The sequence below is a fragment of the Arachis hypogaea genome, chromosome 13 (genome assembly GCF_003086295.3).
Source record: "Arachis hypogaea cultivar Tifrunner chromosome 13, arahy.Tifrunner.gnm2.J5K5, whole genome shotgun sequence".
NCBI lineage: Eukaryota > Viridiplantae > Streptophyta > Magnoliopsida > Fabales > Fabaceae > Arachis > Arachis hypogaea.
The window spans coordinates 17,111,046-17,183,134 of record NC_092048.1 but is presented as its reverse complement, the minus strand read 5'-3'; the positions used below and the strand labels follow the sequence as shown (position 1 = coordinate 17,183,134).

Sequence of the window (72,089 nt, the reverse complement as noted above, 5' to 3'; positions counted from 1 at the left end):
AATTGAATATATTATTACACCATCATGCATGCACTTATGTTCATTTTAACTATTGGAATTCAAAGAGCAAAGCCTTCAACAACCCAAAAAGACTCCCCTTCTTTATTATGTTCATTTTTTCTTTCCAAATTGAATAATGGAATTGAACATACAAAGAATGGAAGCCTTTGAGGGTTGCAGAAGATAATTTCTCCATTCAATAATCGCCAAAGCATACATATATGGTGCTTATTATTAACACATGCTATATATATATGTTATGTTAATGAAATCTAAAGAGCTTAGTAACCCTATATATAGAGCAGGCTTCAATGATATCATAAAAGAATATAAGTGCTTTTCATTGAAAGATAGTGGCTATTATTAATGCACACAAACGTATCCAATTCGGTGTCAAATGTCTACTATCCACTATTAAATTATTAAAAAAAAAATAATGAAGTTTCACTATTTCATCATCAGATACTTCTACCTTAGTCCCAAACATCCAAAACAAATGGATATAAAAAAATATGGGGTAAAATACTAAATTAGTTCTTTATATTTGGGTTTAATAATCCTATTTTACAGGGACGGATCCAAGTATTAGATGAGGGGGGCACTTGTCCCCACTAGGTTTAAGAAAAAAAATAATTTTATATAAATTAATATATTTGTTTCAATATATTTTATTTTGTCCCACAAAAATTTATAAAATTTTATTTTGAGATTCATGTTAAAAATAATTTTTTATTAAATTTAACGTATAATAATATTTATTTTGTTAAATTTAATTTAATATCAAAATTAAAAATAAGTAAATAAATTAACTTAAAAAAATTAATAAACAGTGATAATATAATTTTTTAAATTCAATCAACTCGTTAATTACCAAACTAAATCTTTGTTTTTTAAATATAAGTAAAATTATCAGTAATTTTTTTTGTCTTAAAAAATTAGTTGAGATAAAAAAAATAATATTTATCTATTAATTAATATCCTTTATTTTAAAATGATATAATATTTTTTAATTTTATCTTTTAAATAATCTTGCTTGTAATAACTATTTTAGATTAAAAAGTATCTTATGTCATAAGTATTATAAAAAATAAACTTCCTAATTCAATGTGAGGTCATTAATATTTAAAAATTATAATGAGTAGTAGAACAATTATTTAAAAGTATGAAAGTTAATTTTGATATATTAAAATATGTATATTTTTTTACATAGTTATTTGATTATATTTATTCTTTTAGATAATTATTTACGTGATAAATGTAAAAAATATTTTTAAATTACAATACATAATTAAATATATGTATAAATATTTTAATCTAACAGTATATCAAAATTAAATTAAAAAATATATAAAAAATAATTATTTCAAAAAGAAAAAAAATAATTGTAAATTAAGTTTTTATTATTTGATATAAACATATTTTTCATATATAGTTTTATTTTTTTATGGTATTTATATACAATTATAGTTTCAAATTATAAATGCTAGTGTATTAATAGGCGCTAACGTGGCAATTGATTCAGTCTTTTATTAGTAAATATATATAAAAATACATAAGAATAAAATTAGTTATGATGAAAAATTATTTATAATTTAATTAAAATATTTTAAGTTTAAATTTTAGAAATAAAAACATATTTTTTATAAATTATATATAATAAATAGTATTTTAAGAATAAAAGTGTTCATTAAGTCTTTTTAAATTTTATATCTCTATTATATTTTTAATATAATTAACAATGTTCAACGAAATTTATTTTAAGATATATTTTTGCCCCCACTTTTAAAATTTTCTGGGTCCGTCACTGCTATTTTGGTTCTTAAGGTTTAAAGTGTCTTATTTGAATCCAAAAAAAATTTATTTAGATTCAATATAGTCCTCTAGTGAAGCCAAACTTTAAATAATTAACGGTACTGTTCCACCAAACTTTAATGTCCTTTCCTAAAAAAGAAGTACAAACTCGAAAGACATAAGATCAATAGCGGATGCATCATTGCGAGCCACTGGCCTTGGTTTGAGCACATAGAGAACATATTTGACAACTCACTTTTCGCGGGAAAGTTCGCCGTTAGAGACGAGGACAATGCCATCGTCACCTCTACTACATGGAACTCTCTTTGGCAACCGAAGAGTTTGGTTATGTAAATTTTTCATATTTAAAAAACTGACTTTACGACAGGATTATATTGAAACTAAGTGAAATTTTTTTTAGATTTAAATATGACACTTTAAACTTTAAACTTTAGAGTCTAAAACAGGATTAAGCCTAAACGTATAGACCAATTTGATACTTAATCCAAAAATATATATTAAGAGTATCATACAAAGTAGATGTAATATTTTTTTCATATGAAAAAAAATTGAATTAAATATCTTCGTTAATTAATACTTGAGAAGCTATCTAAATGAAAAAAGAATTAATACTTGAGAAGCTATCTAAAATTGTATTGCATAGTCAGTACTGATAAGTACAGTCAAATTAAATTTATACGTTACATTATTATTAGTTTTTTTTTTTTTTTTTTTTGCGCATTTGGTTAAAGAGTTAGAAAAAATACATTTCAAAAGTAGAACTACAACCAAAGCAAAAGTTTTTTTTTTTTTTAGTTATGTATGTTTGGATATAGTAATATAAGTTCTTTATTTATTTATTTGTTTGGGATAAAGTTTTAAATTTGGAAGTAATAAAGTAAAGATAATTTCTTTTAACGTGAAATTATTCAATATATGGAGAATGATATAATTTTTTCAAATGTAGCTACTGATCTCCAAATTCTTCTTCTCTTAAAAATTTTTCAAGTTCTTTTATATTTGTTGTCTTGATTATATATAATTCCATAAAATTATAATATCTGTGCCTCTCATATAAACCTTAATATACAATAATGTCTATACTCTATACATACAACATGCATGAGTTCAAATAAAATTCCCCTTATTGTGTTGTGTCTCCATCTTAAATTCCCTTAATTTGTTTCTCTGTGCATTGTTTTGATTCCAAAATTAAGATTTGATTGCTTTTTCCTTTTTCTTTTTATCACAATTAATGGATCTGTATGCTTGAACGTTGAACCTTCAATAATTCAGAATCACATCATAACCAATGTGAAGATAATGTTCTGGTTACTTCTAAGAGAATGCTTTACAAAACATTAGAAATAATATGGCATCTTTTAATTTGCATGAATCTGCAGTTGACAATGAATGGCTGAGAGAATATATATTTGACTGTGATAATCACTATTAATTTTGCACTTGGTGAAGTGAAGGCTAATTATCCACTATCTTATGAAGAATAAATAAAAATAAGAAGTGACTTTAAAGAGAAAAAGAAAAAGAATATTATAAGAAATTGCTACCCCACAAAAATAAAGTCAAAACTGATTAAAGATAATCACAATATGCCACTAACTTAGCAGCTCCATTTTGTGTAGGACTTTTAGACTTATCACCAACTTGCAAAAGATATCACATCCCTTTTGTCATGATCATGATTCTAGTTTAATGGAGTATTCCATATGTATCTATTCTCTTTTATATATTTACAACTTTCATCATGATGGTTTATCTTTCAATTCTTACCAATTTTGATAACTAGAGTTCCTAAGTGCGGTTGCTTCTGATGTTCCTGCTTTTTAACAATAAAACTATGTTTGTATTTCACCTATTTTTTTATTCAGATAATATATTACATTTTTTTTTCCAAGAAAGTGGAAATATTCATGAGCTCTGGAAGGACAGAGAAAATTACATTTGTAACATATTATACAGAATGCATAACATCCTACCCAATTAAAATTCTTGTTGAACCAAACCAACCATGTTTCACACCTACAATTATACTTGCTACCCTGTACCCTCCTAATGATTTTATCAAATATCAACTGAATTCCTATCTGGCAGCACATCAAATCTAATTTAGCTACAATAGTGTGACGAACACAGCTTTAATTACATGTTGAATGAAGGTCTTGGTTTTGGTGGCATATAATAAGAATTTCCACAGTCAATTGGGGTCTGCATAAGTGGATTCCATCTGTCAAATATTATACGGCCTCCTCTGCCAATTCTTCCATGGAATTTATATGCTCTTGTTGGCACCCCATTATTATCTCTTAAAGTATCTGATGGTGGCACAATGCCTGCCATATGCAACTTGTCTGGAAGTAAAGGTTTTGTGAACAACAAAACTGGCTCAAGAGGATCCTGCATATACCCATGAAATAACTCTCAAACATTGAACCATGCAGTTCATTGAGCTATGCCTATGAAGGTAATAAAAATAGAGTCCAACAGCTATTTTTCACAGAAAATAATTTCCTTGACTGCTAAAAAGTACTTCTATTGCAGGGGATAGCACAGCGCTCAAGCATTTCGTGTTAGGCAAGGTCCAAGAGAGGGCCACATCCAAAGGGTTAAAAAAATTACTTCTATTGTAATGAACTTTTAAAAATAACTGGATTATAACTCTTCCAGGGTAACTTCTTCAACTTTTTCAGCTATCTAGAGCATTCAAGTCTCAATCAAATTTTCCAAAATCTAAAGAAAATCACCCTTTTTTTCCCAATGGGTAAAAGGATTATGCTAATTGCTAAAAACAAGAGGAGAGAAGTACAAAACAGAAACCTAAGAATACAACAGTCTAACTCTAGATACCAATATACCACACAAAAAAGAAAAGCACCTTAACTTCAATGCTTTGTTAATGTAAGAGTTTTACACTATTATTATCAATCACATACTACTTCTATAATGTGGCAGCGCATAATTAGATATTTGTTTAGAAACTTTTATACAATGATGTACACCAAATTAAATTCATAAAAAAGTGTGAAATTTTCATGGATAATCTCAGACAAAAGATAAATACCAAAACAAGGAAGAAGAGGACACTGCAGAAAACAGGGCAAAGAAACCAGTATATTACCAACTTTTGAGGCCAGCCTTGTGGAACATGTTGCCTCCTAAACTCTTGCTTTGAAAAAGCTGCAGGAAGCATGGCTGGGTTGGCATCATATGAAGGATGAATCTGTACTACTGAAGGCCTTGAATGAGGATGACTAGTCATCATATTGTCTGACTCGAAGAACTCCTCCTCACTTGAAACAAACTTCGATGAGTAGGGAGTGAGTCTCGAGAGTGCTAAGCTGTCTTCCAAAAATTTGGTTTCATGCTGAGATAGGGAATCACTCATCAGTTCATAAGTTTCCTGAAACTACAGGAATTGGTGCAGCAATACATTGAGATTAAATGCAAGAGTTTTAAAACTAGAACTTTATACAGCCTCCAAATTCCATTTAGTGTTGCCCCATAAACAGAATGGGAAAGGAAATGACACAGTTTTGCTTTGGCCTCACAATGAATGGCAACCACCATACTACACCATCTTCTAGTAAGGACAGATGTAAGAAAGCACGTGGGAAGAATAATGCAAGTACCTTATACTTCATTTGTATCCTCTGCAGCATAACTTCATTATCCATTACTTCTCTCTTTTTCTCCTCCCTCTGGTGATGATCATATACCAACAAAACATGTATGATGGCTAAAGGATATACATATTTTAGAATAGGCAAACTGTCAGAAACTAGAACATCATACCTTGATCACAGCCTGCACCAAGCTCTTAGCTTGTTCAAGGTTCCGTCTAACCTGTTTAGGAAGAAAGCATTAACGTAAGTTTTTCATGTAATATATACTGCAAAAGAATACATGTATATATTTCAATCTGAAAGGTAAAAACAAAACAACTTTCGAACAGCTACAACTTCTGGTAAACCGCAACAACTCTGAACATTTTTAGAAGCTAAATGATCATACGAACCATATAATTTAATCCATAGCTTCCACAAGTTATGATGAGAATCAAAATGATAAAACATAAACATGTATGACTGTTGAAAAATTGCTAGATAAAAAACACATAAATGCAACATAGTGCCTTCAACAGAGAAAACACTTCAAGCTCATCTAACTGACTTCCAGATGCCTAAGAACCATAAGTTCATAACCAGCAAAAGGAGCTAACCTGGCGAAGCTTCTCAAATGACTGGACATTGTTTTCTCTTCGTTGCATCTGAATAGAAAATAAGCACCAAAGTTCAACCAAAAATATATGCCAATTTACAAAATGCCTTTGACGAAACAGCATTTAACCAAAATTGTATAAATGAAAGCTAAATTTTCAACATACCCTTCTTGTGTGAAACCTGTGGGCTTTTTCCCTAGGACGAAAGACATTATATGGGTTGGTGTCATTAGAAGGTGGAGGGGGCTGCACAGAAATGCAGTCAATCTTGTCAAACTTCCACAACATGCTTGTCTAGTAACTTTACGCCAACAAGTAAATGGAGCTAGAACAGAGAAATATTTTAAAGTCAATACATCCAGGAAAAAAGCTTATGAGAAGGGAGCGTAAGCCCCTATTTGCAAGGGAGAAAAAATAGACATTGTATTTAAAGAACTTGAAAACTTGAAAACTTGTTATTGGGAAATTGTTTACATGTTTCAAACAAGGGATAACACATTAAATTCACACATAAAAATGTTGATGACATGGCTAGTTATAGGGAGGGAAAAAGGCTGAAAAAAAAATGCATTCTAAAACAAATTAGCCAAGAGATTGCCTGCTGAATAAAGTAGCACAATTGAGAAATCACAAATCCAACAAATTTATCATAAGTTTAGTTCGAAATGCATCTATATTAAAACAGATCAGCAATAGAATAAATTGATTGTGACGTGCTGAAAACCAACCTGCAAACGTCGCAAAATTGGCTTTTGCCACCTTTCTCGCTGCATCCAAAAGAATACAGCAAATAAGAAAAGAAAGATAACAAGACATCAATATTTCGTAATTCTGACTAACAATTGGAAGGAACCACTGTGTATGGTTGATAGTATAGTTAGAGTAAACACCAACAAGAATGAAAGAGACCCTATATAACAGTCTCCAACTCCTTAATGAAACTATAACAAGCATAATCCCATATATTAGTCAAGTTGCCTTGATATACCCCCTCCTTCCATCAGTGCTCCACATGCAGTCATGTGAAAGTTAATAAACACCACACCGTGGATGATAAAATATCCAGAATCCTCGATGAAGAGAATTATTGGAAGTCATCCAGAAAATAAAGTTGACATATAAGAGGAGACATTTCACTCATTATTGATGGTCTACGGATATTAGCATACCTTCTCTTTCCAGTAATCATATACTGATTCAATAACTGTATATTTTGACTGAGCTTGTAGGGCCTAAAACGTTCGAAAAGAATTCTCAATGAGCCACAAATCTAAATTGTAAAAAAGAAATATCTTTTTCATACTATAATTATAAGAAATACATTTAAGAAAAATTAAGATGCATTGTCAACCATTCCAATCAAAGATAACGTAAATAAGGAAATCCTTATAAACAAGTAAACAACAAACATTAATTGAACAGGAAAAATCAATAAAATGTTTAATTTTTTAAACAATAAAAATGTATGATCACTTCTGTTAGTTTGATATTTCTACGGGAAAGGCAAATCTATTAACGAGAAGAGAGATAAAATGTACAATAAAAGGGACAGAAACATAAAACCGTTGTTAGCATAGATTGTAATAATAACAGTAATAATAGACAATGGAATCGTGATATAATTTTACCTCAATAGCACCATCAAGCCGTAGTAGCACCGGAATTGGTGAACCAAGAGTAGGTGTTATAACTCCAGCCCTTTCACGAGCCTTATGATCCAATACCTCCAGCTTGAAAAGAAGAGCCTCAAACCTATTTACCAGGCATTAAATGAAGAGCAGAACTTGCACCCAGAAAAAAAAAAGGAGCACTAAAGAAAAAGAGGAAACATCATATATTATTTACACCTAATACTAATATTACAAGATTTGTGAAAAGATTAGTCACAAGTATGTGCGTTCCAAGAAACATATATTGTCACAGGAGTGATAGTTAAGCGATTTGATCAAACCATGATCAATAGTGTCAACTTGATTTCAAGCAACCAGGACTAACTGCTGACAAGGTAAAATAAATAGAAAGAATACAATGATAAAACCTATTAAAAGGATTAACCCTCTACCAACCAAAAAATTGACAAATTAATTGACACCAATCAATCCAGAACACAGTCTAAAAGTTTACATTTCAGGCATCAGAATCTTCTTTTCCTTGTTAAACTCAAAAAGCCAGTCCTCATCTTCATTGTCCAAGTCATACTCAACAAACTCTCCAATCTCAGCCCGAGCTGCAAAAGGACAAGGAATTCCAGTACAACAGTGGAGTTTTCAAATTCTGAAATACTTTGGCAGAAAATTCTATCTAGTGGTACTGGCCAAACCTCCTCTTGCCCGCAAGTAAGAATTTGGTTGAGCAAAAGTGCAAGAATAGTCCCTTTCATATGTATCCACAACAACAAACTGAGGAGTAGGGATTTCAGAGGCCACTCTCCTGCTGGGAACAGGATGTACCTAAGAGAAAATCAATAGAGGTTACTGATATATCCGATCTCGCCAGCTTTGCAACTTGACCAAACATTATCATCAATTTTTAACTAAGTACATTCATATTAGAAGGTTGCTAATATGACACTATTCTATTGTTCCATAACAAGCACATATTAGCTTGTTGCTTTATTGATTTTCCTTTCAAAAGGGGAGCAGAGTAATCTATGAGATTAATTGTTGAATATTTGAAATTCCAGCTATCTACACAATAGTTGTTACTAATTTCATTCATGCTATTGATATAATCAAACACAGTAATGGATTAAACAGGTAAATGTAATACAATAACATACCACTATAAATCAAGAAAGAACCCCCCCCCCTCTTTCCAGCACACACACACACCCCCTCCTTCTCTTTCTTTTTGTTCAAGGTAAAGTGCCCATACCTCATGCTCAACCTCAGTAGCAATTCGCAGCAACTGCGAGTTACGAGTAGAAGTAGGTGCCTCGTCATCTTCGAAGTCCTTAACAGACTTAACAATGGGGAGCTTCTTGTGGATGTCAAGTGGCCGGGGCCTGAAAGACAACCTAGTCATTTTTCTGATTATTAATTATTCCTCCAATCCTATACAGTGTTTCATGCCAACACCTTCATATATGTATCCCTGTGTTATACAAAAGAAAAGTAATATAAGTCTAAATCCCAGTGGCAACTAAAAGACCATAGCATGCCACATACAAACACAATTAAATGATTTATCCTCTGTCAGCAAAAAACAATCACACAATACACATAAGCATTGCATTCATGGCCTTAAATTAATAATGCAAGTGTCAAACACCAAACATCATTCTAAAAAAATAATAAATAAAATAAAATTGCACTGCCTCGTCAAAATCAGCACTTGCATATTCAAACAATAATTCAAAACAACAAGGAATAGATAAAAATTGACTTTTAAAAAAAAAAAAAAAACATAAAATTGGGGCAGGAAAAAGCAACGACAAATACTGAGAAGAAGAAAACACCAAAGGTTCGATTTGACTCACCGGAAGAAATAGATTGGCGGGAACTTTATCCGATTCCGTCAATCTCAGATGTTTTATCAGTCAGTGTTTTTCGGTAAACCCTAATTTGATCCCCTATCAGAAGAACATCTGCACAAAAAGCTCCATTTTTGTTTTTCATTTTCTTCAGCTTTTTTTTTTTTTTGGGTTCCTGTACAGTTTTTTATTTTTTATTTTTTAAATAAAATAATCATCATTCGATTGGACTCATCATACGATTATGGGCCTCTAATTCCTCAACTTACTTTTTTTTTTGGGCTCACATTTATTTTGTGTGGATCAATCAGCTCTATTACAATTAAAAAAAGAATTTAACAATATCTCCGCCTTGTGCATATAGGAATCCATTTGTTAGCGATAACCCCTTAAATAGAGCTCAAATCCTTAGTCTTTGGCCTGCCAGGCTGAGGGATACCGTAAAAAAAAAAAATTAAAAATATCTCAATAATCATATTACGTAAATATCAAATATCAATCATTCGTATAAAATACATATTGAAATATAAAATACGCATAAAAATAAATAAATTACACATACATTTATACATAAATATATAATAACTAATTAAATGACCAATTTTTTATGTGCACATAACATTTTGTTTCACAAATTTTGTTTATCAAATGTTAGTAATATTTTAGCTCTTTTTATAATTATAGTTATAGTTATATTTTATCTTTTTACATGATAATGAATTTGAATTGTACTCTGTAATCAGAAATAATCCTATAACTATCTTGTGTTAAATAAATAAGAAAAATGTTATTTGTACACTACCTTTCAGCCACCAATTCAGCCATTCTCACCTCTTGCGCTTTCTTCTCTTCTCACAGAAAGGGTTTCATTGCATACACCTGGATTCTCTTCTTTTCTTTTCTCTTCTCTTCGATTGCGCCAACCTCATTCCTTACTTCTCTTCGATTGTGCCAACCTCACTTCTCACTTTCTTCTCTTCTCCACGGTTCCCTTTGCTTTGCTTAGGGTTCTTGTTATCTTAGGGTTTTGATTATAAGTTTTGATTCAATGGAATCCACAAGCTCGAATGATGAGGTTTGTGTTTAATTTACTTCATATGTTAATTTTTTATTCTTGATTTGATTTTAATTTTTTGATTATATCTTAGGATTTTTGGTTCTTGTTATCTTAGGCTTATGCTTCTGATATGTGGTTTCATTATGTCATTTAGATCCTTTTACATCATATACGTTGTGTGATTATATCCTGAAATGTTATAAATTTGTGTAATGAAAAAAAGTTTAGTTCCTGGATTGTAGTCAAATTGGTAGTTTGCATGTTTGAAATTTCTGCATTTGCTTATATTTGAATATTGAGTTTGATTACGATGTTTTCCGAGTTTGATTATATTCAGGATTAGTGCTATATTTGACTACTGAGTTTGATTATACTCAGGTTCAGTGCTTGACAACTAATTTGTCTTGTTCATTCATAGAAAATTGAGAGCGTTTTTATACCTGATTTGATTTTAAATTTTTTATTATCTATATTTTAGGTTGTTCCAAGCATAGGAATGACATTCTCCTCTGTATGTTCTAGAACTGGTTATCGAAGATAAAAAATTGATCCACTAAAGAAGACAAATCCAATTTTCGAGAAAAATTGTAAAGTTAGGATTATTGTGAAAAGGGATAAGAAGATGGAATATGTATTAACCTTTGTGAATATCCAATACAACCATGCTATTAGTCCTAGCATGGCAAAGACCCTGAGAAAGCATAGGGAACTAAGCTTGCATGCCAAATGGATAGCTGAGATCAATGATCAAGCTAGTGTTACAATGAGAAATATATATCAGAGTTTAGCAACTGCTACTGGTGGCTATGATAAATTAACTTTTACTGAAAAAGATCTTTGGAATCATGTAGCAAAAAGTATCAGAGTCATACAAGAGGAGGGGGATGCGCAATCATTAATGCGGTATTTTCATAGGATGCAATAACAAAACTACAACTTCTTTTACAAAGTTAAATTGGATGAGCAACATCACATAGAACATGCTTTTTGGGCTGATGCTAGAAGTCGTGCTGCTTATGAGCACTTTGGGGACGTTGTGAGCTTTGATCTGATGTACCTAACAAATAGGTACGACACCACAATTATACATTTTAAGTTAATTATATATACTTTGGTTTTTGCATGTGTTTGATGGATAGGGATAGGTAGAATAGAATGAATTTGCTGCTGCTGTGCATGATATACTGAGTTTGATTATGTACTCTTGTTTTTACATATGTTTGATGTATATGGATAGGTAGAATAGAATGAATTTGTTAATGCTGCTCTGCATGATATACTAAGTTTGATTATGTTCTCTTATTTTTATTATAGGTATGATATGCCTTTTGCCTCATTTGTTGGGGTTAACCACCATGGCCAATCATTGCTACTTGGTTGCGCTCTTCTTTCATGCGAAGGAGAGAGTTCCTTTGTTTGGTTATTTGATTGTTGGATACGATGTATGGGTGGCAAGCCGCCTATTGGCATATTGACGGATCAATGCAAAGCTATGCAGAATGCCATTGAAAAATCGTTGTTAATGACACAACATCAATGGTGTATTTGGTATATCATGAAGAAAATTTCAGAAAAAATAGGAGCATGCAAGCAATTTAACGAGATTAGTGCTGATATGACACATATTGTGTGGGATTCTGGGTCTAAGGAAGCATTTGAGAGCTCCTGGATTGATTTTATTAACAGATTCAGTTTGCATGACAATAATTGGTTAGCAAGTATTTTATCAGTTTGATTATCTTATATATACTGTTTGATTATTTATCATTTATTAATCAATATGCCTTACCTTATAAGTTTGATTATGTCCATTTTATGGTTTCAGGTTTGTATGAAGAACGTGACAGGTGGGTCCCTATTTTTCTTAGTAACAGTTTTTGGGCAGGCATGCGTAGCACTCAAAGAAATGAAAGCATGCATGCATTTATAAAGGGCTACCTAACCTCAAAGAGCAACTTACAATAATTTGTAACACAATATGACAACTGTCTTGCAAATAAAGCTCAACAAGAATATGAATTGGATGCTGCCAGTTTCAATATCATTATCCCTTGTGCTACTGCCTCTGCTATTGAAAAACAGTTTCGGTTGTGCTAAACATGCACACCACTTTCAGCCACTATTTTCAGCCACCGTATTTATATACGTATACAATACAAAATACAAAATTCAAAAATTAAAAATAAAAACCTCATTCTCAACCTTACTCTCACGTGCTGAAGCAACGTTCTTCTTTCTCCTTCCCTTACTCTCACTCTCACTCTCCGACGCGACTCCTTCCTCATCCTCATTCTCAACGGTGATTCTCCTTTTCCCTCTCTCCGACGACATGATTCTCCTTCCCTCTCTCTCTGGTGGCACGATTCTCCTTTGCTCTCTTTCAGACGTGGTTGCGATTCTCCTTTCTCTGTCTCGGGCGTGGTGCTCTTTGTCTCAAGCACGAATTTTATCGACTGCATTTTTCTTGTTTGATTCTGCAAGGTAAATTTCTATTTCTTGTTTGATTCTGTATTTTCCTTGTTTTATTCTATCAGCTTCTTCGACGGCATTTTTCTTATTCATTTTCAGCTTCTATCAGCTTCTTCGACTGCATTTTCTATCTTAATTTTGAGTTTCTATAAATGAATTTGTGTTGTGCATAGTTTGTACTAAAAATATTTAAGTTAGGGTTTTGAATTGAAGTCTCAGTATGCTAGTTTTAACAATTGATTATTAGTAGACTATTAATTAATTATAACTGGATTTTTGTGATATGAGTTGGAGTATGTTTGATTATTATACTGAATGAGTTTGATTATGCTCAGTTTTTAAAAATTATATTATAGCATAGTTAGATGTTTTCCTGTCCAATACTCTTGTCAACATTTATGTCAGAATTGGCAATTTGTTTTGCGCACGAAAGCTGTTTGCTGAAATGCCCCAAAGGAAACACAGTTTCCTGGTCTTGTTTGATTTCAGTATATGCACAAAATGGCATGCCTGATGACGCTTGTATTTTATTCAAAGAGATGATTTCTGCTAGCCTCATGCCAAATCACTATGCCATTGGCAGTTTCCTTCGAGCTTGCCAAGACGGAGGTCCAACTAGGCTTAAACTTGGCATGGATATTCATGCCTTAATTTCTAAGTCTCCATTTTTTTCAGACTTAAACAAATGTGATATCTACAGCATGTTTGATTATAACTGGATTTTTGTGATATGATTTGGAGTCTATTTAATTATGCTCGGCTTTTAAAACATAATATTACAGCATATTTGATTATAGCATACTTGATATTTGATAATTGAGTTTTAACTTTTTTTACTTTTTAAATTTGATTGGATTTTGGTTGTTTAATTTGCTAGATTTGAAATATGCGAAAGAAGACTGCACCAAAACGAGTAGAAAGAGAACCAAAAAACAGGGACACCAAAGAAAATAAAAGAAAAAATGTATCCAAAGAAACTTTGAAGAAGATGGAGTGGAGAAAGGTATTTTGTCTTTATTTTTTTTATCTTTTATGCTAGATTTTTTTCCATCTGATAAGGTCTTTGCATGCTCTGATTTTATTATGCAGAATGCATTACTAAATATTAGTTTATACAACGAAACAAATGCCACTTTAGCTAACACATGCTGTATTTTAGTGTTTGATTATTATCTCTGAATTTCAGAAATAATACCCACTGAATGCAGTGTTGAGTTCAAATCTTTTATTTTGCCACTTTAGCTAACACATACTATAAGTGACGATTCCAAAGCATGATACATGGCCACTGTGTGGGTGCGGTAAAGAGAAGTGTGAGTTGCATTTGATCCAATTATTGGTCTTTTCCGGTGATTAACTTGCAACTTTCAAAGTTTGACCTATAATTCTGGGTTTCTAATAAAGTTGCTATCAATGTGTCCATGATCTATATCTAGCTTCATTGCACTAATTAAGTAAAAACATTATTCACAATAACCTCCAACACTAGTCTTACATAGGTCTGGTTGATTATTAACATTAGGTCACAAGCTAAGCGCTTATTAATAATTAATTATTAAAGTTTAGAAAATTAATTAATTAATCAATTAATAAAGAAGCACGCAGAATCTGCAGGTCCTTTTAGTTGGAAACCAGTTCATCATCAATTAGGTTGTCACAATTCAAGAAACAGCATTCCTTCTTATTATATATAGTCAACATGGTCTAAAAATTAAGTGTTAGAAATGGTAATTAATAAGAAAATGTGTTACTAATAGGAACTCTGATCTGATCCTTTTTTCCGCTGTCAATGCAGTAATGGTAATTAATAAGAAGGGAAAATGAGAGATTTAGTATTCTACTATTCTCATTCTATATAGCAACTACAAAGTTTGATTACAATGTTATTCATATAAATGTTACATTATTGCCTTACTGAAATGTTTATTATTTTAACTAATTGCAAGTTGGTAATTTGAATTGAAACTGAGCACGCTACTACTTTATATCTATGATTTGATTTGAATATGATTAGTATTTTCATTAATGTAGTGCTATGTTGACACGAGATGCGCACCAAACTTGTTAGCAACACTTTCTTCTGATTATTTGAATGATGCGCAACGCAACGAGGTCCGAGCAATGGGTTTTCGATCCCTCTTGGGTATTCCCAAGAGGAATTTAAACCATGATTTGATTTTGGTCCTTGCAAATGCCTATAATCCCTCTAAATTTCATATTCTCACTCCAATAGAAAAAGTAGATGCTACTTGGGATTTAGTTGCAGCTCTCTTGGGATTGCATGCATACGGTAATAATTAAAATTTCTTTAAGATCCTTTGGTTTTATTAATTAGGATTGACTGTATAAAATCAAACATGTTGTATAACATGTTTTAAGATCCTTCATTATGTTGCCATTAAATTTGATTTTTAATATCACTTAATTGGTATAGGAGTATAACTATATATTGAATCTGAATCTTGCATTACTGATGACTTGCTTGTTGAACTTTTTACATACTGAAGCCATTAATGTTAAAAATATCGTGCTATGCTGAGTTTGATTATCATGTTGACTACTGAGTTTGATTATACATATTTATCGAGTTTGATTATAATCATGTTTCTCTCATTATTTTCTTTAAAATAGGTGACCCATTCAAGGAGGTAACTAAAGAGCATGAGCCCATGCTTTTAGAGTTCAAGAAAAAAAAAAGTCCAAATTCTTTGAGACAAATATTGTTTAGAAAATTCTCTAAACCAAAAAAAAAAAATCATGTTAGAAAATTCAAGAGGCGGTCCCAGATTTAGGAGAGCTTTCTTATTGTATGCATTTATAACATTTTTGTTAATAAATACAACAATAACTCGGGATAAAATTTTTCCATTTATAATTGATGTTGATAATCCAATGAAGTACAATTGGATTAGATGCATTGTTGATGGCCTTGCTGATGGAGTTTACAACTTTAAAGAAGGAGTGGTGTCAAGTTTGAATGGGGGCATATATGTGCTTCAGGTATTTTTTATTTAAACTAATTTTTTCTTTGACTATTATATAAAGCATGTTTGATTATAATATAACTTTAATTAATTGAATTAAGATTTTATACTTCTGTAAACAAAAATATGGACCCTTTAATTTTGAGAAAGAATCACAACTGCCTTGGCTTCTCCATTGGACAAAGGAACTCATTTATGCCCAAATAGCATTAGAAAGAAAAAGTTCATCGGTACTTACATTGTCCGCTCTCTAAAATTTTATTTTCTATCCATAATGAATGAATTTTTACTAATTATGCATGTCTTATAGGGGCTGGTTGGGTCAAAGGAAGAGCAACCTGTGCCTAAACGGCCAGTTCGACCAAAGAAAAGCGTTGTGAAAGAGGCTACCGAAGTGGAAAAAGAGCAAAGGTGAAAAGAAAAAAGTGGTAGACAGGCCTAAGAAGGATAAAAAAGAATTGAGGCAAGAAGATTCTGCAAAATCAACCAAAGTGAAAAAATAACAAAGTGGAAAGAGAAAAGTGGTAGACAGTCCTAATAAGGACAAAAAGGAATTGAGGCAAGAAGAATCTACAAAATCAAAGAGAGAAAAGAAGCAAGAAGGAGGAGCAAACACAAGTTCCAATGAAAAGTAAGTTAGTTTGGCATTCCCACCATTCTCTGTTTTGACTTTTCAGCACTCATGTATACTACATTCACTTTCGTACATGATGTTAAAAATTAATAATTACTTGCTTCCTTTGATTATACATGTTTATATATTTACAAAGTTTGATTATACATATTTTTAAAGTTTGATTATACTCAGGTTTATTGCTATATTTGACTACTGAGTTTGATTATAAATGTTTACCGAGTTTGATTATATTCAGGTTAAGTGCTATATTTGACTGCTGAGTTTGATTATACATGTTTACTAAGTTTGATTATAATCTAAGTTTGATTATAAATGTTTACCGAGTTTGATTATATTCAGGTTCAGTGCTATATTTGACTGCTGACTTTGATTATATGTGTTTGCTGAGTTTGATTATGCTCAGGTTCAGTGCTATATTTGACTACTGTGTTTGATTATACATGTTTGCTGAGTTTGATTATAAATGACTAACGAGTTTGATTATCCTTCCCATAGTACAATCTAAATCTTCATGAAATGTAAATCGCAAATATGTTTCTAGTTTGATTACATCCTTGCTTTTCCGTGCATTATCCACAGCTGGAATGAAAAGAAAACACACTCACCATCAATGCCTACCTTCGACTTTGGAGTTGAATTTCCTCTAACACCTCCAGCACCTCCAACACCTCTAACAGCTATGACCTTGGATTCAATTGATGTTCCAACCCAACAAGTGTTGGGTTCAAAGATACCATGCCTAAATCAAACAACAGATGTGCCAATAGGGGTGTCAGAACCAATTGTTGAGAAATTAGTATTGGATGCTAATATGACTGAAAAATTATACGAGTGAGTGATGGACGAATGAAAAGATGAAGAGAAGATTGTGGCAACATTTAGTGGCCAGCCCAATGTCTTTCTTAAAAGGACTAATGCACAAACATTAAACCCACGAAATGAAATAGATAATTGGGTTAGTAACACAAAATATTTTGTTTAGTATAAAGTATTTATTTTGTTCTTGAATTATTTGATTAGTAATTGTTTGCTTTGCTTGCATCAAGGTGGTCAACTATTATTGATGCATGCTTAATAAGTTACCACAAACAAGATTCAAGAAAGATGTATATTGCATGAATTCAGACTCAGTGGTAAGAAATTTTAGTATATATCTCTTCGTTTTTTTATTTGACAGATTTTGTTCTATTCTAATTTATGATCAATTTGATTTTAATTGCGCTTATTGAGTTTTTATAAAGTTGGACAAGGTGGGAAGAGCTCTACATCAGCTGACATATCTAGGATCCCTAATTTTATCAAAATTAGGATGCGAGGAAGAAAACTTGTTTTATTACCTTTTTGCCATAACTGTCATTGGTGGTTATATACATTAGATGTTTGTAATAACAAGTTTTATGTCCTCGACCCGTTGTACACATCTTAGACTGCTGAACGGGATGAAATAGATCAATATGTTATAAGTTTATTTTATTATAACAACTTTTATTTAGGTCTTGATATTTGATTATCATATAACTTTGACAATTTCATGACATTTTTAACAAGCAAGTTATCTTGACAACATGTTAGAAATTGCGGATCTTGCATATGTTCAAATCCCCTCAACTCCAACAATTGAATATCTGAACGTACCCAAACAACCAAATTTGCATGATTGTGGTTTGTTTGTAATGAAATATATGAAATTGTGGCATGACTTTAGATGATTCCCACAATTCCATTCATTTCATTACAAACAAACCACAATCATGCAAATTTGGTTGTTTGGGTACGTCCAAATATTCAATTGTTGGAGTTGAGGGGGGTTTGAACATATGTAGGATCCGCAATTCCTAACATGTTGTCAAGATAACTTGCCTGCTAAAAAATGTCATGAAATTGTCAAAGTTATATGATAATCAAATATCAAGACCTAAATAAAAGTTGTTATAACAAAATAAACTTACAACATATTGATCTATTTCATCCTGTTCAGCAGTCTACGATGTGTACAACGGGTCAAGGACGTAAAACTTGTTATTACAAACATCTAATGCATATAACCACTAATGACGGTTATGGCAAAAAGGTAAGAAAATAAGTTTTCTTCCTCGCATCCTAATTTTGATAAAATTAGGGATCCTAGATATGTCAGCTGATGTAGAGCTCTTCTCACCTTACCCAACTTTATAAAAACTCAATAACCGAAATTAAAATCAAATTGATCATAAATTAGAATAGAACAAAATCTGTCAAATAAAAAAACGAAGAGATACATAATAAAATTTCTTACCATTGGGTCTAAATTCATGAAATATATATATCTTTCTTGAATCTTGTTTGTGGTAACTCATTAAGCATGCATCAATAATAGTTGACCACCTTGATACAAGCAAAGCAAACAATTAATAATCAAATAATTCAAGAATAAAATAAATACTTTATACTAAACAAAATATTTTGTGTTACTAACCCAATTATCTATTTCATTTCGTGGCTTTAATGTTTGCGCATTAGTCCTTTTAAGAAAGACATTGCACTGGTCACTAAATGTTGCCACAATCTTCTCTTCATCTTTCCTTTCGTCCATCACCCACTCGTATAATTTTTCAGTCATATTAACATTCAATACTAATTCCTCAACAATTGGTTCTGACACCTCTATTGGCACATCTGTTGTTTGATTTAGGCATGGTATCTTTGAACCCAACACTTGTTGGGTTGGAACATCAATTGAATCCAAGGTCATAGTTGTTAGAGGTGTTGGAGGTGCTGGAGGTGTTAGAGGAAATTCAACTCCAAGGTTAAAGGTAGGCATTGATGGTGAGTGTGTTTTCTTTTCATTCCGGTTGTGGATAATGCACGGAAAAGCAAGGATGTAATCAAACTAGAAACATATTTGCGATTTACATTTCATGAAGATTTAGATTGTACTATGGGAAGGATAATCAAACTCATTAGTCATTTATAATCAAACTCAGCAAACATGTATAATCAAACACAGTAGTCAAATATAGCACTGAACCTGAGCATAATTAAACTCAGCAAACACATATAATCAAACTTAGCATTCAAATATAGCACTAAACCTGAATATAATCAAACTCGGTAAACATGTATAATCAAACTCAGATTATAATCAAACTTAGCATTCAAATATAGCACTGAACCTGAATATAATCAAACTTGGTAAACATGTATAATCAAACTCAGATTATAATCAAACTCAGTAAACATATATAATCAAACTCAATAGTCAAATATAGTACTAAACCTGAGTATAATCAAACTTTAAAAATATGTATAATCAAACTCAGAGTATAATCAAAGAAACCAAGTAATTATTAATTTTTAACACCATGTACGAAAGTGAATGTAGTATACATGAGTGTTGAAAAGTCAAAACAGAGAATAATGGGAATACCAAACTAACTTTTCATTGGAACTTATGTTTGCTCCTCCTTCTTGCTTCTTTTCTCTCTTTGATTTTGTAGAGTCTTCTTGCCTCAATTCTTTTTTGTCCTTATTAGGACTGTCTACCACTTTTCTCTTTTTACTTTGTTGTTTTTTCACTTTGGTTGATTTTGCAGAATCTTCTTGCCTCAATTCTTTTTTATCCTTCTTAGGGCTGTCTACCACTTTTTTCTTTTCACTTTGCTCTTTTTCCACTTTAGTAGCCTCTTTCACAACGCTTTTCTTAGGTCGAACTGGCCTTTTAGGCATAGGTTGCTCTTCCTTTGACCTAACCAGTCCTTATAAGACATGCATAATTAGTGAAAATTCATTCACTATGGATAGAAAATAAAATTTTAGACAGCGGACAATGCAAGTACTGATGAACTTTTTCTTTCTAATGTTATTTGGGCAGAAATGAGTTTCTTTGTCCAATGGAAAAGCCAAGGCGGTTGTGGTTCTTTCTCGAAATCAAAGGGTCCATATATTTGCTTATGGAAGTATAAAATCTGAATTCAATTAATTAAAGTTATATTATAATCAAACATGCTTTTGATTAAAATTAGTTTAAATAAAAAATACCTAAAGCAAATATATGCACCCATTCAAATTTGACACCACTTCTTTAAAGTTATTAACTCCATCAGCAACGCCATCAACAATGTATCTAATCCAATTATACTTCATTGGATTATCAACATCAATTACAAATGGAAAAATTTTATCCCAAGTTATTGTTGTATTTATTGATAACAAAAATGTTATCAATGTATACAACAAGAAAGCTCTCCTAAATCTAGGACCCCCTCTTGGATTTTCTAACATGATTTGTCTCAAAGCATTTGGACTTTTTTTTTTCTTGAACTCTAAAAGCATGGGCTCATGCTCTTTAGTTACCTCCTTGAATGGGTCACTTATTTTAAAGAAAATAATGAGAGAAACATTATTATAATCAAACTCGGTAAACATGTATAATCAAACTCAGTAAATATGTATAATCAAACTCAGTAGTCAACATGATAATCAAACTCAGCATAACATGATATTTTTAACATCAATAGCTTCAATATGTAAAATGTTCAACAAGCAAGTCATCAGTAATGCAAGATTCAAATTCAATATATAGTTATACTCCTATACCAATCAAGTGATATTAAAAATCAAATTTAATAGCAACATAATGAAGAATCTTAAAACATGTTATACAACATGTTTGATTTTATACAGTCAATCCTAATTAATAAACTAAAGGATCTTAAAGAAATTTTAATTATTACTGTATGCACGCAATTCCAAGACAGCTGCAACTGAATTCCAAGTAACATCTACTTTTCCTATTGGAGTGGGAAGATGAAATTTGAAAGAATTATAGGCATTTACAAGAGCCAAAATCAAATTATGGTTTAAATTCTTCTTAGGAAATGGGAATACCCAAGAGAGATCCAAAACCCATTGCTCGGACTTCATTGCGTTGCGCATCATTCAAATAATCAGAAGAAAGTGTCGCTAACAAGTTTGGTACGCTTCTCGTGTCAATATATATAGCACTACATTAATGAAAATACTAATCATATTCAAATCAAATCATAGATATAAAGTAGTAGCGTGCTCAGTTTCAATTCAAATTACCAACTTGTAATTGGTTAAAATAATAAACATTTCAGTAAGGCAATAATGTAACATCTATATGAATAACATTGTAATCAAAATATGTAGTTGCTATATAGAATGAGAATACTAGAATACTAAATCTCCCCTTTTTCCTTCTTATTAATTACCATTACTGCATTGCAGGGGAAAAAAGGATCAGATCAGAGTTCTTATTAGTGACACATTTTCTTATTAATTACCGTTACTAACACTTAATTTTTAGACCATGTTGACTATATATAACAAGAAGAAATGCTGTTTCTTGAATTGTGATAACCTAATTGATGATGAACTAGTTTCCAACTAAAAAGACCTACAGATTCTTCGTGCTTCTTTATTAATTGATTAATTAATTAATTTTCTAAACTTTAATAATTAATAATTAATAAGCGCTTAGCTTGTGACCTAGTGATAATAATCAACCAGACCTATGTAAGGCTAGTGTTGGAGGTTACTGTGAATAATGTTTTTACTTAATTAGTGTAATGCAGCTAGATATAGATCATGGACACACTGATAGCAACTTTATTGGAAACCAGAATTATAGGTCAAACTTTGAAAGTTGCAAGTTAATCACTGGAAAAGACCAATAATTGGAGCAAATGTAACTCACACTTCTCTTTATTGCACACACACAGTAGCCATGTATCATGCTTTGGAATTGTCAGTTACAGTATGTGTTAGCTAAAGTGGCAAAATAAAAGATTTGAACTCCACTGCATTCAGTGAGTATTATTTCTGAAATTCAGAGATAATAATCAAACAGTAAAATACAACATGTGTTAAATAAAGTAGCATTTGATTCATTGTGTAAACTAATATTTAGTAATGCACTCTGCATAATAAAATCAGAGCATGCAAAGACCTTATCATATGGAAAAAAATCTAGCATAAAAGATAAAAAAAATAAAGACAAAATACCTTTCTCTACTTCTTCTCCTTCGAAGTTTTTTCGATACATTTTTTCTTTTATTTTCTTTGGTATCCCTGTTTTCTGGTTCTCTTTCTACTCGTTTTGGTGCAATCTTCTTTCGCATATTTCAAAACTAGCAAATTAAACAACCAAAATTCAATCAAATTCAAAAAGTAAAAAAAGTTAAAACTCAATAATCAAATATCAAGTATGCTATAATCAAATATATTGTAATATCATATTTTAAAAACTAAGCATAATCAAATAGACTCCAAATCATATAACAAAAATTCAATTATAATCAAACATGCTGTAAATATCACATTTGTTTAAGTCTGAAAAAAATAGAGACTTAGAAATTAAGGCATAATTATCCATGCCGAGTTTAAGCCTAGTTGGACCTTCGTCTTGGCAAGCTCGAAGGGCACTGCCAATGGCATAGTGATTTGACATGAGGCCAGCAGAAATCATCTCTTTGAATAGAATATAAACGTCATCAGGCATGCCATTTTGTGCATATTCTGAAATCAAACAAGACCACGAAACCGTGTTTCCTTTGGGGCATTTCAGCAAACAGCTTTTGTGCGCAAAACAAATTGCCAATTTCTGACATAAATGTTGACAAGAGTATTGGACAGGAAAACATCCAACTATACTATAATATAATTTTAAAAAACTGAGCACAATCAAACTCATAATAATCAAATATACTTCAACTCATATCACAAAAATTCAGTTATAATCAATTAATAGTCTACTAATAATTAATTGTTAAAATTAGCATAGTGAGACTTCAATTCAAAATCCTAACTTAAATATTTTTAGTACAAACTATGCACAACACAAATTCATTTATAGAAACTCAAAATAACGAAGGAAAATGTGGTCGAAGAAGCTAATAGATGCTGGAAACGAACAAGAAAAATACCGTCGAAGAAACTGATAGAATAAAACAAGGAAAATGCAAGGAAAATGCAGTCGATGAAATTCATGCTTGAGACAGAGAGCACCACGACGCTCGAGACAAAGGAAGGAGAATCGCAACCGCGCCTGAAAGAGAGCGAAGGAAAATCGTGCCACCGGAGAGAGAGGGAAGGAGAATCGTGCCGCTGGAGAGAGAGAGGGAAGGAGAATCACCGTTGAGAATGAGGATGAGAAAGGAGTCGCGTCGGAGAGTGAGAGTGAGAGTGAGAGTGAGGAAAGGAGAAAGAAGAACGTTGTTTCAGCGCGTGAGAGTAAGGTTGAGAGTGAGGTTTTTATTTTTAATTTTTGAATTTTGTATTTTATATTGTATACGTATATAAATACGATGGCTGAAAATGGTGTGCATATAGCACAACTGAATAAATAAATGAGTTGATCGTAAAGTTAAGACAAGAACATTTACCAAATGGATAAGTTTATAGCTCCTATTATTACATGGCTTTCTCCAAGGGGAAATTCCCAGAAAAGTTTCATTTTGTTTGACTGGAAATAAAAGTTTCATTCACACACCGAATGTTAGCTAATAAAAATAGTTTGAAATTTCGTGTCCATGATGAAAGCAAGGTTAGTTGATTGCTTATTTAATTTGCTCTGGGAAGTTATGATTCTGTTGTTGATAATTCAAGATGGCTTAATGTAATATAAAATTTAACTTGTTTGACTAAGAGATATCGAAACATTCGTGTTTTACATCAGGTGAGGCAATTGACAGATAAGAAGCTGTCGGTGTCATTGCAGCATTCTTTCTTAACTATGTAAAACTTGCTGCTGGTGAAGCCTTGTTCCTTGGCGCAAATTTAGCCGGGAATTGTGTTGAATGCATCCCAAACACAGAGATGTCCAGACTCTTTGTTCCATGCTCACATACAAGCAGGTATATGATACATCACAGACAATGGAGATATAGATAAGAAAGAAAAATTTGTGGCTGTCTTTGTTCCCACTGTCCTAGTTTTCAAGTAATTGAAGGTGATGTTCTTTTTGCAGCTCCTAACATTGAGATTAGCATCATTAGTGCATCCAAGTTGCATCTGTATAGAGCAGGGGTTAATAGCAAAATTTTTCATTTTAAGTCTCTTGGATGTATTCTATTTATCGACGAATAATCAATAAATGAAGTTCCTCCAAAATATTCTGATCTATGTCTACATCATTGCCGACGATATACTTGTAATGATCTTTTTAATATCTTGGAAATTATTAGTTGAAAAATAAAAATAAAATATTGTTATATACAACTCAATGCGAAAGAAAGTGTTACATCCTGTACAGTAGAGTCAATGAGTTGAGAATCAAGTGAGGAGATTAGAAAACAGAAATTATTCCACTACTCTGAAAAGCTGAGGTGGTCATTGTCAGAATGTAACTTTAAATTTTTAACAAGATTTCGAAATACCAACTCCAAGAACTGCAATCTCAACTTTGCATGCAAAACAAATAATCAAACGTGTCTAGTACATCTACAAATCATTTGATGAGGAAGCATTCTTGTTCACACCTTTGACTCTTGTAAACAACTATGATCTTCAATTCACACCTCCAATATTTCCAATGATTGAAGGCACATGATGTTTATGTTTCAGCATTTTTTTCTATTTTTGTAATCGTTTTCTCTTGTTTCTGTGATTTAACAACATTGTCTAGTCAATGTTAGTAGTTATTAGCATGGGAATAAAAAAGATCCAATATTTCACTTCTAGTAGACTTCCAAGGGTAAATAAATAAATCGATAAAGATAGCATGCAAGGAAGTATCAAGAATGCAAACAAAATTCATGGCCGCATCATGCACAATTGCACACTATGGATACCCTCTACAGTATGTAGTAATTTTCATGTCAATCTAGAATATTAAACAACACCAAATAAACTCTTAGTAGCTGGAACAAAAATACTAAAATTCCATCAAGACATTCTAGGCATCTGTGATTGGAAACTCAAAAGATACATCTTTTCCGGTAAGCTTCCTGTAAACTCCAGAGAAAGCCTCCAGCTTGTATTCAGTGTTGTTGCGTTCCTTCGGATCCAAGAAAACCTTAAATTGGCAACAATGGTGAAAACCAAACTAGTGTCAGCTTATAAAATAAAACATAAAGACTTGGCGAATTTGAATGAGCAATATCTTCACAAGAAGTTACTTTGATTATTTTTGATCCGTCGAGTCTGTATCTGACTCGTTTGCCAACAATCTCGGCAGGATAAACTACGTCTTCAAGAATAGCATCATGCACAGCAGTCAAAGTGCGGGTACGGGGCCGCTGAACAGCAGACCCTTTCTTTGGAGGACGCACGATCCTTCTTGTGGCGATCAACACAACATCCTGTCAGTTGGTACGATCTTCATCCATCAAAACACAGAACGAAACAGAATGGAAAATCATAGGCATGTATATTGGTTTCACATTAAGGTCAAATGTAGTAAACTACAACCTTCCCACTAAACTTCTTCTCAAGCTCCCTGACAAGACGAAGATGAATTTTGCGGAACGACTTCCTCAATCTGAAAGGAACATAGATGACCACAGCCTTGCGATTCCCAGCCACGTCCATTTGACTGCACAAGAAATAGCATTAACTTTATCATGAAGAGCAATAACATTGTTTAATAAACATACATCTATCAGAAAATTTGTACTAGGATATTTGTATATATTTCTGTATTCAGATGGTCTCTAAATACAGCCTTAATAATTGGCAATATACTTACATTGCCTGGTTTATGTAAAGATCTTTCAAATCACTTTTCAGGTCCTGATTAGTGTTCTCCAAATCAAACACGTACTACAAACAAACAAACAAACAAAAAATTCAGGATTTCAGTGAAGAGCATAGTGTTTAGTTCATTAAATCAGTAAAATCCTTAAAAGGAGGCAACATAAACCTGTGCAACTGTCTCCTCAAACTCAGTGGGTTCAGCATCATTATCCTTGTGGATTTTCTTCCTTGAAGTGAACATTTTGGTCAATCTCTGTCATGATTAAAAAAAAAAACCATCACAATGTTGCCATATGAACTATTATCCACTCAAAAACTATTAAGCTAGAATTAGTTCGAAGTTAGAACCTAAGGGGAAAAAAAAAACACTCAGAATGACTGTTTTACATCAAACATAACACAACAATTTGAAGTCATAATTTTTACAAAGGAACTCAATTGAAAGCTGCAAATGAAAAAAATTGACTGCAAGTTGTTCTAAGAACCCCAAGTATGAAAATTTTTCTTCTACTCTCACGGTTTCAACGAAGCAGGAGCAATGTGCAAAACAATGTGAAGGGAATAATGCGAATTCTGAGCAGCGCAAGAGAGATTCAATCAGGTGACTAAATTGGAACGGCGAAAAAGATAGAAGCTTTGGAAATTGATTGGATAAAAGAAAAGCGTACCGAATCGTTGCCGAGATGTGCAGTTGCAGTCCTTGAGCTTCAGAAAGAAGAAGACGCAGCTACGCCCAGGGATGCTTTTATACATATACTCCATGCTGACGTTGCCCTAATCTTCTTCTGCGCATTCCATTTTTCCCCCAAACATGTTAACTTATACCCCAAGTATTATAATTTTCTTTTATGTTGATGGTTGGTTTAGACTTTAGACTCAATTTTTAATTAAGTTTTTTTTTTTAAAAATAGTTTAAATAATAAATATTTATATTAAAAATAGTTTATAAATAAATTATTTTGTGTTTAAATTTTTAGTTTTAAAAGTGTTTATTTTAAAAGAAATGTGATAAAAAAAATTATTATAAAAAAAATCATTTTTTTAAACTCCTAAATAACTTTTTAAAAAACTGTAATTTAATTTTGAAAATTGAATTAGATATTAATACTACTATTTTTTATAAGTCAAAAATTCAAAAAAATTACTTTTAAAATTTTCAAACAAATCCTTAATAATTTTGAATTGAATTCTCACTATAGAATAACCCATGTTATGATTTCTATAAAATTTCTAATGTTTGAATCGAATTACTTCTAGGAAAATGATATATGGGGTTTTACTTAAAATAAAATTATATTATTTTATTTAACAAAGATTATTAGGTAAATAATGACAACAATAATAAAATTTATTAAAAAATTTAGATAAGGTTGACCCAAGTAATCTTATCAATGCCAAATTGCTAACAAATAAATAGTTGGGAAAAAAAAAGGAAGAGATTGAGTTTTATATATGATGAGTATTGGTATATTACAAAGGCTACTAATAAATTATGGATGTTGTGAAAATTAGTTTAGAAAATATTGAATTTGAATATATGAAATTATACATTAAATTTTTGATAATTTTATTGTATATTTAATTAAAATGATTCAATCATAGTTTGACTCCGATTAGATTATTGAATCGATTTAATGATTAGTTCGAGGTTGATTTTTTTCATTATGGAAGAGGGACAGGTATTGTGTCGGACTAGAGAAGATGGGGGTGTTATACAGAATTGTGGGATAGTTTTTGGCTCAAATTTGATAGGAAGAAATCGGACCCTCCGAATTCTTTGTTTTAAAAATTTTGTAAACAAATCGGAGGGTCCGTTTTGCTTGTAGCATACAAAATTCACATAGAAGAAATCGGACCGCGTTATATCTCCTAAGCAAAATGAAAATGGTCCGTTTTTTTTTGTTGGTTTTTTTGTTTGAATTTGGATCTACTGTCCGACTTGTGCGTGAGAAATTTTTTTTAATTTACAGAAAATCGGAGGGTTCGAGTTCCTTTCAGCAACTCGCAGGGTCTGATTACTGTCTTCCTGACACCACAGCCCGGTAATGCCTCCATAATAAAATTAATTTGCAATAGTTTGATTCTCACAATTTTTGTTATAATTTCTATAATTTGTTCAATTGTGATTATGTATGATTTCTGTGATTTTAAATTTAGGATTTTTGTGATTTTAATTATTAGGATTTAGCTAATATATGTCCTGTGTTTTTATGGCATGTGATAATTGATAAGTTTATTATTATTGAAAAATTTTAAATATTTTTATTTAATGAATGTAAAATAAATATATTACAATTTTAAATTTTTTATATTTTTAATGAGAATTTTTTTGGAGTTAAACCCTAAAATGGTTTTTGAAATTGGTGTCGTGCACTAAAATATTCACAGAGATTCCAATTGCATCAATTACGTCCCTGAGATTGAAAAAAATGCACCATATTAACGATATGATGACATGACATGATGACGTGGACTGTAAGTGACACATGTCACTTTCATGATTTGACCACATGTAATAGTATGATGATGTGGTGACTAGTGACACGTGGCATGCTGACGTGGATGGTTGTGCCACGTGTCACAATGTTATTTGGCCACGTGTCTGTTTGTGCCACGTGTTGCAACAATATTCGTCCACATGTCATCCATTATGGCATCGTTGTAGATGCACCAAATTAGTCCGTCACTTTGCATTAAGTGACTCATTTTAGTCCCTGAAATTGAATGTCATGCACCAAACTAGTCCCTTCACCAATTTTTTCTCATTTTTTTTCTATAAATTCAAAATTCTCAATATTTTTGAATGCATTAATTTCAATTCTATTTTTTCATATGTTCTTCAAATAAAAGTGCTTTTATAAAATATTTTTTCTCTTGCAAATATCCTAACCGCCGACTTGGAGTTAACGTGAAGGCATTTTAAGCACCTTCACTACCATTTCCGACCTATTTCAGTGCTTTTATAAAATATTTTTTTTCTTGCGGATACCCCTAACCGCTGTCTTGGAGTTGACGTGAAGGCATTTCAAGCTTCTCTCATTACCATCACCGACCTCTTTCGTCTAGACTGCAGAGGTCGGAGATGGTAGTGAGGGTGTTTGAAATGCCTTCAATCTAACTCATTTAGACATAATGAAAACGTGTATTTCATAACAAAAAAATATTTATTTTAATTATTAATTTCTTATTAAAAACACATGTTTTTTTTATGCAAAAATGTATCTAATCAGTCATATAATTATTTTTTTATGATAACATACTTATATATTACAAAATTTAGTAATGTTAAATTATTAAAAAAATTATATAATTAAAACTAAAATCTTAAAAATTTTTATGAAAACACTTTTATTTAAATGATATATGAAAAAATAGAATTAAAATTAGTGTATCCAAGATATTAAAAATTTTAAATTTAAAAAAAATGAAAAAAACTGGTGAAGGGACTAGTTTGGTGCACGACATTCAATACTAAAATGAGTCCCTTAATGCAAAGTGAGGGACTAATTTGGTGCATATACAACGATGACATAATCGATGATAGTGGACGAATACTGTTGCGACACGTGGCACAAACGGACACGTGGCCAAATAACATTGTGACACGTGGCACAACCATCCACGTCAGCATGCCATGTGTCACTGGTCACCACATTATCATACCGTTACACGTGGTCAAATTATGAAGTGACGTGTCACTTAAGTCCACGTCATCATACCATGTCATCACATCATTAATGGAAAATGGGTCAGGGACTAATATGGTACATTTTTTTCAATCTCAGGAACGTAATTGGTGCAATTGGAATCTTAGAGACGATTTTAGTGCACGACGCCAATCTAAGAGACCATTTTAAGATTTAACTCACTTTCTTGTTTTGTAATCTTTTAACATATGCCTTTATAAATAAATCCTAATTATTATATTATAGCATTGTTTTGACTTCTGTGATTTATGTAATTTTGCTGCGATTTATGTGGAAGTATAGAGTTGAATACAGACTAAAACCCCATTTTGGTCCCTGAGATTCACGCGATTACTCATTTTAGTCCTCGAGATTTAAAATTACCTATACTGGTCCTCCAGATTTAGATCCGGGCACCAATGTAGTCCCTCAGCCCTTTCCGGTGATGACTCAGCAAACGGAGTGCCATGGTGGCACCCTCTCTGCCACACTGGACCCTCTCTAAACGACGTCGTTTCCCTCTTTAGTGCCCAAATAAGTAAAAAAACGCTGTGACTTGTGTATGAAGGAGAAGAAACGAGTTTTACCCCCATACAAAATATTCATCTTCTTCTCTACCTCCATCATTCTTCTTCATCTTTAATCAATGGTGCCAGTGAAGAGTTTCTGAAATCATTCATCACCCAAGTTGAACTAACCCATGGCTAGGTTAGAGTGGAATCGTGTTTCAAAGGAAGGAGGTTGCTCTCCTCTCGTTCTTAGCCAAGGTAAGCGTTAATGTTGGGTTTAGTGGCTTTAATTTTTTTTTTTTTTTTTTATTTTGGAATGCATGTATGATTGTACTCTATGGTGCTGGTGTTCTTGTCAATGGAGAACCTTTATGCTTTGTTGCAACTATTTTTTCTAGGATTTCTTTGATTGCTTATACGTTGGGTTGGGTTGTTGGGGTGCTCTATTTTTTTATGAATGGAACAGGGGATGATGTTGATAGGGTTAGGGCTATGCAATTTTAAACTGGTTTTTGAATTTTGGTTTTCATCTCTGAACAATTTTGAATCTTACACTGAAAATTCAAGTTAATGGGGGATTTATCAACATGCATTTTGAAGAAAAGAATTGCGTTAAAATGTTAGAAAAAAATCATTGTTCATTATTGTGATCAGTTACTACTACTGCAGTAATGCTTTGATGCAGTAAATTTTTATAAAAACCAAAATCTGCACAACAATTTTAGCCATCAAGTTTGTTGTATTTATCTACAAAAATTTTCACCACAATTTTATCTATGACTAAGCATGCTATTATATTGTCCAATTGAAACTACATATATCTTCTTATAGTTGAGACAGTTCTACTAGAAAAAAAAAACTAAATGTATGCTGAACCTTTTAAACATTTTAAAAAATAACAAGTTTATGTTAGAACCTTTTAAAAATTTTAATTGTGTTACCTATATTTCTAAAACATATCAAATTTCTAAAATTTCTATGGTTTGAGGAATCTAGACAACGATAATGAACTCATGGATATGTGAATGCCATTGTTATATCATAACCTATTACTGTATTTTAACTTTGGAACCTGAATATTTTTACATGATATAGGTTGCTGAAAATATAAGGCCTGCAAAGTTGCCGGCAAGAAGAAGAAGTTCTCCACCACCGAGTTCTGTCACAGTTAATCCATTGCAGGGTGCTAGCTTAGAAACAACATCAAGGATGGCAAGTTTAATGAAGTTTGTGTCTACTCCCGGTTTCAAAGCACCAAGAAAAAAGACTTGAAAAAATTAGTTAGATGTGTTTAGGGAGGTTATGAAAATTAGTATGTGGCATTAGACCTTTAATGTTTTGTTAAAATTTAGACAATGACTACTAAGATCAGTCCTGGTTATTTTGATATCACAGTGGATCTTTTGATGTTAATACTTATGATGCTTGGTTATGCATCTTTTTTGTTCAACTCTGATAACTAATTTAATATAAATCCAGTTTGCTGTTTAACTTGCTTATTGTAATCCTATTTAAATATAACTCAGTTTTGTTGAATCATGTGTAAGTCACAAGAATACCACAAATTACTCTTTATTCATTCCATTCAAATATTTTTACACAATACATATTCCATTACATTATATTACACATGAATCCTTCCATAATTTTTTCTTCAAAATTTGTCACACATCACTAACAGAAAACACTACCATCATAAACACAGCTACCATCAACAAATTGGTCATGAATTTCTGACTTCTTACATTATTTTTCAACCTCCCAACCCTCCATGCTAGGTTCATCTTCATTCTACCATTGACTCTATCAGAATCTGCTATTCCAGCACTTTCCTCTTAAACAATGTCAGCCCAAACAAACATACCACATCAAGTCTTTTTCCTTGTCTGAAATGAACCAATAAAAGATAATGAAATGAAGTAGGCAAGAACAAATTAATAAAATATCATATATTTAACTTACATTATAATTGGGATATCCAAAAAATGGCTTGTTTGAATTTGATTCTGTTCCGGACCATCCAGAATTGGACGATAACCACACCCACACCATTCCGACACCCTCGCACTTCTGTTCCAGCTTTGTGACTTGGCCCAGTTATCGCTTGAAGGAGAATGATTCGAGTTTTCAGCTACGGTGCTTCCACCACCCACCATGGTGCTGCAACTAATAGCGACAAATAACAAAGATTTAACAAGAAGAGCAACAATAAGAAGAAGAAGACAAAGAAGAATAAGAAGATAAGAGGAGGGAAGACGGAAGTTGAAGAAGATCGTAATTCAAATAAATGAGAGAAAATTAGGGTTTTAGAGACTAAATTGGGTATAAATACAACCCTCGCCACCTCAGCTAGCCGTTGCAGGGTCCAGCGTGGTAGAGAGGGTGCCACCATGGCGCTCCTTTTGCTAAGTCATCACCGGAAAGGACTGAGGGACTACATTGATGTGCCCGGATCTAAATCTCGAGGACCAGTATAGTTAATTTTAAATCTTGAAGACTAAAATGAGTAATCACGTGAATCTCAGGACTAAAATGGAGTTTTAGTTGTTGAATACATGAAATTATGTAACCGTTCTCTACTATGAAGTTCCCGCAGGCGAACTTCCCCACCGAAAAATCTTGCTTCTGTGGCCGTTTTCCCACCTTAAACCCTCACGAAGACGGCCATCTTTATTACTTGAAAGAAAGCATAACATGTCATGTTCAGACATATTTTTTGTAAGTCCTCCTTCTTCATCTTCTTCAATTTCTTCAAACTTTGTTGTCAAGGTTCTCACAAAACCTCACTATTCGGGCCATTTGCCAACCCATATTACAAAATCGCACTTTCCTCGCATTCATTGTCATTCAAAGACTCTATCTTCATCCCTAAAGGATCGGAAGAGCAAGAAGAAGAAGGCGTATGGCGGTAATTTACCTTCAATTTTGAAATCTTTAGAGTATTCTGTTGATGTTGAAGCGACCCTTGATTCTTTCTCTCAGAATCCTAGTCCTAAAGAGATAACTGTTATACTTAGGGAACAGGGTAGGTGGGAGCGTGTTGTTAAGGTTTTTGAGTGGTTTAAGTCACAGAGAGGGTATGTTCCCAATGTGATTCACTATAATGTTGTGCTTAGAGTTCTTGGTAAGGCTCAGAGATGGGACCAATTGAGGCTTCTCTGGATCGAAATGGCAAAAAACGGGGTTTCGCCTACTAATAACACTTATAGCATGCTTGTTGATGTGTATGGGAAAGCAGGTCTTGTTAGAGAAGCACTTCTGTGGATTAAGCATATGAGGTTGAGGGGTTTTTTTCCTGATGAGGTTACAATGAGTACGATTGTTAAGGTGTTGAAGGATGCGGGAGAGTTTGTTAGGGCAGATAGGTTTTACAAGGATTGGTGTGATGGTAGGGTTGTGTTAGATGATCTTGATTTGGATTCTCTATCAGTTACTGCTACGAATGGTTCTAGATCGATGCCTATTAGTTTCAAGCATTTCCTTTCAACCGAGCTGTTTAAGACGGGTGGGAGAAACATTTTGAATTCATCAAACAAGGAGATTGGTCCCCAGAAACCCCAGTTGACTTCAACTTTCAATACCTTGATAGATTTGTATGGCAAGGCTGGACGGCTAAAGGATGCTGCCGAAGTCTTTGCTGATATGTTAAAATCCGGAGTGGCAATGGATACAATCACTTTTAATACTATGATCTTTATCTGTGGAAGTCATGGTAATTTGTTGGAAGCTGAATCTCTGCTTAATAAAATGGAAGAAAAGGGTATATCCCCTGATACGAAAACTTACAATATCCTTCTGTCCTTGTATGCTAATTCGGGGAATACTGATGCTGCTCTTTGTTGTTATAGAAGGATTAGAGATGTTGGGCTCTTTCCGGATGATGTAACTCACAGAGCTCTTCTTGGTGCGCTATGTTCAAAGAATATGGTTCAAGCTGTGGAAACTCTGATTGATGAAATGGAGAAATCTTCTGTTTCTGTCAATGAGCACTCTCTTCCTAGTATCATCAAGATGTATGTTAATGAAGGAGCCCTTGACAAAGCAAATGATATGCTTCAGAAATTTCTAATGAACGGTGTACCATCATCAAGTATATGTGCTGCAATTATGGATGCTTTTGCTGAAAAGGGACATTGGCTTGAAGCCGAGAATGTGTTTTATTGGGAAAGAGGTGTGCCAGGACAGAGAAGGGATGTCATAGAATACAATGTCTTGATCAAAGCGTATGGCAAAGGAAAACTTTACGACAAAGCTGTTTCTCTCTTCAGGGGAATGAAGAATCATGGAACTTGGCCTGATGGTTGCACTTATAATTCTCTCATTCAGATGTTATCCGGTGCTGATTTAGTCGATCAGGCAAGAGATCTCATGGTTGAAATGCAAGGGATGGCATTTAAGCCGCATTGTCAGACTTTTTCTGCTGTTATTGCATGCTATGCTCGTCTCAGTCAGCTTTCTGATGCTGTCAGTGTGTACCAGGAAATGCTACGAGCCGGAGTAAAACCAAATGAGGTTGTGTATGGATCTTTAATAAACGGATTTGCAGAATACGGTAGTCTTGAGGAGGCACTTAGGTATTTCAACATTATGGAAGAATGCGGATTATCTGCCAATTTAGTTGTGTTGACATCCTTGCTAAAGTCTTATTGTAAGGTTGGGAACTTGGAAGGAGTAAAAGCCATTTATGAACGGATGCAGAACTTGGAAGGTGGTCTTGATTTAGTTGCGTGCAATAGTATGATCAGTCTCTTTGCAGATCTCGGATTGGTATCCGAAGCCAAGATGGCTTTCGAGAATTTGAGAGAAATGGGCTGGGCAGACGGGATTTCATACGTGACAATGATGTTTCTTTATAAAGATGTGGGAAGGATCGACGAGGCCATTGAGATCGCGGAGGAGATGAGGCTTTTAGGTTTACTGAGGGATTGTGTTTCATATAATAAGGTACTGGTATGTTATGCCACTCATGGACAGCTTTATGAGTGTGGTGAACTAATACATGATATGATATCTAAGAAGCTTTTGCCAAATGATGGAACTTTTAAAGTGTTGTTCACTGTATTAAAGAAGGGAGGGTTTCCAATTGAAGCAGTTGTGCAGTTGGAGTCATCTCTGAAGGAGGGGAAGCCTTATGCGCGACAAGCTGCGATCACTGCTTTGTATTCTTTAGTTGGTATGCACGATTTGGCGCTTAAATCCGTTCAGACATTCATAGAATCCGAGGTTGATCTTGACTCCTTTGCATATAATGTAGCAATCTATGCATACGGTTCGGCTGGAGAAATCAACAAGGCCTTGAACACATACATGAAAATGCAGGATAAGCATTTGGAGCCGGACATTGTGACTCAGATTAATATGGTAGGTTGTTATGGAAAAGCTGGCATGGTTGAAGGCGTGAAACGGATATTTACCCAACTAAGAGGCGGAGAGATCAAGCCATGCAAGTCTTTGTTCAAGGCTATTATAGATGGTTACAAAGTTTGCAATAGAAAGGACCTAGCTGAGTTAGTTAGCCAAGAGATGAAAATCACATTCAACTTGGAAGAAAATAATGAAGTTGAGAGCAAAATTGAAAGTGAAAATGGAAGTGATTGTGATTGATTTTGATGAAAGCTTCTTTGAGGTCTGTTAAATCCACAGGTGGTTGTATATTAGGGGAGACAAATTTATGTATGTACAATATAAGTGATCATATATAAATTTCTTTTTGCTTATTTTGTATAGCGAAATATATTGATTGACAGCAATTATTATTCAATATCTTTTTTATTTATGTTTTTGCAGGATGTTGGCAAAATTTTTGAACAGTTACCTGCTTTGCAGGTTCTCAGCTTATCTAACAACTTAATGTCACCATATAAATCGGAAACTGGAAAGCATCTGTATTCTAGTTTTAAATAACACTGGTGTAGATTGGGAGCAGGTTCCTTTCTATATCTTTCCCCAACTTATATCTGCTGCTTAAATTCCAATCATGTTAGTTAGGAGCCACTAAATGTTTCCTGTTTAACTGGGCAGGTTGAATTGCTTAGACAATCATTGACAACTATTAAGAGCTACATCTTATCGGAAACAATATAAGCAGAGTACTGGTATATTCTTGTTAAATATCTTAACGGCTGTACACTTAGATATCCTCTCATGAGTACCCATTTCTGAACTATGGAGAGCAGTTGAATAAAACATTAGAAATTGAACCATTTCGATTACACTGCAAGATTTCTCTAAATCATAGTCTCAGAATGGAAGCCCATTAAAGGAGGGAATAGCATTTTTGATACATTCTTCTTTCTTTAGCATTTTATCTGCCTTTATTGCTCATCTCCTCAACGGTTTGTCGTTTTACATGTAGTGGGGTGTAAGTTTATTATTATTATTATTATCATTATTGTTATTGTTATTGTTATTAAGGCAAGCTAATAATCATGTTTCTCATCTGGTGAACAGTTATTATTATTAAGGCAAGCTAATAATCATGTTTCCCATCTGGGGAACAGTTAATTATGACAATCTCAACAGAAATACTGCGATAGCAATTATAGTTATATTTGAGAATGTGGATGATGTATTGAATGTAGATTCTATTATCAAGCTTACTCCCTTGGATCTGCTATGCAATTTATTTATTTTATAGTTGATACATAATTGATGTTGAAGTGTATTGATTTTAATTTTTTTATGGAAATAATAAGGGTAATTTGGTTTTTACTTTAATGTTTAATCTTATATTGCTCTGTTTTTTTTTTTTCTTTTTTGTCATTTGTATGAAGTACACACAATTTTTAAGCCTTCTATTTTTTTTTTCAGCCTATGTCATCCTCCATTGTTCAAGGATTTAATTCTTTGCGTCTATTGAATTTGGATGATAATTGTATAGCTGAAGCCTGAATGGGATGAAGTCATGAAGCTTTCTCAGCTTTTTTTTTTTTTTTTTTGGTCTTGGGCTAAGCCCTTCAACCCTACCCAAACCCTACAACCCACCCATCCCAAACCCAGATCCCCTTTTTTACAAAGACAGTTACACTATGCTAGTAACTTAATGTCTTAATTCTTGTGGAAGTTGAATGAAAAAGGAGTTGAAAACTATGCACCTATGGCTTCCTTTTCAGACCGGTCTTCTTCTCTTCAACATCTTCTTTCATTCTTTTTCCTTCTTCTTCTCTTTTTTTTTTTTTTTTTTTTTTTTGAGATCTGAATTCGATGCATGGTATGGTTGTGCCGGTTTGCTCAGGTCTCCTCCACTGGCAGCGCCTCTGATGGAAGCTCTGTTGCAAAGGGTGAAAGAACCCACAAATTCTCACTGGGAGTTCCTCTCTACTAAATTGCTCAATTCTGATGTAAACTTCTTGCCGTATTTTTGTCATTTTTGATTTTATACCCGTTTAAGACTGTCTTCTGGTTCAAACGCAGGTTGCTCCTCTGTCCGTTGCTCCCCTCCGGTTCCTTCCCGGGCTTCAATGACCACCTGATTGGGTACCGTTAACATCTGGTCTCCCTTTTGCTCGATTGCACCTTCGTGATGTGTAGGCCTTCTTCCAATTCTTCTAACTTTTTCTGCTTCTCTTCTCAATTGGGTTTCAATTGTCGCTGGTAATCTCACTGACCAATTGCTTGAAAGTATACCTGTAGCTCTTTGTGTTGCTATGAGATGCGCTAAATGATTTCCCTCCCTTGGAGTCCAGGTTATCCCGACATCCGGTAAATCTTTCAAAAGATGTGCTATGTCCTTTAAATAAGCTAGTATTTCACCTATCTGAGAATTTGACTTTATTGATTGTATTAATTGTAAATTATCTGACTCTATTAAAACTTTTCCCAACTGCAAATTTTTTGCCATTATCAATGCTTCCCTGAGTGCTAATGCTTCAGCTTCAAGACTGGAGAAAGCCCTGATTTCTGTTGCTGATCCTGTGATAAATTTTCCTTGCCAATCTCTAAGGACCGTTGCAATTGCTCCCTTCCTGTTAGATTTTCTGAAGCTTGCATCCACATTGATTTTCAACCAATCCCTTGGTGGAGCCCTCCAGGTAATATTTCTCATCCTTCTATTTTCTGCTCCTTTGTGCTTCATTTTTGCCTGTTCGATTGCTGATAAAAATTCAGTTTGCATTGTCTTTGCTGCTTGAATTGTTCTGTTTGGACTGATTTCTTCTCCTTGAAAAATATGATTATTCCTTTGTTTCCAAATAGCCCAGCACATGAATCCTAAACTTCCTATCCGTTGTTCCTGCATTTTTTGCCTTCCTGTTTTATTCTATTGATTGTTTCCAGCAACCATTGAGCAAATGTTCGAATTGAATTATCCGTCGGTATTGCCTGAATCTGTGCTCCAAACCAAGTAGGTCTTGTCCATGGACATAATAGGATAGCATGCTCCACTGATTCTTCACCATTCCTGCATATCCTGCATATTGGACTGTTAGTAATTTTTCTTTTCCAAAGATTATAATTAACTGCAATAATATTGTGCGAGGCCTTCCATAAGAAGATTTTTATTTTATTCGGTATTTGCATCTTCCATATCTCACTCCATACTTCCTTGAAATTATCACTGGAGGATGCCCAATTATCCTCACCAACTCTCTCTTCATATTTGGCAATGTAGTATCCTGATTTTATAGTATAATTTCCATCTAATCTATGTGGCCAGAAGAAACAGTCTTCCTTATTGATGAGACTTATAGGTGTGCTTAGGATCTTATCTTTTATATTAGGAGGAAACACCTGTCGTAATAACTCTTCATTCCATCCTCCCCCTTCCACCAATAAGTCTTTAACCATTGATATCCTATTATCCCAGTAATTCTTTATACTCCCACCTTCGATAATCCAATTGTCTTTCCATATATCAATATTACTTCCATCTCCAATGCTCCATCTTCCATTCCTTCTAATAAAGTCTTTCCCTTCCACTAAACTTCTCCAAACCCAAGAGTCTCCATTTTTTGCCTTTGCCTCCCAAAAATTTCCATCCGGAAAATACATTTCTTTTAAAATTTTTGCCCATATTACCTCAGGATTCTTTACAAGTCTCCATGCCTGCTTAGCCAAATATGCTATATTTTGATTCTCTAAATTTCTAAATCCCAACCCTCCATCCTTCTTACTTTTAGTCATTCTTTTCCAACTTATCCAATGTGTTCCTCTCTCCTTCCCTGATCCAGCCCACCAAAATTTTGCTATTTTGCCTTCTAATTTCTTGCAAAAACTCTTTGGCAGCTTCACCACATTCATGACGTATGAAGGTATAGCCTGAATCACTGCTTTAATTAGGATTTCTTTCCCAGCTTGATTAAGGAGTTTCTCTTTCCATCCCTCAATTTTTTTATTAACTTTATCCTCTATCCATTCTAGCGCTTTCATCTTAGATCTTCCCCATTTCGCAGGCAGGCCCAAATATTTTCCTGGATTATCCCAAGTAGATATTCCAAGAATTTCTTCAATCTGTACTCTTGTATTTATAGAAACATGATTCCCAAATATTATTCCGGATTTATCCAAATTTATTCTTTGACCGGAGGCTTCCGTGTAAACATTTAAGATTTGAATAAGTTGATATATATCCTCCTCTCTAGCTTTCGAGAAAATGATACAATCATCAGCAAACAAAAGATGGGTTAAATTTGGAGCATTTGGAGCTAATTTCATACCAGTAATATCTCCTTCTCTCTCTGCTCTATTCATCAAGATAGTAAAAACTTCAGCCGCAATAATGAACAAATAGGGTGAAAGCGGATCCCCTTGCCTTAATCCCCTCTGTGGTTTGATTTTTTTTGTTAGTTTACTGGTTTGATTTTTTTTTGTTAGTTTACCATTCACCTTAAACCTATAGTTAGCTCCTGTAACACAACTCATCATCATCTTCACCCATTTTTGACAAAATCCAAAGGCCTTTAATACCTCTTCCAAAAAGTCCCATTCAAGCCTATCATATGCCTTATTCATATCCAATTTTATTGCTAAATCTTCCATCCCCTCTCTTCCTTTCTTTCCAATTTTATGAAACGCTTCCTGAACAATAACGATATTATCCTGTATCATTCTCCCTCCCACAAAAGCACTTTGAATTGGAGACACAATAATGTCCAAAATCCTTTTCAACCTGATTACTAAAATTCTAGATATTATCTTATAAATAAAATTGCAACAACTTATCGGTCTAAGACGATTCAAATTTTCCGGATTATCCACCTTAGGTATGAGAACCACTATGGTTTCATTAATATCTTTTGGAATAGTCCCATCATCAAAAAAATTCTGCACCACTGCTAAAACATCCTCCTGAATAATGTGCCAATATTTCTGATAAAATAGACCATTTAAACCATCTAGTCCCGGAGCCTTTAAACTCCCCATGCTAAACACGGCCTCCTTAACTTCTTGCATATTTATCTCCTTGTTTAGTTCTTCATTCATCTCATCTGTAACCTTTCTGGGTATTCCTTTAATGCACTTTTCAAAATTTCTTTTCCCCACCGTGGTGAACAGTTCCCTAAAGTGATTTTTGATTAGATTTAAAATATTTGTTTCTCCATGAATCCATTCCCTAGAACTGTTCTTCAACCTTTCAACTCTATTTCTATCCCTTCTCTGAATGGTTGTAGCATGAAAAAAAGCTGTATTCTTATCTCCCCATCTCAGCCATTTAAGCCTGGACCTTTGTCCCCAATATTTCTCTTCTTGTCTCCAAAGCTGAGAAATTTTTTCCTTAATCTCCCTCTCTTTTTGTTGTTGATCTCCTTTAAGGTCAGAGTTTTGGTATCCAAATCTATTTTTTTATTTTATCCTTATTTTTATAAATTAATATTCAGTTTTGTAAATTTTTCGTTAACTCACGAGAGAGTTACGTAACTTCTCCACTTTCAATTATAAAAGTAATTAAAATCAAACTGGTGTTCACTATCAATTCTTTTTATTTTTTTAATAAAAAAAATTGACTTTACCCCATGATAGAATTTAAATCTGATTCATTTTATTTCAGATAAAATAAAACTTAACATGTGTATAAAAGAAATAATATTAAAATTACTTATGTTAAGAGTACTACTAAAAAAAAGAAACACTAATTTTTATTATAGTACTTAAATTTACTTATTATAGTACTTAAATTTTAATTACGTATGTCTATTAAAGTAAATTTTTTTGTGTATATTTAATAAAAAAATTACGTATAAAGGAGTACTTTTTAATAAAATCTATACCAATATATATATAATGAGCTGTACCAATCTATAACGATATATAATGGAAATATGGAAGGTTTAGTATCCAATTCTTTTTCTATTCTACTATCGTTTTTATAATTTAAAATTCCAGACTCAGTCACGTATTCACTTTCTAAATGATGTAACTACTTCACTTTCCACTTTCAAAGAAATTTAAAAAATTGCTCACCCTCAATCTTAAGATTATAAAAATGGCTCCAATTGCACAATAGTTTAAACAAAGTAATTTTTTTTAATTAAACGTAGAACGAATAATTTTTCTTTGGAAAAGTCTAGGGGCAGCAACTTTGTTAAATTTTAGCCAGTATATAACTAGCAAAGAAAAGTAAGCCATTGGATGAAATCTCACACCATTAAAACCATCATTGATGGCTATTTGATGGCTACAAATCACAAAAGTTGCTGGTCCAGCATTCCTCTTTTTCTTTTTAAATTATTATCATACTATTTTAGTTTAATATACTCTTGATACTTATACAATATATAATGATAATTGGTGTCTAAATTTAAGTTCCAATATTACTCTTAAAGAGAGATTTATTATTAAAAAAAATTCTTTCGTCAATTAGGTTGAATAAAATAATTTCTACCTATTTTATTTACGGTAACCTCATTAAGATATTCCTATTAGATGTAAATTATTGTTACAGATTTTTTTATTAGAATATGGTTTTAAGGAATAAAAGTAAAATAGTTCTAACAAGGATAATTTTTCTTAAAAATAAATTTACACAAAATAATTTGTTTCTTTAAATTATTAGCATACTCTTTTAATATACTCTAAGTATCTACACAATATATAATATCAATTAGCGTTCAAATTTAAGTTCCAATATTGTTATTAATGAGAGAGGTTTATTATTTTTTTAAAAATTTACACACAATAATTTTTGTGTCAATATATCATGATTCATTTTGCATGTAATATATATTTATCTAAGTTCATGGAGTGGCTTAAAAAAATTATATTTAAGTAATTTTTTTATCTCTTAACTATTTTATATTTTGAGATTTAAAATTTTGCATTTTTATTTTTATTCAAGATTTATTTTTATATTTTATTTTAATTCTGTTAATCAAAACTATGAATATTAATTTTAATTTTTAATTTGTAGGATAAATAAAAATGAGATTTTTTTATAAATTAAATTATTGAAAAACTTACTTATTATAGAAAAAGTTAAGTCTATTTCTCGACTATAAGAATACATGTCATTCACTCTTGAATGTAATCAAAATAAATATAAATTTATTCAATTTTTTAAAATTTACATTAATTATTAAAATTATGATATAATGAATGTCCTCTTATAAAAACATAAAAATGACTTCATAACTATTTTTTTGTTAGGAAAAAATATGACTCAATAAGTATAAAGTCTAATTAAAACAACTATAAATAAGTAAAATAAGTAACAAAAAAACAAACATAAAATTTAATTTTTTTATTATTTGGTATAAAAATAAACATAATAAAATAAATCATCATTCTCATACATAACGACATAAAATTTGACATTATCCTTTTTTAGAATTATTTATTTTTTTTAATTTTAATTTTAATTTTTGTACTTTATTTTAATTTTGTTAAACAAAAAAATTAATAATATCATTTAACTTTAATTTTTAACTTTTATCATAAATAAAAATATATGACTTTGTGTGCATTAAATAATAAAAAAAAATACTCATAACAGTAAAAGTTAAGTTTACTCTCTCGTTATATTTATAGGAGTATAAATGATTCACACAATTGTTACAGGACCCTTTTTTTTTTTTTACTTTATTTTTAAATTAGTATTTACTTTTGAGTGTAATAATTATGAATTAATATATGGTCATAACTAATTGCGATTGAAGAAAATGTAGAAGGAGAAGAAGAGAGAACAAGCTAATATAAGAGTAGCGGTGAACCAACGATAAATATGTAGATAGATAATGGTAAGAAAAAAGAATAATAAAAATAAAAACTAAAAATTCTAAAAGAATAATAAAACTAAAGATAATTTAAAATGTTGAATATAAAATTATTAGAAATAAAAGTTTTTTAGCCATTAAAATGATGCGAAAGAAAAGAGTGATTTAAATATAATTTTATATCTACTTTAGATTAAATAAAATTGAGAAATAAATAAATTTATAAATTTTTATAAATTTTTATTTTCATTGTTACACATAATAACAACTTAATGATTTTAGTATTATACTTAAATTAATTTAAATTTAATTATTCTATATATTAAAAAAATTAAATAACTTATAGATTTTTTATTTTTATTTATTTATTCTATACAAAATTTTTGAATGCTTGATATCTTAAATATTTTCTTAAAATGATAAAGTATGAAAAATAAATATCTATATAATAGTTATACATCTAGATATCTAAATCAAATAAGAAAATAATTTTTTTAGCAAATTTTTAACAACTTAAAAGTTAACACAATAGATAGTTATGGATCAAAGTGATGAACAAAAATGAGAGATATCATAATGGTATGGTGGTAAACTGGTAATTGATTTCAGTTGGGGTTAATAAAAGAAGAAAACAAGGAAAGAAAATAAAACAAGGCAAAGTGACGATGAGACAATAATAGTTATTATACATGTAAAAAGAATGATAAAAAAAATGGATATAATCTAAATAAAAATTAATAATTTTAAAATAATAATAAAATTAAAAATAATTAAAGATGTTTAATATAAGATTAAAGAGATATTTTTTTATCTATTAGAATTATTCATAAAGATAAAAAGTGTTTTAAATATAAATTTTTGAATTTATTTTAAATTAAATAAGATTGAAAAAATAAATAAATTTAATATATGAATAACTAATTTGTAGACAATGTTAGTAAATTTTTATCTTAATTTTATCATACATAATAATAATATAATTTTTTCTTATTTTTTCAATTTAAATTTAATTATTTTATATTTTTTACATATATTAAATAATTTAAGATATTTTATTTTTTATAATTTATTTTTAATTATTGATATTAAATTTATAATTTTAAAAATAAAAATATAAAATAATTTTAACTCAATAAAAAGTGGCTGAAAAAATTAAATTAAAAATATTATAAATTAATAGACGATATTCAAAACTTTTAAGAAAACACAATAGAAGCATTATCATTTTAAAAATACTCTTTATATATTTAAGCATAATTGAAAATAAAAATCTACTCTATTGAATATTTTACCTCGTATATTATCTAGAACTTTAAACTAGGACAATTTTATATTACATTTTTATTGTGTGCTTTCATAATTTAATATTTTAAAGATTTTTTATAGTAATTTTAATTTCAACAAAATATGATATAAATAAGATCACATTAATATTAAAATAAAAAAATATTTATCAAATAAATTTGAAAAATAAATAATATATTAACAAAAAAATAAAATTAATTTCTTAAAAACAATAGAAAAGCGTGGTGCCTGTTGAACCGCTAGTAATGTACTAAGGCTGTTAATATTGAAAAAGTTTTAACTACTTATTTTTTTATTAATCATCTTTTTATCTATTCTGTAATTCATCTACGAATACGTCAATGACCAAACTCATATTTAAACCTTTCAAAATTTCATATATTCTTGCCAAACACAATATTATTATGCGTCGTCCATACACGTCAAAAAACTAAAAATAACAAAACCATCCATCTTTTTCTTTGTAAAAACTAATGAATGGAAGAATAGTTGGTAAAAAGATGAGGTTCTTTTATAATATATATGACTTATGATGATAAAATAAAAATAAAACGCATGGAATAATATTGTGTATATTTAAGTTAATTTTAATTTTTTTAATAACCAGATTTGTCATAACGTAACCAATAAACAATGATAGTTAATACAGATTAAATATGTTTTGAGTATAATATACGTTTTATTATTTTGTACGAACAATATTAGTTTTAATTTATATATTTATTATTGGGTATTAAAAATAAAAAATATTCGTATTGTTAGCATTTTTTAACCTTCCTTAATTCTAACCGTGATTAGGCATAAAAGCTCACTCACCTCATTAGAAATGTAATCTAATAAGTTTTTATCTAATAATACTATACATTGGTATAATCATAGGAGAATTAACTTTAGCAAATTAATAATACTGTGTTTAGTTACCACAGAAGTATTTTTATACATAGAATTATCAATCAATTATGTGTGGCTTTCTGATGAAAATAATATATTTAACATGGATATTATTTGTTAGGCAAAAGATAATAGATTGGCAAAAAAAATTAATTACAATTGATATATTCATTTTAACAAATATTCTTTTATCCAATACTATAAAAATTATCATGGTCACCCTGAATTACTACAGGTTCAACTTTCATCGGTAGCAGTAAAATTCTTAAATTGAGACATTTTCGGGCTATAGTATTCATCAACCAAACAATTAATGAAACACTCATCCAACATCCATATTTTCTAATTTTGAGTACATTTATACATAAAAAAAATAAAAGAAAAGAAGAGTTGAAATAGGAAAAACGATAAAAATAATTATTTTTATAATTTTGTGTGGCTATCTATATATAGAAGACTAGAAGGCCATGATTATTTAAAAAAAATTAATTTGTATTTATTGCATTCAATTTGAATAAGTAAAAAAATATCTTATTTTAGTTTAACCCTTAATTCACATTATTTGAATTTAGTTCAATATATATGATTTGATTTGATTTAATTATTAATAAAAAAATATCTCAGTTGTTTATTTTATTCATAGATTTATTATTTTAATGATCAATAATTTAATCAAATTGATTAATTAATACAGATAATTAGTATTATGAATTTGGTTTAATAAATTAAAAATAAATAAATAATACTAAGAGAACATTAAAAGAAATAAATTAAAAAATATTACTAAATCAAATTGATATAAATTATAATAAATTATATAATATTTAAATATCTAATCAAATCAATTAGTTTTTTTTTTTTTGGTGACTAAATCAATTAGTTGATATAGTTAATTTATCGTAATAAATTGTATTTAATGAGTTAAAAGAAATAAATTACTAAACACTCTTAGAAGTATGTCACATTAGCTCCATCATTAAGTGCATAGAAACTTGATTTTTATATAATAGAATAGATAATAAATAGAATAGATGATAATATAATATGTGACTTATTTTAATTATAAAATTAGTAATATATAATATAAATTTTATGAATCTTTATTGCTTGTTCGTTGTTAATTTTTACATTATTACTTAATAATTTTCGCTTATAAAACTATCAACTACCTAATATTATAATTTAGTTAATAAGAATGATGATATTAATTTTTTTCTAAGTCTTATTATTATTTATAATTAGGAAAAAGTCATAAATAAATTTATTTCCTTAACGAAGGTTAATTTTGTTGTGAAATTCTATCTTACCTTTAAAATTTTAGCGTAATTGAGTCTAATTCCTACATTTTAAAATAAATTTACTCGAGAAAATTAAAATGTAAATTCCATTATTAATACAAAATTACTTTATTAACATAATTAGTGGTGCTTATTTGAACAATTAAATTTAACTTCTAATGATATTAAAGTCAACCTATTTTATTGTCTTGTACCTTCAAAGAATTCACAAAATTGACATAAAAATCTAACAATTGAGAAAAAAATTTCATTATAATAGGTATATTCATTTTAACAAATATTTTTCTATCCAATACTATAAAAAATACATTGACCACCTTGAATTACTTCAGATTTAACTTTCATCGATAGTGTTAGAATATCTAGATTGAGATATTTTCGGATTATAGTATTTGTTAAACAAACAATCAATGAAACATTCATCCGTGCCTTCTCATTTTGAGTATATTTATACATAAAAGAAATTATACATAAAGAAAAAAGAAAGAAAGAAAAGAAGAGTTGAAATAACAAGCTAAGAGCGATAAAAATGATGATTCTTATAATTTTGTGTGATCATCTACCTATAGTAGACTAGAAGACCATGATGATCTAACAAAATTAATTTGGATTTATTGCATTTAATTTGAATAAGTAAGAAATCATCTTATTTTAGTTTAGTCTTTAATTTATATAATTTGAATTTGTCTCAATACCAAGATTTGGTTTTGCCAGTTTAACAGTTTTTTGAAGCGATGATTTTTGCTGTTACCTGAATCAGTGTAGTCAAAGGTTCCTAGTTCGACTGATCCTATCGGGTTTTCGAATCTTGATATTGAGCCAAATTTAAATTATGTGAATTAATAACTAAACTAAAATAAGATAATTTTTTATTTATTCAAAATTAATGTAATAAATACAAATTAATTTTGTTAGATAATAATGGTTTTCTGGTCTTTTATATATATATGGCCAAACAAAATTATAAGAAAAATCATGTTTATCGCTCTTCCTATTTTAACTCTTCTTTTTTGCTTTTTTTTTCTTTGATGTTAATTTTTTTATGTATAAATATACTCAAAATGAGAATGCATGTATGAATATTTCATTGATTATTTGTTTGACGGACTATAGTTCGAAAATGTCCCAATTTAGACATTCTACTACTATTGATGAGAGTTGGACCTGTAGTAATTTAGTGTGGATAGTCTACTTTTTATATTATTGGATAGAAGAATATTTATCAAATGAATATACCCATTGTAACGAATTTTCTTTGTCAATATTTTATTTTTTACCTAACAAACATCTATGTTGAATATATTATTTTCATCAGAAGACATACATGATTGATTATTAATTCTGTGTAAAAATACTCTTGTAGTGACTAAACACTATCGTTAACTCGCTAAAGTTAATTCTCCTATGATTATGTCAATGTATAGCACTATAAAAAAGGGGTTAAGTACGATTTTTGTTCCTAAGATAGGGGTTGAAAATTTTTTTCGTCCCCAACCTTTTTTTGCTTACAAAATTGTCACTAAGGTTTAACTTAGTTTTAAAATCGTCCTTCGGACTAAAATACCATTCTTCTTCTTCTCCAAAATCAACCCGAAGCAGAAGTAGAAGCAGAAACAGAACAAGAAGCAACAACAATAAAATAATGTAATAAACATTAAAAAAAATGGATAATAGATCAACAAATCTGTATAATGAAATAATGTAATAAACCAGAAGCAGAGATCAACCAGAAGCAGAAGCAGAAGCAACCAAAAACAACAATATAAAAGAATCATAATCAGAAATCAACAACATAATAGAAATAGAAGCAGAAGCAAAATGGAATTAGAATCAACAACATAATAGAACCAGAAGCAGAAAAACAACAACAGTGGCGAGTGACCAGCGAGGAGGACGAGGAGCAGCGGTGACCGGCGAGGAGCAGCGACGACCGGCGACCAAGCGAGGAGGAGAAGCAAAATGGCGAGTAGCGCGCGACGTCCACCCTCACAGATCGATGAGCAGTGGCGAGGACCAAACGACGAGGAGCAGCGGCGAGGAGCGAACGACGAGGAGCAGCGGTAGGAGATTTCCTTCCCCTTCTCTTTCCCACCTTCCCTTCCCCCTCTTCTTCCCTGAAACCCCCCACCGTGATTCCCTTCCCTAGCCCTTTAACTCGTTTTCTTTTTTTTTTTCTTTTTTATTTTATTTTTTTAATTAGTGATAATTTAGTAATAAAAATTAAAATTATGGTAAAAAAGACAATTTTAAAATTAAGTTAAATCTTAAGGACGATTTTGTAAGCAAAAAAAAAATGTTGGGAACGAAAAAAATTTTCAGCCCCTACCTTAGGGACAAAAATATACTTAACCCTAAAAAAACTAATTAGATTACATTTGTTTCTAATGGGGTGGACGAATTTTTAGGTCTAATCATAGTTAGAGTTGAGGAAAGTAAAAAAATACTAATAATATAAATACTGTTTATTTTTAATACTCAATAATAAAAAATATAAAAATTAAAACTAATATTATTCTATACAAAATAATAAAACATATATTATATTCAAAATATATTCAATGCATATTTGTTATCATAATTTATTGAACAAATATGGTTATTAAAAAAATTTAAATTAACTTACACACTATTATAATGTCTTTTGTTTTTTCAAAAAGTCCAAAGAATATCTATAAATACTCGAAAAATTTGCATTTTTCGAGGAGAAAATAAAACAGGGACTTGCAAAGATAAAGAGGGGATAGAGGCATCTTTTTTAACGGGAGTGAAGGCTGGAAAAGGAGTCTGCTATGCTCTTTTTGAGTACCCATGACCATACCTAACTAACAACATAGATCCAATCTAAGTCGATTTGAGAGGGGATACGTGGACTTCATCTACATTGGGTCTTAAGGTAATAAACCTAAGTTAAATTTAGGACCCTAACAATGTGCTTAGGTTGATCTTGCTTTCTTTTGAGTCAATGTTATAACAAATATTATACAATTAAATATTATAACATTTAGTATATGTAAAAGTTTGATATATTTACAAGATAATTTTTTATTGAAATTAAGAAAAATTTTTAAGTATTTTTTTTTTTAGTTTTAAATATTATTTACTAATATAACGAAAAAATAAAAATAACCATAATCACTCACATAATTAAAACAAATAATTCTAATATATACATGACACTACATGTATAAAAAATTATTATATATGATAAATAATTTTTTTTATATTGACTATTTATATGATTTATTGCATAATTTTTTTTTCTTAATATTTAATAAATTTACGATACAAGATATTATTTATTTTATTTAATATACAAAATAAGTAATTTAAGTCATCATCTAGGATAATAAATATAATAGTACAAATATTTTCTTACTTATTAGTATTAAAAAAAATATACAAATAGTATAAATTAATATTTTTTAGTAGAAAAATAATCATAAGTTAATTATATAATTTTAAAAAATTGTGAATAATTTTTTAAATAATAATAAAAAATAAGATTACTATTTTCACATACTACAAAGTTTATAAAAAAAATTTAAGAATAAATCAACCCTCATGTCAAAAAAATAAATAATTAATATATTAGATATTTTTATTTACATACTAATATACATTATTGATTATTAAGTTATAATTAATTTTTAACTTAATTTTTGGTAATTAAAATTTAAATAATCTAAATCATTAAATTCTAATATTTTGCACCTAACTAATCTTATTTTGTTATTGAAATTAAAAAAAAAAATAATTGTTAATTAATTCTAAATTCAAATTTGGGTAAGAAAATAAAAAAATGATTTTGAATTTTATTTCACTAACCATAATTAATTTTTAAATAAAAAATTACTTTATACATCATATTGTAGGATAATGTGGTCATTTGTTATTTTTTAATGGCAAATATTGTCAAATAAAATGTTGTAAGAATTAAAAGAGAATGTATTTACCAATTTAGGAAATATTAATTTATTTTTCAAGAAAATGAATTATATATTGAATAATAAAAGTTGTTATTGATTTTTCTTCACACTAACTAATACTCAACGGTAATGTTCTGGTAATATTACAAAAAAATATTAATCAATCTAATAGCTTTTGTAACAACATAAATCTATAAGTTTGAAAACTTGAAAATTATATAATAAAATATAATTGTTTTGACTTAAAAAATGAATACAATACCAATAAATAAAATTGTCCTAAGTAAATTTCAATATTGCTATCAATGAGAAATTATTTTGCTTTAAAGACAAATACTATTTCTTTTTATGGATTTTCTAACTCCGCAAGTCGAAAACTAATCCACCACGTATTGATATTCTATTCATTAAGGATCAACTGCTAGCCAATGAATTACTACACACACAATAAAATTCAAACTCTAAATACTTATTTAAACAAACAAATAAGATAATAGTTCAACTAACTCAAATGGATTAAAAAATACTAATTATTTTAAATATTTCTAAGTTATAAAATATTTATAATAATAATTACTATATATTTTTTGTTTAAATTTTTAATAAAAAACTTTATATAATTTTATTTATTATGCTGTCCCTTACACGAAAACATACACTAATTAATTAATTAATTGTGATAGTAAATAACTTCAAAAGAAATGAAAAAAAAAAGAAAAAGAGCTTCCGGTAATTAAATAAATGCATAAGTCAATTAGTCATTGGCCTACTAAAAAAAAAAGGATTAGAAAGGATTAAAAAATTATAATTGTAATTATTAAATTTCTAAACACAGTGCACTAAGCCTAAAACACCGCCACTGACAATCTATATAAGAATGCGAAACTCTTCTCAACTTCACTCCTCAATTGCACTTCCTACATTGGTTGTGATTTTCCAATAAGCGGTTCTTGTTCCTCTTAAATTTGGTTTTCTGTGGTACTATTGTTCTTTATTTTCTCTTCTTCTTTCCCAATTGTTGGGTTCTTTCTTTCGCTGCTATAACTTTGAATAATGGGAATGGAGTAATGGGATAAAGGCTCTATTCGGAGGCTCGGTTCAACAAAATTTCTACGGTAAATGCGAGGGAAATTGTTGGTGCTTTTGCAAAATCTGATTGATTAGGGTTTTAAAGAATGTATGAATCAACAATGGTGAGTGAAAAACTTTATTATCTGCACGTTTCGGTAATGGGGATGATTCCCCCTTTTTTTCCCCCCGGGTCTTCTCTCTTTCCCCTCCCCCGAAAATCTTTTGCATTTTGGTGCTTAACGTCAGAATCCATTATAAAGATGGCTTTTTTTGTGCAAGAAAAGAAAAAGGGTTTGCTTTTTTACTATGTTGTTACTTCTTGATTATCTTGGGAATGAATTGGTTTTGGACAAGTTGGTTTTTCTGTGATTGAATTACGGACAATTGAGTTTTTCCATTTGATAGTTCTTGGATGCACTGTTTTCTCTCTTCTGGAATTTGAATCTATTTCAATTCTACCTTGCATAATGTATGTTTGAGCCTTTTGGAAAAAGAATTTGTCACAATGATATATGATTGACTTTTACAGCATGACAAACTTAGTTGCAGAATTTTTTCAATTCTTTTGCGATGATTTTTTTTACTATGTGGATCATATAACATGTTGTCCCTCGAAAAGTTGTGTAATGATTTGTTGATGATAAAATTGTGTGATAATGTCCATGATGCTTATGATCCTAGAAAACTGAAATGGGTGGAAGGGTGATATAGTTGGCTTTTTCTGTCCAATTATATTGAAACGTAACATATGTGGCCCTACGAATTGTGATGAAGGATTTTAGTCCTTATGACCCGATAAAATCATTTTGATGAAGGATTTTAGTCCTTATGATGTGATAGAATTGGATAAGATGATATGCGTGGCCCTACGAAATTGAACTGTGGCAAAGTATCTTAGTCCCTATGACTCAAGAAAATCAGATACAATAATCCGTGGTCCTATGAAATTGAATTGTGATGAAGGATCATAGTCCATATGACCCGAAAAACTCAGATATAATGATGCGTGGCCCTATGACATTGGATTGTGGCAAAGGATCTTAGTCGCTATGACCCGACCCGAAAATATCGGATACAATGATGTGTGGCCCTATGAAATTGAATTGGGGTGAAGGATCTTAGTCCCTATAACCCGAGTATAATCCCTATGATTGACCCTTATGTTGCAAAATGATGTTATTTGGCTTTTTTTTTACCCATGAATATTGAAGTTTGATAGTAAAGTTGACCCTATGACCTTAAAATTTGGCGAAGGGTTTCTGGCTCCAAATGTGGTGAAGGATCTCTTGTCTCCAAAATACTGTTTTTTTTTTTTCTCTGATGTTTCTTGTTCATGCTTTGAAATTTATCAAAACAGTGAATAGTAAAATATGATTTTTTTTACCGCAAGTAGCTTTGCATAAGCTGCTCAAGCGTTGAAAGATGAGATAATTATTTTGTCGACAATGTTAGACAAAACAGAAAATAATTGAGTGAATGAATTCATTGTCAATTTGTGTTTTACAAAATTATGTGTGCAAATCATTGCTCTTATGGAATATATTCATGTCCAAAAAAGAAAAAGGTTTGCTTTTGATTATTGCTGTTATTTTTTATTATCTTGGGGATGAGTTAGTTTTGGAAAGGTTGGTTTTTCTTTATTTCCCCAACTATTTTTCTGTTATTAAGGACATTTGAGTTTTGCCATTTGATACTTCTAGGCATGGGCTGTTTTCTCTGTTATTTTTATGATTTGGATGCGACTCTGGACTTTGAATTTATTTTAATTCTACCTTGCACAATGTATGTTTGAGCGTTTGGGAAATGAATTTGTTGCAGAATGATATAGGATTGACTTTTACATCATGACAAACTTAGTTGCAGAGTTGTTTCAATTCTTTTGCGATGATTTTTAGTACTATGTGGATCAAATAAGAGATGTCCCTTGAAAAAGTTGTGTAATGATTTGTTGATGGAAAAATTGTGTGATAATGTTGATGATGCTTATGATCCTAGAAAACTGAAATGTGGGAAGGGTAATTTAGTTGGCTTTTTCTGTCCAATCATATTGAAAAGTAATGACATATGTGACCCTATGATGAAGGATCTTAGTTCCTATGACCCGATAAAATTGGAATGATGATATATGTGTCCCTGCGAGATTGGATTGTGACGAAGGATCTTAGTTCGTACATGATGATATATGTGCCCTTGTGAGGTTGAATTGTGATGAAGGATCTTAGTCCCTATGACCCGATAAAATCGGATACAATGATGTGTGGCTCTACGAAATGAAATTGTGATGAAGGGTCCCTATGACCCAAAAAAATCGGATATGATGAAGTTTGATGGTATATGTTATTGGGCTTGTTTGACCCATGAACATTGAAGTTTGATGGTTTAATTGACCTTATGACGTTGAAATATGGTGAAAGATCTTTTGGCCCCAATGTTGTTGAAATGCGGCGAGGGATCTCTTGGCTCCAAAATAGAGTTTTCTTTCTCTGATGTGTTCTTGTTCATGTTTTGAAATTTATTAGAATATTGAACCGTGAAATCTGGCTTTTTTCACTACAAGTAACTTTGCATATATAAGCTGCTCAAGAATTGAAAGATGTTATATATAAACAGAAAGTAATTGAGTGATTGAATTCATTATCAATTTGTGATGGACTTTTACAGCATGGCAACTTAGTTGCAGAGTCATTTCAATTCTTTTGTGATGTTTTTTCTGTTCACTTACTAGTACATCAAATTAAAATTTTGTCCGATGAAAATAATTGTGCAATGATTTGTTTTGATGGTAAAATCGTGAGATCATGTTCATTATTCTTGTGAGCCTAGAAAAATGAAATGTGTGGAAGAGTAATATGTTTGTCCTATATGACTACAAAATCAAATTGTGGCGATGTATGATATATCTGGCTTTTTCTATCCAACAATATTGAGATGTAATAATATATGTGGCCTTGTAAAATTGAATTGTGATGAAGGATATTAGTCTCTATGAGTCTATAAAATTGGATATGATGGTATGCTTGACACTTACGTTGTGAAATGATGTCATCTGTTATTTTTTATTCTAGAATATTGAAGTTTGATGGTATAATTGATGATATGAAGTTGAAATGGTGAAGGATCTCCTGGTTCCACAATAGAGTTTTCTTTCTCCATTAGCACAATATGAAATTTATCAAATCTGGTTTTTCTCATGCTTGAAATTCATTCACACTAGAATCTGGTTTTTCTCATGCAATATATATAGGCTGTTACTTGCTTCGAGAATTGAAGATGTCATACATATGAGTAATTGAATTCATTGTCAATTTGTGTTGCACAAAAAAAAAGGGTATAGAACACAGACTCTTTGAATTTGTCATTCTAATTCTCTATACTAATCTGTTATAACATGTATGCTAATCTATGTTAATCAGTTTCATTTTGAGATTCTTCATCAATCTCAACTCAAGGGAGATGCGAGTTGGTGGAATACATGTTCACTGCAAGGAATTGAGACCTCCCATGGGATGAGATGATATCCACCTCCCATGAGATGATCATATCCAAACTCTTCCTCAACTTCACTCAACTCTTAGAATGAAGCTTGGTTCAAATATGAAATAGGAATCACATATCACTTTTGATTATCTCCGACATACATTGCAAGATAACCCTTTGGGACTTGTACAGATTTTGAAATTGCTTGCTTAGCTGAGAATGATGGCTTTCCCCATTTTTCTTGTAGTATGTAGGGAATGGAAAGAGCAAGGGAAAGCTCTCTTAAGAAGAAGGTGTTCAAGTATTGATCTTCAGATTGCCAGGGAGTTGTGTTGTGTTGTTTTTGAAGGCAAGAGAAATGATTGTTGAAGGGGGTTAAAAGATGGGGTCATGCATATGAAATCACGTGATGCTGTTTTAGAGTCTCAAACAATGGCCAATAATAGATCATAGCCTCCTACATGTTAAGGTGTAACAGCCAACTAGTATATTTCTGTGAGATGAATTATTATGAAGTTGAAAGCTATAGATAAATGGACTTAAGAGGCATCTATGCAAACTAAGTCTAATGTTGCATCATGTTTCCCATAGTTTGAAAGTTCCACATTATGTTGCCCTTGAAAGGTGAAGTTTATATAAATACTTTGATAAACAAACCCATAAATAAGGTCCTGAATCTTGATCATCATTTATTGATTTCATTATTAGCACCCAAGACACATGTGAGATGTTACCAACTAATGGAAGAGATATACACAGTACATTGCAAGAGCAAGAACTAGGTTTCACTTGTGTATTTATAAAGATTTCTATCAATACCATGTGATTTCTTGTGATCCCTTGTACATATTACGGTAGACCCCATCTTATCAAATATTATTTCTCAAGGAAGCCATTAGTAACTATATGCAGTATATGTACTCAAACAGCACAAATCATCTTGCATCTCCTCATACAAATATATTGTGTTTTATGTGGAGCAACAAGGAAGAATTCAGTTATGATAATCCAAATAGAGGTCTCTCAATTCCATGCACTGAGGATGCATTTCTAAACTTTCAGTTCTCAATTTCCCCTTGGAGCTCAATTTTTGTAAGAACCATTCACTTGCTTATAATTTTGTTAGACTGATAATCTATATTCACTAGTTCAGTATATCATTTGAACAATTTAAATTCATTAGAGAATTGAGATATACAATAGCAACAAGTGTTTTAAGTTGCAACAGTATCATGCCATAAGTTCATAATTACTTTTTCATTCAGAAAAAAACTTCTACAATTCCATAGGATTGAAAGCAAAATGGAAAGTTCCCACAAGACAAAGAATGAAGTGCTTTCTGCACAAATATCTCTCAACTAATTTATCTACGTATTAATAGCATGATCCACATCTCATTCAAGCGAGAATTGATTCTTAGAAACTTATCCTCACTGCACAGAATTGTGAGATCACCCATTGGATGATCGTATCCATATTTCTTCTTCAACTTGACTCAACAATTCTTGAAATAAAGATTGATTCAAGTATGATATCTGAATACAAACCGCCTCATGTTGTCTCCAACATAGACTGTAAGGTAGCCTTTTGGTACTTCAAGCCCCTTGGAAATTGTTTTTGCTGCCCTTCTAATACTTGGAATGCGCAAACCCATATTGTGTATTGATTTTTCAAAGAACTTGTATGAGAAATAAGTATTTCAGTTAAGATACTTGAGTTAAGATACTTGAGGATGCAAATGACTTGTGTTGCTTTAGACCTCAAGAAATTTGGTATATATGGATGCTAAGGGAAGTAGGGAACATTCAAATCAATTTCCAACTGAATTATTTTTTAGGAGTGATAAGGGATCACATGGCATTGTCTTGGAGGTGTTTCTATGGATTGCTAAGTTGAAAAGAATTGCATACCCTACTCTGATATAGTGGCTAACAAATTACCCTCTTGAAAGAAAAGACATGCATAGCGTAGGTGACACCAAAAATATGTCCATGCATTAAACCATACATAATCTATTAGTATATATGCTTTAGACATCACACGCTCTCTTTTTCTTTTCTTTTTCTTTTTCTCTCTCTTAGGTGAGTGTTTTTGCTTATTTCGCACGTGTGTATTTTTTTATTTATTTATTTTTATGTTTTTCGCTCGTTTCGCACGTGTGTTTTTTGCTTGTTTCTCGTACGTGTGTTTTTTTATTTTTTATTTGTGTTTTTCGCTTGTTTTGCACGTGTGCGTGTTTTTCGCTCGTTTCGTAGGTGTGCGTGTTTTTGGCTCGTTTCGCACGTGTGCATGTTTTTTTGTGTCTTAGCATTTTTCGCACGTGTGCGATTTTCGCTCGTTTCGCACGTGTGTTTTTTTGTTTTTCGTTGGCTTCACACGTGTGTTTTTTGCTCATTTTGTACGTGTGTTTTTTTGTGCTTTTCGCTCGTTTCGCATGTGTGTATGTATTTTGTGTTTTCGTTCGTTTTGCACGTGTGTTTTTGGCTCGTTTCGCACGTGTGTGTTTTTCTGTGTATTTCGCTCTTTTTCGCACGTGTGCGTGTTTTTCGTTAGTTTCGCACGTGTGCGTGTGTTTTTTGTGTTTTTCGCTCGTTTCGCACGTGTGTTTTATTTATTGATTTTGGTGCTTTTCGCTCGTTTTTTTTTATTTTTTGCTCGTTTCGCATGTGTGTGTTTTTCGCTCGTTTTGCACGTGTTTTTATTTTTTTTTGTGATCTTCACTTATTTCGCATGTGTGTTTTTCGCTCGTTTCGCACGTGTGTTTTTTTTTGTTTTTCGTTAGCTTCACACGTGTGTTTTTTGCTCGTTTTGCACGTCTGTTTTTTGTGCTTTTCGCTCATTTCGCATGTGTGTATTTTGTGTTTTCGTTCGTTTTGCACGTGTGTGTTTTTTCGCTCGTTTCGCACGTGTGCATGTGTTTTTTTGTGTTTTTCGCTTGTTTGACACGTTTTATTTATTGATTTTTGGTGTTTTTCGCTCGTTTCGCACATGTGTGGGGTTTTTGTTTTTGTTTTTCGTTAGTTTCACACGTGTGTGTTTTTCGCTCGTTTCGCACGTGTTTTTTTGTGTTTTTTACTCTTTTTTTTGTGTTTTTCGCTCGTTTCGCGCGTGTGCGTGTTTTCCGCTCGTTTCGCACGTGTGCGTGTTTTTTTTGTGTTTTTCGCTCATTTCGCACATGTGTATTTTTTGCTCGTTACGTACGGGTGTTTTTTCTTATTTATTTATTTATTTATTTTTTGTCTTTTTCGCTCGTTTCGCACGTATGCATGTTTTTCGTTCATTTCGCACATGTGTGTATTTTTTGCTCGTTTCGCACATGTGGGTGTTTTTTATCGTTTCGCACGTGTGTGTGTGTGTATGTATTTTTTTATTTTTTTTTGTGTTTTTTGCTAGTTTCGCATGTGTGCGAGTTTTTCACTTGTTTCACACGTGTTTTTCACCCGTTTTGCACGCGTATGTGGGTGTTTTTGAGTTTTTTGCTCCCTTCGCACGTGTGCGTGTTTTCACTCGTTTTGCACGCGCGTGATTTTTCCTGTTTTTCCCTCGTTTTGCACGCGTGTGTTTTTTATTCTTTGTGTTTTTTTGCTCGTTTCGCACACGCATGTGTTTTTCGGTCGTTTCGCACGTGTGGCTTTTTTGTGTTTTTCGCTCATTTCGCACGTGGATGTGTGTGTGTTTTTGTTGTGTTTTTCGCTCGTTTCACACGTCTGCATGTTTTTTTTTGTGTTTTTCTCACGTATCTGCTTTTCGCTCGTTTCGCACATGTATGTGTGTTTTTTCTTTGTGTTCTCGCTCTTTCCGAACGTGCGCGTGTTTTTCGCTCGTTTCGCATGTGTGCGTGTTTTTTGTGTGTTTTTCGCTCGTTTCGCACGTGTGAGTGTATTTCCCTCGTTTCGCACGTGTGAGTTTTTTTGGTATTTTTCGCTCGTTTTGCACGTGTGCCTGTTTTTCGCTCGTTTTGCACGTGTGCTTTTTATCGTTTCGCACATGTGTGTGTTTTTTATTGTGTTTTTCTCTGGTTTCGCACACGTGCATATTTTTCGCTGGTTTCGTACGTGTGCGTGTTTTTCACTCGTTTCGCATGTGTGTGTGTGTTTGTTGTTTTGTGTTTTCCGCTCGTTTCGCATGTGTGTGTTATTTTTTTTGTTTTTCCTTCGTTTCGCTCGTGTGTTTTTTTATTTTTTATTTTTCTGTATTTTTTGCTCATTTCGGACATATGCGTGTTTTTTGCTCATTTCGCGCGTATGTGTTTTTCGCTCGTTTCGCATGTGTGGGTGTTTTTTGCTCGCTTCACACGCGTATGTGTGTTTTTTTTGTTTCTGCTTGTTTCGCACGTGCGTGTTTTTCGCTCGTTTCGCATGTGTGTATGTGTTTTTTTTTATTTTTCACTTGTTTCGCACATGTGTTTTTTGCTCGTTTCGCACATGTGTGTGTATTTCTTGTGTTTTAGCTCGTTTTGCACGTGTGTGTTTTTGGCTCGTTTCGCACGTGTGTGTTTTTCTGTGTTTTGCGCTATTTTCCCACGTGTGTGATTATATTTTTTGTGTTTTTCGCTCGTTTCGCAATGTGTATTTTTTCGTTTTCTTTTCTGGTTTCGCATGTATGCGTGTTTTTCACTTGTTTCGCACGTGTGTGAGGTTTTTTTGTCTTTTTCGTTAGTTTCGCACGTGTGTTTTTTTTGTGTTTCTCGCTCGTTTCGCACGTGTGCGTTTTTTCGCTCCTTTCGCACGTATGTGGGCATTTCGCTTATTTCGCACGTGTGTATTTTTTTGTGTTTTTGCTCGTCTTGCGCGTGTTTGGCTCGTTTCGCATGTGCATGTGTTTTTTGTGCTTTTCGCTCTTTTCGCACGTGTTTCTATTTTTTTGCGCATTTCGCACGTGTGCGTGTTTTTCGCTCGTTTCGTACGTATGTGTTTTTTTCTCGTTTCGCACGTGTTTCGGTTTTTTGCGCATTTCGTACGTGTGAGTATTTTTTGTTCGTTTCGCACGTGTGTATTTTTTTTCGTTTCGCACGTGTGCGTGTATTTTTTTTTGTGTTTTTCGCTCTTTTCGCATGTGTAAAATAAGCGAAAAACACAAAAAAAGAAATAAAAAAACAAACACACAAGTGTGAAACGAGCGAAAAATACGCACACTGGCGAAATGTGTGGAAAACACAAAAAAAAATGCGCACACACGTGCAAAACGAGCTTAAAACACAAAAAAACACACACGTGCGAAACGAGAAAAAAATACACGTGTGAAACTAACAAAAAACAAAAAAAACACCCGTGTAAAACAAGCGAAAAAACAAAAAAAAAATCCTCAGACACATGCGAAACGAGCAAAAATACACATACGTGGGAAAAGACCGAAAAAACCCACACGTGCGAAATCAGCGAAAAACACGCATAAGTGCGAAATGAGCGTAAAACACAAAAAAATTAAAAATTAAAAAACACAGAAACCCACGTGCGAAAAGAGCGAAGAACACAAAAAAGCACACACACACACGTGTGAAACAAGCGAAAAACACAAAAAAAACCACGCACACGTGCGAAACGAGCGAAAAAGAAAAAAAAAGAAAAAACACACACAGACACAGATACGAGCGAAACGAGCGAAAAACACGCACACGTGCGAAACTAGTGAAAAAAAAACACACATGCAAAACGATAAAAAATACCCACACGTACGAAACGAGCGAAAAACACAGAAAAACACACACACTCGCACGTGTGAAACAAGCAAAAAACACAAAAAAATAAATAAAAAAACAAACACACAAGTGTGAAACGAGCGAAAAATATGAACACGGGCGAAATGAGTGGAAAACACAAAAAAAAAAAGGCGCACACGTGCGAAACGAGCGTGTACGAGCGAAAAATACAAAAAAAACACACACACACATGCGAAAAACACGCACATGTGTGTTTTTCGCTCATTTCGCACGTGTGTTTTTTCCGTTCTTCGCTCCTTTTGCACGTGTGCGTGTTTTTCGCTCGTTCCGCACATATGTGTTTTTTGGTAGTTTTGCACGTGTGTGCGGTTTTATGTTGTGTTTTTCGTTCGTTTCGCACGTTTGTATGGGTGTCTATTTTTTGTATTCTTCGTTAGTTTCTCACGTGTGTATTTTTTGCTTGTTTCGCATGTGTGTATGTTTTCCGCTGGTTTTGCACGTGGGCGTGTTTTCCACTCGTTTTGCACGTGTGCGTATTTTTCTTGTGTTCTTTGCGCGTTTCACATGTGTACGTGTGCTACGCTCGTTTCGCACGTGTGTGAGGTTTTTTTGTGTTTTTCGCTCGTTTCGCATGTGCGTGTTTTTTTTCGTTAGTTTCACACGTGTGTATTTTTTGCTCGTTTCGCACGTGTGTGTTTTTTGTATGTTTTTTGCTCGTTTCGCACATGTGTGTGTATTTCTTGTGTTTTCGCTCGTTTTGCACGTGTGTGTTTTTGGCTCGTTTCGCACGTGTGTGAGTGTGTTTTTCTTTGTGTTTTGCGTTCTTTTCGCACGTGTGTGATTGTTTTTTTGCGTTTTTCGCTCGTTTCCCACGTGTGTATTTTTTTGTTTTCTTTTCTGGTTTTGCACTTGTGGGTGTTTTTCGCTTGTTTCGCACGTGTTTGAGGTTTTTTGTGTTTTTCGTTAGTTTTACACGTGTGAAACTAACAAAAAACAAAAAAACACACACGCGTGCGAAACGAGCGAAAAAACAAAAAAATCCTCAGACACATGCGAAACGAGCAAAAATACACATACGTGGGAAAAGACCGAAAAAACCCACACGTGCGAAATCAGCGAAAAACACGCATACGTGAGAAATGAGCGTAAAACACAAAAAAATTAAAAATAAAAAAACACAGAAATCCACGTGCGAAACGAGCGAAGAACTCAAAAAAGCACACACACACACACACACACGTGTGAAACAAGCAAAAAACACAAAAAAAAAAACCACGCACTCCCGTGCGAAACGAGCGAAAGCACGCACACGTACGAAATGAGCGAAAAACACGCACACGTGCGGAACGAGTGAAAAAGAAAAAAATGAAAAAACACACACAGACACATATGCGAGCGAAACGAGCGAAAAACACACACGTGCGAAACTAGCGAAAAACACGCACACGTGCGAAACTAGTGGAAAAAAACACACACATGCAAAACGATAAAAAAACACCCACACGTGCGAAATGAGCGAAAAAACACACGCATGCGAAATGAGCGAATAACACAAAAAATTTAAAATTAAAATAACACGTGCGAAATGAGCGAAAAATACAGAAAAACACACACACTCGCACGTGTGAAACAAGCGAAAAACACAAAAAAACAAATAAAAAAACAAACACAAGTGTGAAACGAGCGAAAAATATGAACACGGGCGAAATGAGTGGAAAACACAAAAAAACGCGCACACACGTGCGAAACGAGCGTGTACGAGCGAAAAATACAAAAAAAAAACACATACACACACATGCGAAAAACACGCACATGTGTGTTTTTCGCTCATTTCGCACGTGTGTTTTTTTCCGTTCTTCGCTTCTTTTGTACGTGTGCGTGTTTTTCGCTCGTTCCGTACGTATGTGTGTTTTTTGCTAGTTTCGCACGTGTGTGCGGTTTTATGTTGTGTTTTTCGCTCGTTTCGCACGTCTGTGTGAGTGTGTGTTTTTTGTGTTTTTCGTTAGTTTCTCACGTGTGTGTTTTTCGCTCGTTTCGCATGTGTGCATATTTTCCGCTGGTTTTGCACGTGTGAGTGTTTTCCGCTCGTTTTGCACGTGTGCGTATTTTTCTTGTGTTCTTCGTGCGTTTCACATGTGTACGTGTTTTACGCTCGTTTCGCACGTATGTGAGGTTTTTTTGTGTTTTTCGCTCATTTCGCATGTGCGTGTGTTTTTTTTCGTTAGTTTCACACGTATGTATTTTTCGCTCGTTTCGCACGTGTCTTTTTTTTGTGTTTTTTGCTCGTTTCGCACATGTGTGTATTTCTTGTGTTTTCGCTCGTTTTGCACGCGTGTGTTTTTGGCTCATTTCGCACGTGTGTGTGTTTTTCTGTGTTTTGTGCTCTTTTCGCACGTGTGTGATTGTTTTTTTTTTTTGTGTTTTTCGCTCGTTTCGCACGTGTGTATTTTTTTGTTTTCTTTTCTGGTTTCGCACGTGTGCGTGTTTTTCGCTTGTTTCGCACGTGTGTGAGGTTTTTTTGTGTTTTTCGTTAGTTACACATGTGGGTGTTTTTCACTCGTTTCGCACGTGTGTGTTTTTTTGTGTTTCTCGCTCGTTTCGCATGTATGCGTTTTTTCGCTCCTTTCGCACCTATGTGTGCATTTCGCTCATTTCGCACGTGTGTATTTTTTTGTGTTTTTGCTCGTCTTGCGCGTGTGTTTGGCTCGTTTCGCACGTGTGTGTGTTTTCTGTGCTTTTCGCTCTTTTCGCACGTGTTTCTGTTTTTTGCGCATTTCGCACGTGTGCGTGTTTTTCGCTCGTTTCGTACGTATGTGTTTTTCTATCGTTTCGCACGTGTTTCGGTTTTTTGTGCATTTCGTACGTGTGAGTATTTTTTGTTCGTTTCGCACGTGTGTATTTTTCTCTCGTTTCGCACGTGTAAAACAAGCGAAAAACACAAAAAAAAAGAAATAAAAAAACAAACACATAAGTGTGAAACGAGCGAAAAATACGCACACCGGCGAAATGTGTGGAAAATAAAAAAAAATACACACACATGCGAAACGAGCTTAAAATACAAAAAAAACACACACGTCCGAAACGAGCAAAAAATACACATGTGCGAAACTAACAAAAAACAAAAAAACACACGCGTGCGAAACGGGCGAAAAAACAAAAAAAATCCTTAGACACATGCGAAACGAGCAAAAATACACATACGTGGGAAAAGACCGAAAAAACCCACACGTGCGAAATCAGCGAAAAACACGCATACGTGCGAAATGAGCGTAAAACACAAAAAAATTAAAAATTAAAAAACACTGAAACCCACGTGCGAAACGAGCGAAGAACACAAAAAAGCACACACACGTGTGAAACAAGCGAAAAACACAAAAAAAAAAACCATACACTCCCGTGCGAAACGAGCGAAAGCACGCACACGTACGAAACGAGCGAAAAACACGCACACGTACGAAAAGAGCGAAAAAGAAAAAAAATGAAAAAACACACACAAACACAGATGCGAGCGAAACGAGCGAAAAACACACGTGCGAAACGAGCAAAAAACACGCACACGTGCGAAACTAGTGGAAAAAACACACACAAGCAAAACGATAAAAAATACCCACTCGTGCGAAATGAGCGAAAAAACACACGCATGCAAAATGAGCGAATATAACACAAAAAATTAAAAATAAAAATAACACACGTATGAAACGAGCGAAAAACACACACACACACACACACACGGGCGAAACGAGCGAAAAACACAAAAAAAACACAAACACTCGCACGTGTGAAACAAGCGAAAAAAAAAAAAACAAACAAACACACAAGTGTGAAACGAGCGAAAAATATGAACACGGGCGAAATGAGTTGAAAACACAAAAAAACGCGCACACACGTGCGAAACGAGCGTGTACGAGCGAAAAATACAAAAAAAAAAACACATACACACACATGCGAAAAACACGCACATGTGTGTTTTTCGCTCATTTCGCACGTGTATGTTTTTTTTTCATTCTTCGCTCCTTTTGCATGTGTGCGTGTTTTTCGCTCGTTCCGCATGTATGTGTGTGTTTTGCTAGTTTCGCACGTGTGTGCGGTTTTATGTTGTGTTTTTCGCTCGTTTCGCACGTCTGTGTGGGTGTGTGTTTTTTGTGTTTTTCGTTAGTTTCTCACGTGTGTGTTTTTCGCTCGTTTCGCACGTGTGCATGTTTTTCGCCGGTTTCGTACGTTTGCGTGTTTTCCGCTCGTTTTGCACGTGTGCGTATTTTTCTTGTGTTCTTTGCGCGTTTCACATGTGTACGTGTTTTACGCTCGTTTCGCACGTGTGTGATGTTTTTTTGTGTTTTTCGCTCGTTTCGCATGTGCGTGTGTTTTTTTCGTTAGTTTCACACGTGTGTATTTTTCGCTCGTTTCGCACGTGTGTATTTTTTGTGTGTTTTTTGCTCGTTTCGCACATGTGTGTGTATTTCTTGTGTTTTTGCTCGTTTTGCACGCGTGTGTTTTTGGCTCATTTCGCACGTGTGTGCGTTTTTCTTTGTGTTTTGCGCTCTTTTCGCACGTGTGTGATTGTTTTTTTTGTATTTTTCGCTCGTTTCACACGTGTGTATTTTTTTTGTTTTCTTTTTTGGTTTCGCACGTGTGCGTGTTTTTCGCTTGTTTCGCACGTGTGTGAGGTTTTTTTGTGTTTTTCGTTAGTTACACAGTGCGTGTTTTTCGCTCGTTTCGCACGTGTGTGTTTTTTTGTGTTTCTCGCTCGTTTCGCACGTGTGCGTTTTTTCGCTCATTTCGCACGTATGTGTGTATTCGCCCGTTACGCACGTGTGTATTTTTTTGTGTTTTTGCTCGTCTTGCGCGTGTGTGTTTGGCTCGTTTCGCACGTGCGTGTGTTTTCTGTGCTTTTCGCTCTTTTCGCACGTGTTTCTGTTTTTGCGCATTTCGCACGTGTGCGTGTTTTTCGCTCGTTTCGTACGTATGTGTTTTTCTATCGTTTCGCACGTGTTTCGTTTTTTTGCGCATTTCGTACGTTTGAGTATTTTTTGTTCGTTTCGCACGTGTGTATTTTTCTCTCGTTTCGCACGTGTGCGTGTATTTTTTTGTATTTTTTGCTCTTTTCGCACGTGTAAAACAAGCGACAAACACAAAAAAAAGAAATAAAAAAACAAACACACAAGTGTGAAATGAGCAAAAAATACGCACACTGGCAAAATGTGTGGAAAACAAAAAAAACGCACACACACGTGTGAAACGAGCTTAAAACACAAAAAAAACACACACGTCCGAAACGAGAAAAAAAATACACATGTGCGAAACTAACAAAAAACAAAAAAAACACACACGCGTGCGAAACGGGCGAAAAAACAAAAAAAATCCTCAGACACATGCGAAACGAGCAGAAATACACATACGTGGGAAAAGACCGAAAAAACCCACAAGTGCGAAATCAGCGAAAAACATGCATACGTGCGAAATGAGCGTAAAACACAAAAAAAAATAAAAATTAAAAAAAACACAGAAACCCACGTGCGAAACGAGCGAAGAACACAAAAAACCACACACAAACGTGTGAAACAAGCGAAAAACACAAAAAAAACCACACACTCCCGTGCGAAACGAGCGAAAGCACGCACACATACGAAACGAGCGAAAAACACGCACACGTGCGAAACGAGCGAAAAAGAAAAAAATGAAAAAACACACAGACACAGATGCGAGCGAAACGAGCGAAAAACACACATGCGAAACGAGCAAAAAACACGCACACGTGCGAAACTAGTGGAAAAAAACACACACATGCAAAACGATAAAAAACACCCACACGTGCGAAATGAGCGAAAAAACATACGCATGCAAAATGAGCGAATAACACACAAAAAATTAAAAATAAAAATAACACACGTATGAAACGAGTGAAAAACACACACACACACGTGCGAAACGAGCGAAAAACACAAAAAAAAACACAAACACTCGCACGTGTGAATCAAGCGAAAAACACAAAAAAAAAATAAATAAACAAACACACAAGTGTGAAACGAGCGAAAAATATGAACACGGGCGAAATGAGTGGAAAACACAAAAAAACGCGCACACACGTGCGAAACGAGCGTGTACGAGCGAAAAATACAAAAAAAAAAACACATACACACACATGCGAAAAACACGCACATGTGTGTTTTTCGCTCATTTCGCACGTGTATGTTTTTTTTCATTCTTCGCTCCTTTTGCACGTGTGCGTGTTTTTCGCTCGTTCCGCACGTATGTGTGTGTTTTGCTAGTTTCGCACGTGTGTGCGGTTTTATGTTGTGTTTTTCGCTCGTTTTGCACGTCTGTGTGGGTGTGTGTTTTTTGTGTTTTTCGTTAGTTTCTCACGTGTGTGTTTTTCGCTCGTTTCGCACGTGTGCATGTTTTCTGCTGGTTTCGCACGTGTGCGTATTTTCCGCTCGATTTGCACGTGTGCGTATTTTTCTTGTGTTCTTCGCGCGTTTAACATGTGTACGTGTTTTACGCTCGTTTCGCACGTGTGTGAGGTTTTTTTGTGTTTTTCGCTCGTTTCGCATGTGCGTGTTTTTTTCGTTAGTTTCACACGTGTGTATTTTTCGCTCGTTTCGCACGTGTGTGTTTTTTGTGTGTTTTTTGCTCGTTTCGCACATGTGTGTGTATTTCTTGTGTTTTCGCTCGTTTTGCACGCGTGTGTTTTTGGCTCATTTTGCACGTGCGTGCGTTTTTCTTTGTGTTTTGCGCTCTTTTCGCACGTGTGTGATTGTTTTTTTTTTGTTTTTCGCTCGTTTCGCACGTATGTATTTTTTTGTTTTCTTTTCTGGTTTCGCACGTGTGCGTGTTTTTTGCTTGTTTCGCACGTGTGTGAGGTTTTTTTGTGTTTTTCGTTAGTTACACACGTGGGTGTTTTTCACTCGTTTCGCACGTGTGTGTGTGTGTGTTTTTGTGTGTTTCTCGCTCGTTTCGCATGTGTGCATTTTTTCGCTCCTTTCGCACGTATGTGTGCATTTCGCTCGTTTCGCACGTATGTGTTTTTGTTCATCTTGCGCGTGTGTATTTGGCTCGTTTCGCATGTGCGTGTGTTTTCTGTGCTTTTCGCTCTTTTCGCACGTGTTTCTGTTTTTTTGCGCATTTCGCACGTGTGAGTGTTTTTCGCTCGTTTCGTACGTATGTGTTTTTCTATCGTTTCGCACGTGTTCCAGTTTTTTGTGCATTTCGTACGTGAGTATTTTTTGTTCGTTTCGCACGTGTGTATTTTTCTCTCGTTTCGCACGTGTGCGTGTATTTTTTTGTGTTTTTCGCTCTTTTCGCACGTGTAAAACAAGCAAAAACACAAAAAAAAAAGAAATAAAAAACACACAAGTGTGAAACGAGCGAAAAATACGCATACTGGCGAAATGTGTGGAAAACAAAAAAAACGCACACACACGTGCGAAACGAGCTTAAAACACAAAAAAACACACACGTGCGAAACGAGAAAAAAATACACGTGTGAAACTAACAACAAACAAAAAACACACACGCGTACGAAACGGGCGAAAAAACAAAAAAAATCCTCAGACACATGCGAAACGAGCAAAAATACACATACGTGGGAAAAGACCGAAAAAACCCACACGTGCAAAATCAGCGAAAAATACGCATACGTGCGAAATGAGCGTAAAACACAAAAAAAATAAAAAATTAAAAAACACAGAAACCCACGTGTCAAACGAGCGAAGAACGCAAAAAAGCACACACACACGTGTGAAACAAGTGAAAACACAAAAAAACCACACACTCCCGTGCGAAACGAGCGTAAGCACGCACACGTACGAAACGAGTGAAAAACACGCACACGTGCGAAACGAGCGAAAAAGAAAAAAATGAAAAATCACACACAGACACAGATGCGAGCGAAAAACACGCACACGTGCGAAACTAGTGGAAAAAACACACATGCAAAACGATAAAAAACACCCACACGTGCGAAATGAGCGAAAAAACACACGCATGCGAAATGAGCGAATAACACAAAAATTTAAAAGTAAAAATAACACACGTATGAAACGAGCGAAAAACACACACACACGTGCGAAACGAGCGAAAAACACAAAAAAAAACACAAACACTCGCACGTGTGAAACAAGCGAAAAACACAAAAAAAAAATAAAAAAACAAACACACAAGTGTGAAACGAGCAAAAAATATGAACACGGGCGAAATGAGTGGAAAACACAAAAAAACGCGCACACACGTGCAAAACGAGCGTGTACGAGCAAAAAATACAAAAAAAAACACATACACACACATGCGAAAAACACGCACATGTGTGTTTTTCGCTCATTTCGCACGTGTATGTTTTTTTTCATTCTTCGCTCCTTTTGCATGTGTGCGTGTTTTTCGCCCATTCCGCACGTATGTGTGTGTTTTGCTAGTTTCGCACGTGTGTGCGGTTTTATGTTGTGTTTTTCGCTCGTTTCGCACGTCTGTGTGGGGGTGTGTTTTTTGTGTTTTTCGTTAGTTTCTCACGTGTGTGTTTTTCGCTCGTTTCGCACGTGTGCATTTTTTCCGCCGGTTTTGCACGTGTGCGTGTTTTCCGCTCGTTTTGCACGTGTGCGTATTTTTCTTGTGTTCTTCGCGCGTTTCACATGTGTACGTGTGTTACGCTCGTTTCGCACGTGTGTGAGGTTTTTTTGTGTTTTTCGCTCGTTTCGCATGTGCGTGTGTTTTTTTTCGTTAGTTTCACACGTGTGTATTTTTCGCTCGTTTCGCACGTGTGTGTTTTTTGTGTGTTTTTTGCTCGTTTCGCACATGTGTGTATTTCTTGTGTTTTCGCTCGTTTTGCACGTGTGTGTTTTGGCTCGTTTCGCACGTGTGTGAGTGTGTTTTTCTTTGTGTTTTGCGTTCTTTTCGCACGTGTGATTGTTTTTTTGCGTTTTTCGCTCGTTTCCCACGTGTGTATTTTTTTTGTTTTCTTTTCTGGTTTCGCACTTGTGGGTGTTTTTCGCTTGTTTCGCACGTGTTTGAGGTTTTTTTGTGTTTTTCGTTAGTTTTACACGTGGGTGTTTTTCGCTCGTTTCGCACGTGTGTGTGTTTTTTTGTGTTTCTCGTTCGTTTCTCACGTGTGCATTTTTTTCGCTCCTTTCGCACGTATGTGTGCATTTCGCTCGTTTCGCACGTGTGTATTTTTTTGTGTTTTTGCTCGTCTTGCGCGTGTGTGTTTGGCTCGTTTCGCAGGTGCGTGTGTTTTCTGTGCTTTTCGCTCTTTTCGCACGTGTTTCTATTTTTTGCGCATTTCGCACATGTGTTTTTCGCTCGTTTCGTACGTCTGTGTTTTTCTCTCGTTTCGCACGTGTTTCGATTTTTTGCGTATTTCACACGTGTGCGTATTTTTTGCTTGTTTCGCACGTGTGTATTTTTCTCTCGTTTCGCACGTGTGCCTGTATTTTTTTTGTATTTTTCGCTCTTTTCGCACGTGTAAAACAAGCGAAAAACACAAAAAAAGAAATAAAAAAACAAACACACAAGTGTGAAACGAGCGAAAAATATGCACACTGGTGAAATGCGTGGAAAACACTAAAAAAAATGCACACACGTGCGAAACGAGGTTAAAACACAAAAAAATACACACGTGTGAAACGAGCTTAAAACACAAAAAAATACACACGTGCGAAACGAGAAAAAAATACACGTGTGAAACTAACAAAAAACAAAAACACATACGCATGCGAAACGAGCGAAAAAACAAAAAAAATCCTCAGACACATGCGAAACGAGCAAAACTACACATACGCGGGAAAAGACCGAAAAAACCCACACGTGCGAAATCAGCGAAAAACACGCATACGTGAGAAATGAGCGTAAAACACAAAAAAATTAAAAATTAAAAAACACAGAAATCCACGTGCGAAACGAGCGAAGAACTCAAAAAAGCACACACACATGTGTGAAACAAGCGAAAAACACAAAATAAAAACCACGCACTCCCGTGCGAAACGAGCGAAATCACGCACACGTACGAAACGAGCGAAAAACACGCACACGTGCGAAACGAGCGAAAAATAACAAAATGAAAAAACACACACAGACACATATGCGAGCGAAACGAGCGAAAAACACAAAAAAAATTAAAAATTAAAAAACACAGAAACCCACGTGCGAAACGAGCGAAGAACACAAAAAAGCACACACACACACGTGAAACAAGCGAAAAACACAAAAAAACCACGCACTCCCGTGCGAAACGAGCGAAAGCACGCACACGTACGAAACGAGCGAAAAACACACACACGTGCGAAACGAGCAAAAAAAATGAAAAACACACACAGACACAGATGCGAGCGAAACGAGCGAAAAACACACACGTGCGAAACGAGCGAAAAACATGCACACATGCGAAACTAGTGGAAAAAAACACACACATGCAAAACGATAAAAAACACCCACACGTGCGAAATGAGCGAAAAAACACACGCATGCGAAATGAGCGAATAACACAAAAAAATTAAAATTAAAATAACACACGTACGAAACGAGCGAAAAACACACACACACGTGCGAAATGAGTGAAAACACAAAGAAAAACACACACTCGCACGTGTGAAACAAGCGAAAAATAAAAAAAATAAATAAAAAAACAAACACAAAAGTGTGAAACGAGCGAAAAATATGAACACGGGCGAAATGATTGGAAATCACAAAAAAACGCGCACACACGTGCGAAACGAGCGTGTACGAGCGAAAAATACAAAAAAACACATACACACATGCGAAAAACACGCACATGTGTGTTTTTCGCTCATTTCGCAC

At 32.9% G+C, this 72,089-nt stretch overlaps 3 protein-coding genes and 1 long non-coding RNA gene across 15 annotated transcripts; 1 reads left to right on the top strand and 3 right to left on the bottom strand.

The window, feature by feature from the left end:
• Positions 1-3,632: 3,632 nt before the first annotated feature.
• LOC112737508 (uncharacterized) lies at positions 3,633-9,727 on the bottom strand. 4 transcript variants are annotated; one of them, XM_025787433.3, is made up of 13 exons: positions 9,507-9,727; positions 8,903-9,121; positions 8,349-8,478; positions 8,153-8,255; positions 7,657-7,780; positions 7,198-7,260; positions 6,757-6,795; positions 6,194-6,274; positions 6,029-6,076; positions 5,602-5,652; positions 5,439-5,507; positions 4,928-5,215; positions 3,633-4,206 (listed from the first exon to the last, which is right to left on the bottom strand). In XM_025787433.3, the coding sequence occupies exons 2-13, from the start codon at positions 9,050-9,052 to the stop codon at positions 3,952-3,954; spliced, it is 1,401 nt and encodes a 466-aa protein (XP_025643218.1). In that variant the 5' UTR covers positions 9,053-9,121; positions 9,507-9,727; the 3' UTR covers positions 3,633-3,951. The 4 variants fall into 4 exon arrangements, with proteins under 4 accessions (XP_025643218.1, XP_025643219.1, XP_025643220.1 ...); XM_025787434.3 differs by having other exon boundaries at positions 4,928-5,173; XM_025787435.3 differs by lacking the exon at positions 7,198-7,260.
• Positions 9,728-21,176: 11,449 nt separating this feature from the next.
• Positions 21,177-23,876, bottom strand: LOC112735791 (uncharacterized). Its single transcript, XR_003168540.3, has 3 exons — positions 23,574-23,876; positions 22,654-22,778; positions 21,177-21,629 (listed from the first exon to the last, which is right to left on the bottom strand). It is a non-coding gene; the product is annotated as an uncharacterized lncRNA (long non-coding RNA).
• A 1,453-nt stretch (positions 23,877-25,329) lies between these two features.
• Positions 25,330-27,194, bottom strand: LOC112737507 (small ribosomal subunit protein eS7). Of its 2 annotated transcripts, none has more exons than XM_025787432.3 (6): positions 27,012-27,194; positions 26,510-26,596; positions 26,336-26,409; positions 26,059-26,182; positions 25,767-25,949; positions 25,330-25,663 (listed from the first exon to the last, which is right to left on the bottom strand). In XM_025787432.3, exons 2-6 carry the CDS (start codon positions 26,582-26,584, stop codon positions 25,544-25,546), a joined length of 576 nt encoding a protein of 191 aa, XP_025643217.1. In that variant the 5' UTR covers positions 26,585-26,596; positions 27,012-27,194; the 3' UTR covers positions 25,330-25,543. The 2 variants fall into 2 exon arrangements, with proteins under 2 accessions (XP_025643217.1, XP_072067437.1); XM_072211336.1 differs by lacking the exon at positions 27,012-27,194 and adding an exon at positions 26,861-26,962.
• Positions 27,195-33,052: 5,858 nt separating this feature from the next.
• Positions 33,053-56,339, top strand: LOC112737506 (pentatricopeptide repeat-containing protein At1g73710-like). 8 transcript variants are annotated; one of them, XM_072211330.1, is made up of 9 exons: positions 33,053-36,211; positions 36,326-36,464; positions 36,560-36,633; positions 37,349-37,654; positions 37,773-37,878; positions 37,952-38,064; positions 38,171-38,239; positions 38,481-38,568; positions 55,588-56,210. In XM_072211330.1, exon 1 carries the CDS (start codon positions 33,233-33,235, stop codon positions 36,140-36,142), a length of 2,910 nt encoding a protein of 969 aa, XP_072067431.1. In that variant the 5' UTR covers positions 33,053-33,232; the 3' UTR covers positions 36,143-36,211; positions 36,326-36,464; positions 36,560-36,633; positions 37,349-37,654; positions 37,773-37,878; positions 37,952-38,064; positions 38,171-38,239; positions 38,481-38,568; positions 55,588-56,210. The 8 variants fall into 8 exon arrangements, with proteins under 8 accessions (XP_072067431.1, XP_072067432.1, XP_072067434.1 ...); XM_072211331.1 differs by having other exon boundaries at positions 38,411-38,568; XM_072211333.1 differs by lacking the exon at positions 37,349-37,654.
• Positions 56,340-72,089: the final 15,750 nt, after the last annotated feature.

Coding starts and splice junctions, on each gene's coding strand:
- LOC112737508 (XM_025787433.3), bottom strand. CDS start 9,052: ATGACTAGGTTGTCTTTCAGGCCCCGGCCACTTGACATCCACAAGAAG. Junction 8,256..8,348: donor TTACTTGCGGGCAAGAGGAG/GTTTGGCCAGTA, acceptor GTCCTTTTGCAG/CTCGGGCTGAGATTGGAGAG. Junction 7,781..8,152: donor AAGATTCTGATGCCTGAAAT/GTAAACTTTTAG, acceptor CCTGGTAAATAG/GTTTGAGGCTCTTCTTTTCA.
- LOC112737506 (XM_072211335.1), top strand. CDS start 33,233: ATGTCATGTTCAGACATATTTTTTGTAAGTCCTCCTTCTTCATCTTCT.
- LOC112737507 (XM_025787432.3), bottom strand. CDS start 26,584: ATGTTCACTTCAAGGAAGAAAATCCACAAGGATAATGATGCTGAACCC. Junction 26,183..26,335: donor CTTTACATAAACCAGGCAAT/GTAAGTATATTG, acceptor TTTCTTGTGCAG/TCAAATGGACGTGGCTGGGA. Junction 25,950..26,058: donor AGAAGAAGTTTAGTGGGAAG/GTTGTAGTTTAC, acceptor ACCAACTGACAG/GATGTTGTGTTGATCGCCAC.